Source organism: Oncorhynchus nerka, linkage group LG7, assembly GCF_034236695.1.
Source record: "Oncorhynchus nerka isolate Pitt River linkage group LG7, Oner_Uvic_2.0, whole genome shotgun sequence".
Lineage (NCBI taxonomy): Eukaryota > Metazoa > Chordata > Actinopteri > Salmoniformes > Salmonidae > Oncorhynchus > Oncorhynchus nerka.
Window position 1 is genome coordinate 80,868,053 of NC_088402.1, and position 71,636 is coordinate 80,939,688.

General features: G+C 45.3%; 4 protein-coding genes and 1 long non-coding RNA gene across 8 annotated transcripts in view; 4 read left to right on the forward strand and 1 right to left on the reverse strand.

Annotated features, from left to right (window-relative positions):
- Nucleotides 1-21,229: 21,229 nt before the first annotated feature.
- On the forward strand, nt 21,230-23,306 carry LOC115132494 (small ribosomal subunit protein eS26). The gene is made up of 4 exons (XM_029665189.2): nt 21,230-21,316; nt 22,203-22,380; nt 22,701-22,831; nt 23,203-23,306. Exons 1-4 carry the CDS (start codon nt 21,230-21,232, stop codon nt 23,239-23,241), a joined length of 435 nt encoding a protein of 144 aa, XP_029521049.2. The 3' UTR covers nt 23,242-23,306.
- Nucleotides 23,307-27,579: 4,273 nt separating this feature from the next.
- On the reverse strand, nt 27,580-36,413 carry LOC115132493 (zinc finger protein Eos-like). The gene is made up of 7 exons (XM_029665188.2): nt 36,364-36,413; nt 35,643-35,744; nt 35,057-35,350; nt 34,623-34,790; nt 29,322-29,480; nt 28,975-29,097; nt 27,580-28,850 (listed from the first exon to the last, which is right to left on the reverse strand). Exons 1-7 carry the CDS (start codon nt 36,401-36,403, stop codon nt 27,910-27,912), a joined length of 1,827 nt encoding a protein of 608 aa, XP_029521048.2. The 5' UTR covers nt 36,404-36,413; the 3' UTR covers nt 27,580-27,909.
- Nucleotides 36,414-57,299: 20,886 nt separating this feature from the next.
- On the forward strand, nt 57,300-58,616 carry LOC135572583 (uncharacterized). Of its 2 annotated transcripts, XR_010464426.1 has the most exons (7): nt 57,300-57,431; nt 57,519-57,695; nt 57,786-57,847; nt 57,930-58,016; nt 58,104-58,360; nt 58,441-58,476; nt 58,574-58,616. It is a non-coding gene; the product is annotated as an uncharacterized LOC135572583 (long non-coding RNA). The 2 variants fall into 2 exon arrangements; XR_010464425.1 differs by lacking the exon at nt 58,574-58,616 and having other exon boundaries at nt 58,441-58,565.
- Nucleotides 58,617-58,628: 12 nt separating this feature from the next.
- On the forward strand, nt 58,629-60,369 carry LOC135572581 (putative nuclease HARBI1). Of its 2 annotated transcripts, XM_065020866.1 has the most exons (4): nt 58,629-59,125; nt 59,195-59,310; nt 59,407-59,508; nt 59,603-60,369. In XM_065020866.1, exons 1-4 carry the CDS (start codon nt 58,654-58,656, stop codon nt 59,660-59,662), a joined length of 750 nt encoding a protein of 249 aa, XP_064876938.1. In that variant the 5' UTR covers nt 58,629-58,653; the 3' UTR covers nt 59,663-60,369. The 2 variants fall into 2 exon arrangements, 1 of the variants encoding a protein (XP_064876938.1); XR_010464424.1 differs by lacking the exon at nt 59,195-59,310 and having other exon boundaries at nt 58,634-59,125; nt 59,603-60,348.
- Nucleotides 60,370-61,210: 841 nt separating this feature from the next.
- Nucleotides 61,211-71,636, forward strand: part of LOC115132492 (limb region 1 homolog-like protein) — a 30,334-nt gene continuing 19,908 nt past the window's right edge. Inside the window, exon 1 of one of the 2 annotated variants that reach the window (XM_029665187.1) lies at nt 61,211-61,529. In XM_029665187.1, coding sequence (XP_029521047.1) covers nt 61,467-61,529 — 63 coding nt within the window. In that variant the 5' untranslated portion in view covers nt 61,211-61,466. The remainder of the gene's footprint in view (nt 61,530-71,636) is intronic. The other variant, XM_029665186.2, reaches the window with a different exon arrangement.

The following is a 71,636-nucleotide window of genomic DNA, read 5'->3' on the forward strand; positions in this document are numbered from 1 at the left end:
CCAAAATATACACTTGCTTTATCGACTTCCAAAAAGCATTTGATTCTATTTGGCATACAGGACTGTTCTACAAAGTTATTGAAAGTGGTGTAGGGGGTAAAACATATGACATAATTAAATCAATGTATACTGGCAATACATGCAGCATTAAAATTGGCAAGAAAATAACATAATTCTTTAACCAGGGGTGAGGCCTTCGCCCGGGTTGCATTCTGAGCCCTGCACTCTTCAATATTTACATCAACGAATTGGCCACTATTCTAGAAAAAACTGCAGCCCCTGGTGTTAGTCTCCACAATTCAGAGGTTAAATGCCTACTCTTTTCAGATAACCTATTCGCAGATTAGCCTGGACCTGCTAGAGCAGTACTGCCAGACCTGGGCGCTGGCAGTAAACCTCAAAAATACTAAAATAATGATTTTCCAGAGAAGATCCAGATCTCAGGGAATTAGACCAAAGTTCTCAATTGGTACAAAATATATAGAGTACTGCACACACTACAATTACTTAAGTTTAAAAATAAGCTCAACTGGACACCTTAATGAGGCAGTGTCATTCCCTGACCTTAGAGATCCTTTTTATTCTCTATTTTGGTTAGGTCAGGGTGTGACTAGGGTGGGGATCATACTTAGTCAGCCTGTTTTCCACATTAGTTTGTGGGATCTTGATTTTGCATTGTTACTGTGTAGCCTGCAGAACGTTACGTTCGTTTAGATATATATATTTTTTTGGTGTTCATTTAAAACAAAATAAAAATGTACGCCTACCACACTGCACCTTGGTCCAATCCATCTTTAAACGAATGTAACAGAAGATCCTACCACAAGAGGACCAAGCAGCGTGGCCAGGAGGAGCAGGGATCCTGGGCCCGGGAGAAAAGTGAGTGGAGGACATCATGGACATGGGAGGAGGTTATGGCAGGGGACAAGACCCTGCCATGGAATCAGGCGGAGGCAGCGAAGGTGTCACACCCTGACCATAGTTTGCTTTGTATGTTTCTATGTTTTGTTTGGTCAGGGTGTGATCTGAGTGGGCATTCTATGTTGGATGTCTTGTTTGTCTGTTTCTGTGTTTGTGCCTGATATGGTTCTCAATCAGAGGCAGGTGTTCGTCATTGTCTCTGATTGGGAGCCATATTTAGGTAGCCTGTTTTGTGTTGGGTTTTGTGGGTGGTTGTCTCCTGTGTCAGTGTTTGTACCACACGGAACTGTTTTGGGTTTTCACATTTCTTGTTTTGTAGTTTATTCATGTATAGTTTCGTTATTAAAGAACCATGAATTATAACCACGTTGCTTTTTGGTCCGCCTCTCCTTCCCAGGAAGAATCTCGTTACAGAAGGAGGACCAACGGCGACTCCGAAGTTCACGAACACGACGGAAGCCCGAGGCAGCCACAAAAATTATTTGGGGGAGGCACACGGGTTGGTCAGCGAAGCCGAGGGGCGAGTTTGAGTGCGAAGAGGAGTATTGGGATAGACTGAGTGAGGAGTATTGTGAGATAGTTGAGGGGAGTGATGAGGTAGAGTGGATGGTTTGGTGTCTGGAGCAAGACAGTCGTCGTGAGGAGCGTGGGACCAGTGTTTTGCGGAGATACGTAATGCGTCTCCAGTGCGCATCCACAGCCCGGTGCATTCTGTGCCAGCTCCTCGTACTTGCCGTGCGAAAGTGAGCATCCAGCCAGGATGGGTTGTGCCGGCTCAGTGCTCCTGGTCTCCAGTACATCTCCTCGGTCCAGGATATCCTGTGCCGGCTCTACGCTCTGTGTCGCCAGTGCGCCTTCACAGCCCAGTGCGTCCTGTGCCAGCGCCCCGCACCTGCCGGGCTAAAGAGAGCATCTAGCCAGGATGTGTTGTGCCAGCTCTATGCTCTAGACCTCCAGTGCGTCTCCACGGTCCAGGATATCCTGCGCCGGCTCTACGCACTGTGTTTCCAGCAGGCCTCCACAGTCCAGTACGTCCTGTGCCTCCTCCGCGCACTCGCCCTGAGGTGCGTGTCACCAGCCCGGTGCCACCTGTACAGGCCCCACGCATCAGGCCTCCAGTGCGCCTCCCCAGTCCAGAGCTTCCGGCGACAGTCCCCAGTCCAGAGCTTCCGGTGACAGTTCCCAGTCCAGAGCTTCCGGCGACAGTTCCCAGTCCAGAGCTTCCAGCGACAGTTCCCAGTCCAGAGCTTCCGGCGACAGTTTCCAGTCCAGAGCTTCCGGCGATGTTTCACAGTCCGGAACCTCCTACAACGATCCACTCGTCCTGAGGTTCGTGTCACCAGCCCGGTGCCACCTGTACAGGCCCCACGCATCAGGCCTCCAGTGCGCCTCCCCAGTCCAGAGCCTCCAGCAGCAGTCTGCAGTCCAGAGCCTCCAGCGACAGTCTGCAGTCCAGAGCCTCCAGCGACGGTTCGCAGTCCAGAGCCTCCAGCGAGGGTTCCCAGTCCAGAGCCTTCAGTGAGGTTTCCCAGTCCAGAGTCCCCGGCGACAATCCCCGCACCACAGTCGCCACCGAAGATGGCGGATCCGCGAGCGGAGCGGGGTCTACGTCCTGCACCGGAGCCGCCACCAAGACTAGATGCCCACCCGGACCCTCCCCTATAGAGTCAGGTTTTGCGGCCAGAGTCCGCACCTTTGGGGGGGATCTTGATTTTGTATTGTTACTGTGTAGCCTGCAGAACGTTACGGTCGTTTATATATATATATATATTTTTGATGTTCATTTAAAATAAAATAGAAATGTACGCCTACCACGCTGCACCTTGATCCAATCCATCTTAAAAGAACGTTACAGGCAGTGAATCAACTGAGAGAGAAAGCACGCAGGGCATTCTACGCCATTAAAAAAAACAATTCAAATTGAAATACCTATTAAAATTTGTCTAAAACGAATTGAATGTGTCATTGAACCAATTGTACTTTATGGCAGCGAGGTGTGGGGTCCACTTGCAAAACAAGATTTCATCAAATGGGACAAACACCCCATTGAAACCCTGCATGCAGAGTTCTCTAAGATTATCCTACATGTCCAGAGGAAAACTACAAACAATGCATGCAGGGCAAAATTAGGCCAATATCCACTAATAATAAAAACTCAAAATAGAGCAATTAAGTTTTGGAAACATATAAAATACAGTGACCCTCTCATATCATTGCCAAGCCCTGCAAATGCCAAGAGCTGAGCAAAGAAAAGAGTCCCCTCATCCAGCTGGTCCTGGGGCTGAGTTCACAAACCTGTTCTACTAACACACTGAAGCCTCAGGACCAGAACATCCAATCAATCAGAATAAACCAAATTACAAACAAAATCAAAACAAAACTACATATCTTATTGGGAAGCACAAGCACAAAGCAAAATGCAGTGCTATCTAGCCCTAAATCGACAGCACACCGTGGCTAACTATTTGACCATGGTTACTGACCAAAACCTAGGAAAAACCTTGACAAAGTACAGGCTCAGTGAGCATAGCCTTCCCATTGAGAAGGGTAGACACAGGAAAACCTGGCTCCCTGTAGAGAAAAGGCTGTGCAACCACTGCACCACAGCAGAACCTGGCTCCCTGTAGAGAAAAGGCTGTGCAACCACTGCACCACAGCAGAACATGGCTCCCTGTAGAGAAAAGGCTGTGCAACCACTGCACCACAGCAGAACATGGCTCCCTGTAGAGAAAAGGCTGTGCAACCACTGCACCACAGCAGAACATGGCTCCCTGTAGAGAAAAGGCTGTGCAACCACTGCACCACAGCAGAACATGGCTCCCTGTAGAGAAAAGGCTGTGCAACCACTGCACCACAGCAGAACATGGCTCCCTGTAGAGAAAAGGCTGTGCAACCACTGCACCACAGCAGAACATGGCTCCCTGTAGAGAAAAGGCTGTGCAACCACTGCACCACAGCAGAACCTGGCTCCCTGTAGAGAAAAGGCTGTGCAACCACTGCACCACAGCAGAACATGGCTCCCTGTAGAGAAAAGGCTGTGCAACCACTGCACCACAGCAGAACATGGCTCCCTGTAGAGAAAAGGCTGTGCAACCACTGCACCACAGCAGAACATGGCTCCCTGTAGAGAAAAGGCTGTGCAACCACTGCACCACAGCAGAACATGGCTCCCTGTAGAGAAAAGGCTGTGCAACCACTGCACCACAGCAGAACATGGCTCCCTGTAGAGAAAAGGCTGTGCAACCACTGCACCACAGCAGAACATGGCTCCCTGTAGAGAAAAGGCTGTGCAACCACTGCACCACAGCAGAACATGGCTCCCTGTAGAGAAAAGGCTGTGCAACCACTGCACCACAGCAGAACATGGCTCCCTGTAGAGAAAAGGCTGTGCAACCACTGCACCACAGCAGAACCTGGCTCCCTGTAGAGAAAAGGCTGAGCAACCACTGCACCACAGCAGAACATGGCTCCCTGTAGAGAAAAGGCTGTGCAACCACTGCACCACAGCAGAACATGGCTCCCTGTAGAGAAAAGGCTGTGCAACCACTGCACCACAGCAGAACATGGCTCCCTGTAGAGAAAAGGCTGTGCAACCACTGCACCACAGCAGAACATGGCTCCCTGTAGAGAAAAGGCTGTGCAACCACTGCACCACAGCAGAACATGGCTCCCTGTAGAGAAAAGGCTGTGCAACCACTGCACCACAGTTGAACCTGAGACAGAGCTGCATATAAATATAAAGCAATTAGAGACTGTCATTTTCCCAAATTTGAAACCCTTATTCAAGGTTTCAAAGACCTCTCTGATGAGAATAGGCTACCCGTCCTGTTGGGGGAGGACGCAGAGAGCTGTGGGTTGGCAGCACACTACATTGCTGCCTGCCATAAGATGAGGGACAGTGTCTGACAGACCAACCAACCTGCACATGTCCTCTACTGTATGCTTATTGTTATTGTTCAATGGATGGTTATTTTTGACCCTTGGTTATTGTTGTTACTATTGTCCTGTTGACAATTTTGATTCTTATTATTTTCATATTGTAAATGTCCAAAGTAAGCTTTGGCAGTATGTACATTGTTACGTCATGCCAATAAAGCAAATTTAATTGAATTGAAAGAGAGAGAGAGAGAGAGAGAGAGAGAGAGAGAGAGATTCAGGAGAGAGAGAGAGAAAAAGAAAGCCAGAAAAAAGGCACGGCAGGGTTTAACTCCCAGGCCAGTTGTGAGATGGGAGGTGGTGGGAGAAGTAGTGGTGGGTAGGGGTCTGTCATTGTGCGAGTGCTGAGGAGTCAGTGGTAATTAGCTCAATTAGTGACAAAGGCAGTGTAATAAATAGCGACTTAGTGTCTGGGTCCCTGCTGGCCTCTCCCCGCTCCGCCTGCCATGCCGCCCTGGCCTGACTGACAATTCATTAAACCGACAAAATACCCCAGCGTCCAGGCGTGACGCAGCGAGTTAGCCCCCTACCGGCCCGACCCATTGTTCTAATTGTTCTAGGCTGGACTCACTTTGTGGCTCTCCTCCTCCTCATCGCACTCTCCCTAACACGCTACCTCTCTCCCCTTCAGACAACCCATAGTTAATGCCCTCTACCTAACTCTCTGGATGTACGTGATCGGCAGGTTGTGAAAAAAAGAGAAGGAGTTTCTGTGGATCTGCTGGGAGGGGGAGTGGGGGGGATCAGGGGGTGGAGGGAGGTTGCCTGGGATTGCTGGGAGCAGCAGCGATCGGAATGCAGGAGAGATGAGTCCAGGAGCCTCGGATGCGGGACAAAGCGAGAGTTAATAAGGAAAGATTGAAGGGGTTTGGCGACAATGGGCCGCCACCCGAGTCGAGATAAAATTGCTTCCGCGGATTATTGGGGAGAGGGTGTGAGGGTTGGGGGTTGATAGTTTGTGTTGTGTTGTGTGTGTGTGTTTGTGTGCGTGTGTTCCTGTGTGTGCATGCGTGTTTGTTTGTGTTTTATTCAGAGTGTCTTGGATTGATGGCTGCCCCTCTGGTTGGGTGGGGAGCAGGGGACCCGGGGACCAGGGAGAGGCTAGCCGGCTGTTCCCACAGTCTGTTCTGCTGTAACCACCTTTGACACATGACTCAGGGCTGTGCCAGGCGGGCGGCGAGGAGAGAGCATGGTGGGAAACCAACACTCTTCTCAGGCACAAACAACAACAACAGCTTAACAGCTGCTTGCACAATATGCAGCTGAACAGAGCAGACCAGGCAGCCAGGGTAGGAATGGCAAGAACACTGCTTCAGCACAAACAACAACAACTCAACAACTTCACAATATTAGTGGACTAGCATCTCTCTAAAGTCAAGAGAGAGGAAGGAGGGGGAAAGGCTTGAGGGGAGAAAAGAAAGAGTAACAGGAATACGGAAGGTAGAGAAGGGATAGAGGACACAGGGTAGAGGAGAGTATCAGAGCAATTTACATGTACCCATAATCCTCTTGATGGAAGTAACTCCTTTTTTTAACTGTCACTTCAATTAGTGTCCCAATACCTGAGGTTAACTAATGACTTATGCATTTCCTGTCTGAATTCATCTATTTCCCATTTTATCCATAACTTAATTCAAACAATGTGCTAAAATGCCTTTATAGGACCCTCAACTCCAGGGAACAACTTAACCGACAACACTAGGGCCAAGAGCCGTATAAAGTCAATTGAATAATGTCACCAATTAAGTAACTTGATAATTGGCCAAGACAAAACCACACTGGTCTGGGATTGTCCAATAAGGAGGACTGACTGAATGCCACTTTTTAAGAGAAGGGACTATTTTCAAACAGAGCACCTCCGCCGCTGAATTATGTGTGTGTGTGTGTGTGTGTGTGTGTGTGTGTGTGTGTGTGTGTGTGTGTGTGTGTTTGTTTGTGTGTACGTGCGTGTGTGCGTTCGTAAGTGAATTGGCTCTTTTTCACTTTTTCACATCATGATTGTGTTCCCTGATCTGGACAGGTAACAGATCAATTACATATATTATTTTGTGGAGAAGAAGATCTACTGTGTCGTATAAACCACAACAGCTAAGGTCAGGGCTTCTTGTAAAAATTGCAGAAGAATGTTTTCCCTGCGTAGGACTACGGCTTATGTACTACTGTTGAGGGGTTGGGGAGCAGGATGGAGGTACCGGCTAGATTGTGAATAACAATGGAATGATGGATGTAGTTTGGGTCACCACAGTCAATAATTACATAAATCTGTGTCCAAAATAAAACCTTATTCCCTATGTACTACACTACTTTTGACCAGAGCCCTATGGGCCCTGTTAATAGGCTATTTGGGACACAGGCAATGATTTCCTGCTGACAGTGGTGCTGAAGAAGAAAGAGATCTGATGCATTGTAACATTTGATATTACAACAGAGTGGTTTTAAAGTCTGGTGTGTGTGTGTGTGTGTGTGTGTGTGTGTGTGTGTGTGTGTGTGTGTGTGTGTGTGTGTGTGTGTGTGTGTGTGTGTGTGTGTGTGTGTGTGTGTGTGTGTGTGTGCGTGTGTGCCTGTGTGTTTTTGTGCGTACGTGCATGTGTACGCGTGTGTGCGCATGCGTGTGCCTGTGTGTGCGTGCATGCCTGTGTGCCTGTGTGCCTGTGTGTGTGTTTGCGTGCCTGTGTGTGTGCGTGTGTGTGTGTGTGTGCCTGTGTGTGCGTGCGTGCATGTGTACGCCTGTGTGCGCGTGCGTGTGTGTGTGCCTGTGTGTGCGTGCGTGCCTGTGTGCCTGTGTGTGTGTTTGTGTGTGTGTGTGTGTGTGTGTGTGTGTGTGTGTGTGTGTGTGTGTGTGTGTGTGTGTGTGTGTGTGTGTGTGTGTGTGTGTGTGTGTGTGTGTGTGCGTGTGTGTGTGCGTGTGTGTGACAATATCAGCTGGGAAGCAGACACAGTCCAGAAGAATTGCACTTTAGAAATGGACCTTTCAGCAGAAGCCAGCACCGCAGTAACATCCACCCTGCATCACAATGGCAGCACTGCAGTAACATCCACCCTGCATCACGATGGCAGCACTGCAGTAACAGCCACCCTGCATCACAATGGCAGCACTGCAGTAACATCCACCCTGCATCACTATGGCAGCACTGCAGTAACATCCACCCTGCATCACAATGGCAGCTCCGCAGTAACATCCACCCTGCATCACAATGGCAGCACCGCAGTAACAGCCACCCTGCATCACAATGGCAGCGCCGCAGTAACAGCCACCCTGCATCACAATGGCAGCTCCGCAGTAACAGCCACCCTGTATCACAATGGCAGCTTCGCAGTAACAGCCACCCTGCATCACAATGGCAGCTCCGCAGTAACATCCACCCTCCATCACAATGGCAGCGTCGCAGTAACAGCCACCCTGCATCACAATGGCAGCTCCGCAGTAACAGCCATCCTGCATCACAATGGCAGCTCCGCAGTAACAGCCACCCTGCATCACAATAGCAGCTCCGGAGTAACAGCCATCCTGCATCACAATGGCAGCTCCGCAGTAACAGCCACCCTGCATCACAATGGCAGCGTCGCAGTAACGGCCACCCTGAATCGCAATGGCAGCTCCGCAGTAACAGCCACCCTGCATCACAATGGCAGCGTCGCAGTAACAGCCACCCTGCATCACAATGGCAGCGTCGCAGTAACAGCCACCCTGCATCACAATGGCAGCGTCGCAGTAACAGCCACCCTGCATCACAATGGCAGCGTCGCAGTAACAGCCACCCTGCATCCCAATGGTAGCTCCGCAGTAACAGCCACCCTGCATCACAATGGCAGCATCGCAGTAACAGCCACCCTGCATCACAATGGCAGCTCCGCAGTAACAGCCACCCTGCATCACAATGGCAGCTTCGCAGTAACAGCCACCCTGCATCACAATGGCAGCTCCGCAGTAACAGCCACCCTGCATCACAATGGCAGCTTCGCAGTAACAGCCACCCTGCATCACAATGGCAGCGTCGCAGTAACAGCCACCCTGCATCACAATGGCAGCGTTGCAGTAACAGCCACCCTGCATCACAATGGCAGCTCCTCAGTAACATCCACCCTGCATCACAATGGCAGCACCGCAGTAACATCCACCCTGCATCACAATGGCAGCTTCGCAGTAACAGCCACCCTGCATCACAATGGCAGCACCGCAGTAACATCCACCCTGCATCACAATGGCAGCTCCGCAGTAACAGCCACCCTGCATCACAATGGCAGCTCCGCAGTAACAGCCATCCTGCATCACAATGGCAGCGCCGCAGTAACATCCACCCTGCATCACAATGGCAGCTTCGCAGTAACAGCCACCCTGCATCACAATGGCAGCTCCTCAGTAACATCCACCCTGCATCACAATGGCAGCACCGCAGTAACATCCACCCTGCATCACAATGGCAGCTTCGCAGTAACAGCCACCCTGCATCACAATGGCAGCTCCGCAGCAACAGCCACCCTGCATCACAATGGCAGCACCGCAGTAACATCCACCCTGCATCACAATGGCAGCTCTGCAGTAACAGCCACCCTGCATCACAATTGCAACTCCGCAGTAACAGCCATCCTGCATCACAATGGCAGCGTCGCAGTAAAACCCACCCTGCATCACAATGGCAGCTCTGCAGTAACAGCCACCCTGCACCACAATGGCAACTCCGCAGTAACAGCCACCCTGCATTCAATTTGGCTGCTCTGCAGTAACAGCCACCCTGCATCACAATGGCAGCGTCGCAGTAACAGCCACCCTGCATCACAATGGCAGCTTCGCAGTAACAGCCACCCTGCATCACAATGGCAGCTTCGCAGTAACAGCCACACTGCATCACAATGGCAGCTCCGCAGTAACAGCCCCCCTGCATTACAATGGCAGCTCCGCAGTAACAGCCATCCTGCATCACAATGGCAGCTCCGCAGTAACAGCCACACTGCATCACAATAGCAGCTCCGGAGTAACAGCCATCCTGCATCACAATGGCAGCTCCGCAGTAACAGCCACACTGCATCACAATAGCAGCTCCGGAGTAACAGCCATCCTGCATCACAATGGCAGCTCCGCAGTAACAGCCACCCTGCATCACAATGGCAGCTCCGCAGTAACAGCCACCCTGCATCATAATGGCAGCTCCGCAGTAACAGCCACCCTGCATCACAATGGCAGCTCCGCAGTAACAGCCACCCTGCATCACAATGGCAGCTCCGCAGTAACAGCCACCCTGCATCACAATGGCAGCTCCGCAGTAACAGCCACCCTGCATCACAATGGCAGCTCTGCAGTAACAGCCACCCTGCATCACAATTGCAACTCCGCAGTAACAGCCATCCTGCATCACAATGGCAGTAACAGCCACCCTGCATCACAAGTAACACCCACCCTGCATCACAATGGCAGCTCTGCAGTAACAGCCACCCTGCATCACAATGGCAGCTCCGCAGTAACAGCCACCCTGCATCACAATGGCAGCTCCGCAGTAACAGCCACCCTGCATCACAATGGCAGCGTCGCAGTAACAGCCACCCTGCATCACAATGGCAGCTCCGCAGTAACAGCCACCCTGCATCACAATGGCAGCTCCGCAGTAACAGCCATCCTGCATCACAATGGCAGCTCCATCACAATAACAGCCACACTGCATCAGCCACCCTGCATCACAATGGCAGCTCCGCAGTAACAGCCACCCTGCATCACAATGGCAGCTCCGCAGTAACAGCCACCCTGCATCACAATGGCAGCTCTGCAGTAACAGCCACCCTGCATCACAATGGCAGCTCCGCAGTAACAGCCACCCTGCATCACAATGGCAGCTCCGCAGTAAAAGCCACCCTGCATCACAATGGCAGCTCTGCAGTAACAGCCACCCTGCATCACAATGGCAGCTCCGCAGTAACAGCCACCCTGCATCACAATGGCTGCTCTGCAGTAACAGCCACCCTGCATCACAATGGCAGCGTCGCAGTAACAGCCACCCTGCATCACAATGGCAGCTCCGCAGTAACAGCCACCCTGCATCACAATGGCAGCTCCGCAGTAACAGCCACCCTGCATCACAATGGCAGCTCCGCAGTAACAGCCCCCTGCATCACAATGGCAGCTCCGCAGTAACAGCCACCCTGCATCACAATGGCAGCTCCGCAGTAACAGCCACCCTGCATCACAATGCATCACAATGGCAGCTCGCAGTAACAGCCATCCTGCATCACAATGGCAGCTCCGCAGTAACAGCCACCCTGCATCACAATGGCAGCTCCGGAGTAACAGCCATCCTGCATCACAATGGCAGCTCCGCAGTAACAGCCACCCTGCATCACAATGGCAGCTCCGCAGTAACAGCCACCCTGCATCACAATGGCAGCTCCGCAGTAACAGCCACCCTGCATCACAATGGCAGCTCCGCAGTAACAGCCACCCTGCATCACAATGGCAGCTCCGCAGTAACAGCCACCCTGCATCACAATGGCAGCTCCGCAGTAACAGCCACCCTGCATCACAATGGCAGCTCCGCAGTAACAGCCACCCTGCATCACAATGGCAGCTCCTGCATCACAATGTAACAGCCACCCTGCATCACAATGGCAGCGTCGCAGTAACAGCCACCCTGCATCATGGCAATAACAGCCACCCTGCATCACAATGGCAGCTCCGCAGTAACAGCCACCCTGCATCACAATGGCAGCTCCAGTAACAGCCACCCTGCATCACAACAGCCACCACCCTGCATCACAATGGCAGCTTCGCAGTAACAGCCACCCTGCATCACAATGGCAGCTCCACCCTGCATCACAATGGCAGCTCCTCAGTAACAGCCACCCTGCATCACAATGGCAGCTCCGCAGTAACAGCCATCCTGCATCACAATGGCAGCTCCGCAGTAACAGCCACCCTGCATCACAATAACATCCACCCTGCTCCGCAGTAACAGCCACCCTGCATCACAATGGCAGCTCCGCAGTAACAGCCACCCTGCATCACAATGGCAGCTCCGCAGTAACAGCCACCCTGCATCACAATGGCAGCGTCGCAGTAACAGCCACCCTGCATCACAATGGCAGCTCTGCAGTAACAGCCACCCTGCATCACAATGGCAGCTCCGCAGTAACAGCCACCCTGCATCACAATGGCAGCTCCGCAGTAACAGCCACCCTGCATCACAATGGCAGCTCCGCAGTAACAGCCACCCTGCATCACAATGCAGCTCGGCAGCCAGCTCAATGGCTGCTCTGTAACAGCCACCCTGCATCACAATGGCAGCTCCGCCAGTAACAGCCAGCCCCTGCATCACAATGGCAGCGTCGCAGTAACAGCCACCCTGCATCATAATGGCAGCTCCGCAGTAACAGCCACCCTGCATCACAATGGCAGCTCCGCAGTAACAGCCACCCTGCATCACAATGGCAGCTCCGCAGTAACAGCCACCCTGCATCACAATGGCAGCTCCGCAGTAACAGCCACCCTGCATCACAATGGCAGCTCCGCAGTAACAGCCACCCTGCATCACAATGGCAGCTCCGCAGTAACAGCCACCCTGCATCACAATGGCAGCTCCGCAGTAACAGCCACCCTGCATCACAATGGCATCACCGCAGTAACAGCCACCCTGCATCACAATGGCAGCTCCGCAGTAACAGCCACCCTGCATCACAATGGCAGCTCCGCAGTAACAGCCACCCTGCATCATAATGGCAGCTCCGCAGTAACAGCCACCCTGCATCACAATGGCAGCTCCAGTAACAGCCAGTAACAGCCACCCTGCATCACAATGGCAGCTCCGCAGTAACAGCCACCCTGCATCACAATGGCAGCTCCGCAGTAACAGCCACCCTGCATCACAATGGCAGCTTCGCAGTAACAGCCACCCTGCATCACAATGGCAGCTCCGCAGTAACAGCCACACTGCATCACAATAGCAGCTCCGGAGTAACAGCCATCCTGCATCACAATGGCAGCTCCGCAGTAACAGCCACCCTGCATCACAATGGCAGCTCCGCAGTAACAGCCACCCTGCATCACAATGGCAGCTCCGCAGTAACAGCCACCCTGCATCACAATGGCAGCTCCGCAGTAACAGCCACCCTGCATCACAATGGCAGCTCCGCAGTAACAGCCACCTGCATAACAGCCAGCCACCCTGCATCACAATGGCAGCTCCGCAGTAACAGCCACCCTGCATCACAATGGCAGCTCCGCAGTAACAGCCACCCTGCATCACAATGGCAGCTCCGCAGTAACAGCCACCCTGCATCACAATGGCAGCTCCGCAGTAACAGCCACCCTGCATCACAATGGCAGCGTCGCAGTAACAGCCACCCTGCATCATAATGGCAGCTCCGCAGTAACAGCCACCCTGCATCACAATGGCAGCTCCGCAGTAACAGCCACCCTGCATCACAATGGCAGCTTCGCAGTAACAGCCACCCTGCATCACAATGGCAGCTCCGCAGTAACAGCCACCCTGCATCACAATGGCAGCTCCGCAGTAACAGACACCCTGCATCACAATGGCAGCTCCGCAGTAACAGACACCCTGCATCACAATGGCAGCTCCGCAGTAACAGACACCCTGCATCACAATGGCAGCTCCGCAGTAACAGACACCCTGCATCACAATGGCAGCTCCGCAGTAACAGCCACCCTGCATCACAATGGCAGCGTCGCAGTAACATCTCCATCACTTCACAACCCCTGCAACGATAGGCATGTCACAGAGCAGAGAGAACATTACATTCATAACAGCATGTCCAGTGCAGAATCGTAAAAGGAACTTTACAAATCAGAAAGCGTTATATTCTATCACCAGCTCTCTTAAACAATGAATGCATACAACCAAATAATTCAAAATCCATTCATTAATTTCACGTCTACAGACAGAAAATGAGATAAGAATGGTGTTGTTGAGGGATCAATGACAGATTCAGGAGAGAGAGAGCGAGAGAGAGAGAGAGAGAGAGAGAAAAGGCCTCCCTAGGCAGACCAGGCTCTCAAGAGAAGACAGGCTATGTGCACTTCCTAACTTCCGGCCAAATGTATGGCCATATTAGAGACACATATTTCTCTCAGATTACACAGACACACAAAGAATTCGAAAACAAATCCAATTTTGATCAACTCCCATATCTACTGGGTGAAATACCACAGTGTTCAATCACAGCAGCAAGATTTGTGACCTGTTGCCACAAGAAAAGGGTAACCAGTGACGAACAAACATCATTGTAAATACAACCCATATTTATGTTTATTTAGTTTCCCTTTTGTTCTTTAACTATTTGCACATTGCTAAAACACTGTATATTTACATGATATGACATTTGAAATGTCTCTATATTTCTTTTACTTTTGTGAGTGTAATGTTCACTCTGCATTTTTTATTGTTAATTTCACTTTTGTTCATGATCTATTTCACTTGCTTTGGCAATGTAAACATGTTTCCCATGCCAATAAAGCCCTTTGAATTGTATTGAGAGAGAGAGAGAGAACGAGAGAAAGAGAGAAATAGAGAGAGAGAACCCAAAACAGAGCTGCATTTCCTGACAAAATGTCAAAAATATAAAACAATTCAAGAGTGTCATTACCCCAAATTTGAAACCCTGAAAATTCAAAGTTTCAAAGACCTCTCTGATGAGAATAGGCTACCCGTCCTGTTGGGGGAGGACGCAGAGAGCTGTGGGTTGGCAGCACACTACATTGCTGCCTGCCATAAGATGAGGGACAGTGTCTGACAGACCAATCAACCTGCACATGTCCTCTACTGCATGCTTATTGTTGTTGTTCAATGTATGGTATTTTGACTCTTGATTATTGTTGTTACTGTTGTCCCATTGACAATAGTGATTGTTATTATTTTAATTATGTTAATATTGTACATATCCAAAGTAATCTTTTGCAATAAGTACATTGTTATGTCATGCCAATAAAGCAAATTGAATTCAATTGATACAGAGATAGACACTCACTCCTCTCCACCACTCCAGACAGATGCTGTGAAACCACTGTTCCTGTGTGTGTGTGTGTGTGTGTGTGTGTGTGTGTGTGTGTGTGTGTGTGTGTGTGTGTGTGTGTGTGTGTGTGTGTGTGTGTGTGTGTGTGTGTGTGTGTGTGTGTGTGTGCTGTAATAATTCATTATTAACCCCCCCCACACACACACACACACATACAGACCATGACCCCTTGATTATCTCTGTTGGCTTGACGGGACGGGCTGCTCCTTCCCAGTTGGCCTGTTCGCATCTCATTCAGACTAAATCATCTTCTAAACCACAGGACTGCAGCAGATAGAGTCCTCAATGACAACATAATATAGGCTGAATAGGCTACATGTATCCTGCCTTGATAGGGAGGAATAGGGGCCACCTTGGTATTGTTTGGTGTAAGAACAGCAGTGATGAAGCAATAATGAGAGGGTTCCCGACATTGTAATAACAAGGTAAACATCTAAACAAAAACATTGTAATGTGAACTATCAAAAGGCAGGTTTCTATACCTTTATCTAATAGGAGCATTTATAAATGTCTTGGAAGAGGAAAACAGGGACTATGCCCCCAACAGTAAAACTGTACATTCTAGAGATTCTCTGGTATCAATGTTCTGTAATGGAAGGGGATTGCATGTGCGTTAGTTTGCATTGTTCACAGACATCTGAAAGAACTGTTAACAACATGCAACTTTGTTAAATCTGAGCACTGAGTGGTTCGAGTCCATATGAACTACAGTATCTAACTATGACCATATGAACTACAGTATCTACCTATGACCATATGAACTACAGTATCTACCTATGACCAAATGAACTAAAGTATCTACCTATGACCATATGAACTAAAGTATCTACCTATGACCAAATGAACTAAAGTATCTACCTATGACCATATGAACTACAGTATCTACCTATGACCAAATGAACTAAAGTATCTACCTATGACCATATGAACTACAGTATCTACCTATGACCATATGAACTAAAGTATCTACCTATGACCAAATGAACTAAAGTATCTACCTATGACCAGATGAACTACAGTGTCTACCAGTATCTACCGAGCTTCTACACCTGCATTGCTTGCTGTTTGAGGTTTTAGGCTGGGTTTCTGTACAGCCCTTTGAGATATCAGCTGACGTACGAAGGGCTATATAAATACATTTGATTTGATTTGATTTGATATGACCATATGAACTACATTATCTATCTATGACCATATGAACTACAGTATCTATCTATGACCATATGAACTGCAGTATCTATCTATGACCATATGAACTACAGTATCTACCTATGACCATATGAACTGCAGTATCTATCTATGACCATATGAACTACAGTATCTATCTATGACCATATGAACTACAGTATCTACCTATGACCATATGATCTACAGTATCTATCTATGACCATATGAACTACAGTATCTACCTATGACCATATGAACTACAGTATCTATCTATGACCATATGAACTGCAGTATCTACCTGTGGGTCTGTCTACCTGTCTACCTCTCTAAAGTATCTACCTGTGGGTCTGTCTACCTGTCTACCTCTCTACAGTATCTACCTGTGGGTCTGTCTACCTATCTACCTCTCTACAGTATCTACCTGTAACATATCTTATCTCATCAGTAGGGTCACACAAAGGCTGGGAACATTGTAATATCAGATATTAGTGGGCCATTGTCTAAATTCAACCCGCTGCAGAATGTAGAGACAAAGAGGGAAAGTGGTGTGTTTTTGGTTTTAATTACTGACCGGCAGTGTTTTACAGCAACGATGGTGGGCGAGGGCTCAACTCTGACACACCAGCACAGGAATGTTTATTTGCTGCAGTTTAGGAGCAATGGTGGCTTACAGGAACTCTGACACATTCCTGTGTCCCTCTCTCCATCACACACACGCGCGCGCACACACACACACACACACACACACACACACACACACACACACACACACACACACACACACACACACACACACACACACACACACACACACACACACACACACACACACACACACACACACACACACACACACACAACCACCCGACTCTTCTTGCTCCTCTTCACGTTCATTAACACACACCTAAACACCCAATAAACGTTGCATCTCAGACATTAGACATTTCTACCATTGTCATTATCCAACATAGCCAGGGGGACAACACCATGAACCCAGGCTGGCCAGGTCATGTGACATGATACTGTGACTGACTTCCCTAGAAGACGCTAGCACAGCAAGCTGTGGCAAGACTGTTCTATGAGCGGCTGCGAATTTGATGGCAAGCAACTTTTTTATCAGTTAGTCAAAGTTCTCTGGAGCCATTTCTTCTTTCCCTCCCAGAGTCTGGCAGCCGGACCCTGTAAAGAAGACATTTCTTCTTTCCCTCCCAGAGTCTGGCAGCCGGTCCCTGTAAAGAAGACATTTCTTCTTTCCCTCCCAGAGTCTGGCAGCCGGACCCTGTAAAGAAGACATTTCTTCTTTCCCTCCCAGAGTCTGGCAGCGGTCCCTGTAAAGAAGACATTTCTTCTTTCCCTCCCAGAGTCTGGCAGCCGGTCCCTGTAAAGAAGACATTTCTTCTTTCCTTCCCAGAGTCTGGCAGCCAGACCCTGTAAAGAAGACATTTCTTCTTTCCCTCCCAGAGTCTGGCAGCCGGACCCTGTAAAGAAGACATTTCTTCTTTCCCTCCCAGAGTCTGGCAGCCGGTCCCTGTAAAGAAGACATTTCTTCTTTCCCTCCCAGAGTCTGGCAGCCGGTCCCTGTAAAGAAGACATTTCTTCTTTCTTTGGCCCTCCCTGTAAAGAAGACATTTCTTTTTTCTGGACACAGGGAACAGCCAACCACAGGACCCTGTCCAGTCTGCATGCATGCTGAGAAGACATTTCTTCTACCCTCCCAGAATGTGTCTGGCAGTACACACACACAGAAGGAAAGTCCCTGTACACACACACAAAGGAATGTGTAAACACACACAAAACACACACACACTGGCTTTCTTCTTTCCCTCCCAGAGTCAGAGGCAGCATTGTCCGACTTAGATTCCCTGAGAATCAAAGTCCCAAAAGACATTTCTTCTTTAGACCCCTCCCATATGTCTGGCAGCCGCAGAAGGACGGCCCCTGGGATGATCTTGATTTAAAGAAGACATTTCTTCTTTCCCTCCCACAATCTGACAGCCGAGCAGTCCCTGTAACAGAGTCGTCAGACATTTCTTCTTTCCCTCCCAAACAAGGTGGGAGTCTATGTTCAGCCGTAGTCCCTGTAAAGTATAATCTGAAGACATTTCTTCTTTGGAACCCTCCCAGAGTCTGACAGCTCTGGTCCCTGTAAAGAAGACATTTCTTCTTTCCCTCCCAGAGTCTGAGCAGAAACACCATTGCCGGTCCCTGTCCATCAAGAAGACATTTATTTTGGCACTGGGTGAGAGCACCGACATTTCTGGCAGTGACACAGGGAACAGCCAACCACAGGAGCCACACATCATCCAGTCTGCATGCATGCTGAGAACTGCTGCTAACAGGCCCTCTCCAATACACACACACACACAAACAAAAGCACATTTGAATCACACACTGACGGAGTTAGAAACAGCATGGTGATTTGCCACACACACGATGGCTAAGCCAGGTGCTTCAAAGAGAAGGAATTTGTCTGTGGACAGCAAAGGGAAAGACACACACAACAGAAGGAAATGGCTTTTCTGTGTGACACGAGTCATCTGAATGCAATAAAAGGAAAGTTTAAATAAAACCAAAACTCACAGATGCGGAAAGAAAATTTGAGCCACAGCTGCCAGACCAGAAAGGAACGAGTGTACTGACACACACAGAAGGAATGTGTAAACACACAAACACACACACAGACACTGGCTCTGGTGGTTTCCTCCCTATGCCCCTTTTGCTCACGTTGTCTATGTTTGCACTCTGAACAACTGTTTTCTTTGATGAACCCAACTCTGTAATCGCTGAACACCTCCACTCAATTCATTTCTTCAGCTCAGGCCAGCATTGTGGGACACCACCAAGTATGACCCTTCAAACAAGAACATTTGGCTGAGTTTTACTCAGTTCAGGTTAAAATTTAATATTTGTTTTCACTGCATGTTACTTCTCCTTAAACAAAGTGTTGTTTTTGATTAATAGATTTTGCACTTTATTTTTTGTATTTCCCAATTATATTTTAAAAATATTTCATGAGTGGATGATAGCACTATTTTCTTTGAAGTAAATTTAGCCCAGGGCTCTGAGACCCTGTTATGGGGTCAGAAATTTGTCTCTCTGGTCTGTTGAAAGTAAAGATTACTGACAGAGCCATAAGAAAATATTGCTTTATTTATCTGATCATATTGTAATATATTTGTTAGGACATTACCTATATGCGTCATTTAAAAATTTTTCAATGCGAACAGTCCGGCCCCCTCCTGAATCTGTCCTCTCTCTTCTACCAATGTAGGGAATAGGGTGTAATTTATCAGGATAATCTGTCCTCTCTCTTCTACCAACTTTATCAGGATAACAGTCAAGTTACTTTTATGTTATTGATGATAGCCAACTGAGCTCAGTAATAGTGTGATATGTCATCATGGCAATGGCCTGCCTAGCCCAGGCCTAACTAGTCCTGGCCTTAGTGTGAGGCTGTCTCAAATGTAAAACCTTAACCCACCACCACCAGTAACCCACCACCTCCATGTGAATCAGAATAAGAATACATTTATTCCCCAAGAACATTTACACTTACAAAGAATTTGACTAAGTGAATAGTGCTGCCAGCAAAAGACAAATGTGCAGATAGAGTATAGACAAAGGGATTTAGAGTCCCTAGGATAGAGTATAGACAAAGGGATTTAGAGTCCCTAGGATAGAGTATAGACAAAGGGATTTAGAGTCCATAGGATAGAGTATAGACAAAGGGATTTAGAGTCCCTAGGATAGAGTATAGACAAAGGGATTTAGAGTCCCTAGGATAGAGTATAGACAAAGGGATTTAGAGTCCCTAGGATAGAGTATAGACAAAGGGATTTAGAGTCCCTAGAATAGAGTATAGACAAAGGGATTTAGAGTTCCTAAAAGTGTCTTTGCCTTAGTGCAAAATGAGTAAGAATCATCACCAGACACACAACACATGAAATTAGCACATAAGCAGCACTAATCATCCTTATTTTTTTATTCTTTATTTAACCAGGAAAGTCAGTTAAGAACAAATTCTTATTTTCAATGACGGCCTAGGAACAGTGGGTTAACTGCCTGTTCAGGGGCAGAACGACAGATTTGTACCTTGTCAGCTCGGGGGTTTGAACTCGCAACCTTCCGGTTACTAGTCACACATTCTAACCACTAGGCTACCCTGCCGCCCCTTATGCACAAAAAGCTTATTTATCTCAAACTTTGTGCACAAATTTTCATCCCTGTTAGTGAGCATTTTATCCTTTGTCAAGATAACCTTTCCACCTGACAGGCCACTAAAATGTGACGTTTTTTTCACACAGTACAATGCCACAGTTGTCTAAAGTTTTTGGTGAGTGTGCAATTTGCATGATTACTGCAGGAATGTCCACCAGAGCTGTTGCCGGAGAATTGAATATTAATTTTTCTACCCTAAGCCATTTTAGAGAATTTGGCAATACGTCCAACCAGCCTCACAACTGCAGACCACGTGTACGGCGTTGTGTGGGCAATTGGTTTGCTAGTGTCAATGTTGTGAACAGAGTGCCCTGTGGTGGCAGTGAGGTTATGGTACGGACAGGCATAATCTACGGACAACGAACACAATTGCATTTTAATGCACAGCTCCATGTCGCAAGGATCTGTACAAAATTCCCTGAAGCTGAAAATGTCCCAGTTCTTCTGGCCTGCATACTCACCAGACGTGTCACCCATTGAGCATGTTTGGGATGCTCTGGATTTACGTGTACGACAGCGTGTTCCAGTTCCCGCCAATATCCAGCAACTTCGCACAGCCATTGAAGAGGAGTGGGACAACATTCCACAGGCCACCATCAACAGCCTGGTCAACTATATGCAAAGGAGATCTGTCTTGCTACATGAGGAAAATGGTGGTCACACCAGAAACTGACTCATTTTCTGATCCACGCTCCTACCTTCTTTTTAAGGTATCTGTGACCAGCATTAAGGTATCTGTGCATATATGTATTCCCAGTCATGTGAAATCCATAGATTAGGACCTAATTAATGTATTTCAATTGACTGATTTCCTTATATGAACAGTAACTCAGTAAAATATTTAAAAGTGTTACTTGTTGCGTTTATATTTTTGTTCAGTATGTAAAAGAACAGCTGTTCAAGCGTGATCTCATAAACCGGTCAATAGTGACATCAAGTGGACGTCCACACAATACGCACATTGGATGTGCACATGCGCATTGCTCTCCTGTCAGACGGAAGACATGAATTCTCCTCCCATTTCCGGCTCGTTCTCTTTCCACCCTTACGTGACACGATGGTAAGGCTTCTCTGATTCTTCTACAGGCCCAGTCTGTTGAAATGAAATAAACATACGAAAATACACCGCTGGATTGGTCGTTTATGTATAGAAAAAAGTCATATGTAATACATTTTTCAGATTTAGTGTTTAAAATGTTTTTTTCTAGCGAGGAATGATGTGAAATATGGTTAGCTAGTTATCCGCATGCTGCCACAACAGCCACGCGCTTGATTTGTGGCTGTTAGACGACCCCGGTTGCAAACTATCGGAATGCATTGATATAAATTGTCAACCAGGTGATCGGCGCCAAACTGTATATTCAAACAGAATAATAATCAGTTAGTCTATCGTCACAGTTGGTTGGATAGCTAGAAAACAGATCAGCAATAATAGATTTTGACGTTGGTTGGCTAGCTAGTAGTAGTTTAGCTTGGAAACTAGCTAAGTTAACGCACTCATGTTTCCTAGGCGCAAACACTTTTAGTGTTTTCGTAATCAGAATGATGTGGCACAGATGAATAGGGGAAATCGATTATATATATATATATATATATACATTGCGTTGAATTTGTATTATCTGATCAGTTCAGGAACGTTGTAAGCCAGGTCCCGAGACTTGACTTGTTGCTGGCTGTCACATTGGTTTTATAGTGTTATAGTGTGAATAGTGTTAAATCTAACTGTGGCTCCATCTCAGTGCTAGAGTTGTCACTACCCACCCTGGTTCGATACCGGGCTGTATAACAACCGGCCGTGATTGGGAGTCCCATAGGGCGGCGCACAATTGGCTCAGCATCATCTGGGTTAGGGGAGGGTTTGGCCGTCATTGTAAATAAGAATTTGGTCTTAACTGACTTGGATAGTTAAATAAAGGTTAAGTAAAGAACTGATATCTTCTCCCCAGACTAAGAAGAGAAGGAACAATGGCCGTGCCAAGAAGGGACGTGGACATGTCCAGCCCATCCGCTGCACCAACTGTGCCCGGTGTGTTCCCAAGGACAAGGCCATCAAGAAGTTTGTCATCAGAAACATTGTCGAGGCTGCTGCTGTGAGGGACATCACAGAGGCCAGTGTGTTCGATGGTAAGTAGCTGCTGAATGTCAATAAAAACATAAAAAATATTGATGTATCCAGTATAAGGACTGTGGAATGGCAGTCTCTGAATGGCAGTTTTTTATTTTATTTTTATACATCTGTAGCTTTGGGAATATTTTACTGGATGAAATGTGAAAGTATCGTGAGCTCTATATTTTTCCCTGTATACATGTTATGGCTGGATTGAATGCCTCTGTGACCTAGACTACAATGGCTTAATTAATGGCTACTGTAGTATCAATATTCTGGCCTAACTGTGAGGGGTCATTGATCTAACCCTGCCTTTATTGTTATCTCCCCTCTCCAGCTTACGTGCTGCCCAAACTGTATGTGAAGCTGCACTACTGTGTGAGCTGTGCCATCCACAGCAAGGTGGTGAGGAATCGCTCCACCGAGGCCAGGAAGGACCGCACACCACCACCCCGCTTCAGGCCCAGCGTAAGTTATAGCACTGTGTACTTGGCTATGCCTTTTAACTCCTAGTGAAGTTAAGCATCTCAATAATGCACATCCCTTTACTCAAATGACTGGAAATACTGGGTTCCATGTGATTGCATAGATTCTGGAAGGGTGTGTTGGGTGGGCTTTCAATCCAAAACCATGTAGTATAAGAATGTCAAGTTAATTTGACATTGACTAGTCAATTTACAAAATCAACTTATTGATTACAAACCTGAATGCATGATCTGAATATATTTAAATGAACCTAGTCTGAATCCTGAAGCTCCTATAAGGACAGGAAGTTAAGAGAAAGTAGAATAAAAGCATGTTCTGAATATTTGACTAAACATATTTATTCTCCCTTCTAGGGTGGTGCCCCAAGACCTCCTCCAAAGCCCATGGGTTAATGTCATTGACCATCCTAGGGATCAATATCATTTTTATGTAAACAAATAAAAGTGATTTAACTATGTCAGAAGTGTTACATTTGTATACCGACTTGGTAGAAGAGCCATATCAATATCTGCTTTATATTGAATGTCACATTAATGAGAACAGAATGTCCAATCAGAACATCATGTATTTTATTGGACATGCGTTACTTGGAACAGTGTTAGGCTGCACACCATAAAAGCACTTGATACCAAAAGTAACTTATTTCAAAGAATGAGGCAGTTTCGTGTCTCTGTTATCTTGAGGTAAATAGTTTTCTTTGTCATGTTACATTTCTTCTCACAAAATATTTCTAAAACATTGCAATTAAATGAAGGCCTAACTATGACAGGAACAACTATCCTTGAGGTTACTAACCTGCTGCTTGAAGATACTTCACAGTTCATACAGAATTAATTTGTCATCACACACGTTTTACATTTTAATAATTTAGCAAACTCTTATCCAGAGCGACTTACATGCGCAATTGGGGTTAAGTGTCTTGCTGAAGTGCACATTGGCAGATTTCTTCCCCCCCTAGTCAACCTTTTAAATACTGTCCCAAAGCTCTTAACTGCTAGGCTACCTGCCACTGGAAAGGATAAATAAGAATCTGATAATTACATTTTTTCACTCATATGTCATAGAATTATCCTATGTACATCAAGTGCATTCATAGTACAATAGATATTCATTTGTTCACACGAGGATGCAAACAGAAAACATTTCACATAAAATACTGAATTTGGTCTCAAACATTGTTCACCAGTCCCCACACTGTGATGGGAAACAAATACATTGAGGTTTTCGGTTGCTTTAAAATCACAGGAGGTAACCTTTTCTGGACCAATGGGTTGCTTACGCTGTGGCTGGACTTGGGATATAGCTGAAGCTGATCACATCTACCAAGGCTATGCTAAATGTGTCACACTACAACATAGATATTCACATAACTATACAAAAGTGATAAACTTCATAAAAAATAGTCTTTGATAGGCTGAAATATTTTAAGTACTTTTCTCACTGTCCATTTGTGCAACTGGAGTCAACCCATCAAGACATTGTCCTTGTTTCCTGAACCATTCAGTGTGAAATTACACAGTTCTGTGGATGTTCACATCTGAGTCACCTCTAAATTAGGATGGCGATGACAACCTTAGTCACAATGGTTAGGGCCCTGTGTTTCGGTTAATCATGTTATATGACCTGGATTTTAACCTTTATTTTAAGCCTTTTCCAGAAATTAGAATTCGATGACAATTGTCTGAGGACAGTGCTGGACCATCTGACATAAAAGAAAAGGGACAGTTTGATGAAGAAGCTTTAAATAAAGGTCATGTGATATGATTAACCAAACAAGGCCCTAACAATGGTCAATTCAGCACCAATTTTAAGAGGAGAGGGACAGACCAATTAGAGCCCCCAGTTCTGTAGATGACCCCTTTTCATAAATAAGACCCTATGTGAAGAGCATTCTTCCTATACAAAGTCTTTTTTTTTTTAAAGCATTACATTGTAATTTATCAGTGCAATCTCAGGAGGAAAAATAGATGAACATATCAAGAATATTTCAAGGACAGTTTTTTTCCATTTTCGTAACATTGCAAAAATCTGAAAATTTCTGTCCAAATACTATGTGGAAATGCTAATCCATGCTTTTGTCACTTGTAGATTAGACTACTGCAATGATCTACTCTCAGGCTACCCAGATAAAGCACTAAATAAACTTCAGTTAGTGCTAAACACGGCTGCTAGAATCTTGACTAGAACCCCCCAAAATATATAATTACTCCAGTTCTAGCCTCTCTACACTGGCTTCCTGTTAAGGCTGGGTTGATTTCAAGGTTTTACTGCTAACCTACAAAACATTACATGGGCTTGCTCCTATCTATCTTTCCGATTTGGTCCTGCCGTACATACTTATTGTCCCTAGAATTTCTAAGCAAACAGCTGGAGGCAGGACTTTCTCCTATAGAGCTCAATTTTTATGGAATGGTCTGCCTACCCATGTGAGAGACACAGACTTGGTCTCGACCTTTAAGTCTTTATTGAAGACTCATCTCTTCAGTAAGTCCTATGATTGCGTGTAGTCTGGCCCAGGGGTCTGAAGTTGAACGAAAAGGCACTGGAGCGACGAACCGCCCCTGCTGTCTCTGCCTGACCTGTTCCACTCTCTCCACTGGGATTCTCTGACTTTATTATGGGGGCTGAGTCACTGGCTTACTGGTGCTCTTCCATGCCGTCCCTAGGAGGGCTGAGTCACTGGCTTACTGGTGCTCTTCCATACTGTCCCTAGGAGGGGTGAGTCACTGGCTTACTGGTGCTCTTCCATACCATCCCTAGGAGGGGTGAGTCACTGGCTTTACTGGTGCTCTTCCATGCCGTCCCTAGGAGGGTTGAGTCACTGGCTTACTGGTGCTCTTCCATGCCGTCCCTAGGAGGGCTGAGTCACTGGCTTACTGGTGCTCTTCCATGCCGTCCCTAGGAGGGTTGAGTCACTGGCTTACTGGTGCTCTTCCATACTGTCCCTAGGAGGGGTGAGTCACTGGCTTACTGGTGCTCTTCCATACCATCCCTAGGAGGGGTGAGTCACTGGCTTACTGGTGCTCTTCCATGCCGTCCCTAGGAGGGGTGAGTCACTGGCTTACTGGTGCTCTTCCATGCCGTCCCTAGGAGGGCTGAGTCACTGGCTTACTGGTGCTCTTCCATGCCATCCCTAGGAGGGGTGAGTCACTGGCTTACTGGTGCTCTTCCATGCCATCCCTAGGAGGGCTGAGTCACTGGCTTACTGGTGCTCTTCCATATTGTCCCTAGGAGGGCTGAGTCACTGGCTTACTGGTGCTCTTCCATGCCATCCCTAGGAGGGGTGAGTCACTGGCTTACTGGTGCTCTTCCATACTGTCCCTAGGAGGGCTGAGTCACTGGCTTACTGGTGCTCTTCCATATTGTCCCTAGGAGGGCTGAGTCACTGGCTTACTGGTGCTCTTCCATGCTGTCCCTAGGAGGGCTGAGTCACTGGCTTACTGGTGCTCTTCCATACCGTCCCTAGGAGGGCTGAGTCACTGGCTTACTGGTGCTCTTCCATACCGTCCCTAGGAGGGGTGAGTCACTGGCTTACTGGTGCTCTTCCATACCGTCCCTAGGAGGGCTGAGTCACTGGCTTACTGGTGCTCTTCCATACCGTCCCTAGGAGGGCTGAGTCACTGGCTTACTGGTGCTCTTCCATACCGTCCCTAGGAGGGGTGAGTTACTGGTGCTTTTCCATGCCATCCCTAGGAGGGGTGAGTCACTGGCTTACTGGTGCTCTTCCATACCGTCCCTAGGAGGGCTGAGTCACTGGCTTACTGGTGCTCTTCCATGTCGTAACTAGGAGGGGTGCGTCACTTAAGTGGGTTGAGTCACTGACGTGATCTTCCTGTCTGGGTTGGCGCCCCCCTCAGGTTCGTGCTGTGGTGGAGATCTTCGTGGGCTATACTCAGCCTTGTCTCAGGGTAGTAAGTTGGTGGTTTGAAGATATACCTCTAATGGTGTGGGGGCTGTGCTTTCGCACAGTTGGTGGGTTTGAACATATTGGCAATGCACTGTTATAATCTACACTCGGCACAGCCAGAAGAGGACTGGCCACCCTTCAGAACCTGGTTCCTCTCTAGGTTTCTTCCTAGGTTCCTGCCTTTCTAGGGAGTTTTTCCTAGCCACCGTGCTTCTACACCTGCATTGCTTGCTGTTTGGGGTTTTAGGCTGGGTTTCTGTACAGCACTTTGTGATGTCGGCTGATGTAAAAAGGGCTTTATAAATACATTTGACTGATTGATTGAATACCCTCCAAAGTTAAAAGTAGTTTTCACGTCATGCTATTATCACATTCAAGCCAATAATCTAGAAGTGCAATCCTCCATTAAATGTAGCAGCCTCGTCTACCTGACCACCTCAGTCGAGCCCTATCCATCACTGGACATGGGTCAACAGTCTGATCTAGACCAGTATTATAAGGCCCCTATTAGATTTCTTCTTAATCTCCATGGTTAAAATATGTAACCATCCACAGTGAAGGATCCACATCACCTAAGGCAGGATATTTCATGTTCATAATGTCCTTTACACATGATCACGTACTCCGTCATTACATTAACAGTTGTAAACAATATACCTTCTCTCAGTCACAACAAGATCATCCTGGGTTACTTATATGTAACAGTTAAGGCAAAGGGTGTCTCTCTGTGTGTAATCTGGTGCAGAACAAGCAGCCCATGTCACCTCAAAGAAGCAGACACCCCTGCCTTTCCCTCGCCCCACCCACCCCCTTCACCCCAGCCGGTCTCAATTCACTCCCACACCCTTGTAATGTGGAAGCAATACAGTGAAATCTCTACCACTACACTGATTATACCTATCCAGATCCTTCAGATGGGTAAACATTGAAGGGGAAGGGAAGGGGTAGGGCTGTTGGGACCGGCTCTCCCCCTTCGCTCCCGTCCTCAGCCCACCTGGTGCTCCTGTCCTCAGCCCACCTGGTGCTCCTGTCCTCAGCCCACCTGGTGCTCCTGTCCTCAGCCCACCTGGTGCTCCTGTCCTCAGCCCACCTGGTGCTCCTGTCCTCAGCCCACCTGGTGCTCCTGTCCTCAGCCCACCTGGTGCTCCTGTCCTCAGCCCACCTGGTGCTCCCCGCGGATGATGTGTGAGGTGAACTGGTAGCGGTTGCAGCTGCAGTGGCCACAGACGTTGCACTGGAAAGGCTGGTGGAATCCGTGGCAGCCCATGTGGATGGTGAACATCACGTGGTCCAGGAAGAACATGCGACAGTGCTCACAGCGGAATGACCGCACCGCTCGTCCCTCCCTGTCCACCACCTGTACCTGTATCGAAGCGTCCCCGGAGATGGATGGTGACCCTGGACCAGGGCTCCCCGATCCCTTCACAGTGGTGGGGATGGTGGTGTCGGTGTACCCTCTCTCCCTCTCTTTATCTGGGTCTTGGGCGTGTCTGGGATTGGGGTTTGGAAGGCGGTCGCGACGGCTGCTGGGCAGGGCTGGGGCTACGTACTGTAGGTTAGGGAGGAGGTGGTGGTTGTTGGAGTTGCTGGTTGGAGCTGTAACACCGGTGCTCTGCTGCTCCTCTGCTGTGCTCTCTGTGTCGGACTTGTCTTTGAAATCATGGCAGCCATTGCTGTAGCCATTGCTGACCGTGGGGCTCTGACCTGAGGGTATGTCCTTGTGTCCCTCGCCTGCTTCCCGTCCAGCGAGCTCCACAAACCTGGCCGCTACCCCACCTCCACGCCCACCTACGGCTCCATTGACCTGGGGACCCAGAGGAATCAGGTGGCTGTAAACAGAGCTGATGACTGGGCTGGGGTCAGACAGGCAGGCAGAGTAGGGCAGGGCCAGCTGAGGGGGCTCAGACCCAGGGTCCTCATCACCTCCATACCTGTGGAGATATCTGCCCCCCATCCCCACTAACCCTACAGCACCAGCCTCTCCCTCAAGGTGAGAGTTGGGTGCAGAGTGCAGGTCCCCATCCTTTTCCTTTTCAGGACCAGGGAATAGTTCAGAAGTTATATCAAGCTCGTTGAGCCTCATGTGCTTTTCTCCTGTAAAGAAAAGCGCACATCAGTGTTGCCAACCTCAGAATCACAAGACTATCGTCATGTTACAGCACTGTTGGGTTTCAATACCTTCAGGAACATGGACATATATAAACAGTAGAAAACTCACCCAGAAACTTCTGTGGAGTCGACCTCTTGCGTTTGGTGATGGTGTTCACCAGTCTGTCTATAAAAGGCAGTTTCTCAGTGGACGGCTGGAGGACAGCCTCTGGCTCAGACATCGGCTCCATACCTGGGGACAAAACACAACAGACTCTGTTCAAATACACATTGACATTAGAATGCAAAAACAGATGTGTTTTCTGGTTCACAGTGACTTTGTCCAGTGAGCTCAGACTGAACTAACACAACATGAAAGAGCTAAGTGTATTTCTGTAATCTTGTGTTTGTGTGGATGATGACAGTCAATGTGTGTTACCCTGTATATTTGATATTAAGAGTCTGTGTGTATGTTACCCTGTGCAGTGTGTTCAGTGTTGAGTGCTGGCTGATGGTTCTGTAGACACTTTAGGTAGTTGTGGCAGCGTTCAAGGTGTTCTTCCAGGGTGATCTGTTGCTTGTAGCTACGACCACAGTAACTGCACTTGTAAGGTTTACCCACTGTCAGAGAGGGCACTGCAGCCCAGAAACACAGCAATTCATGGGTCAGTCAATGGGTCACCCATGCTTCTCTTTTGGTCTGTTTTGGTAAAATGAGATCTACAAAATATGACCAGACTATTGATATTGTGTCCTAGGAAAGTTAGTTATTTCTGAAAGTAAGTCAAATAACAAGTTACATGTAGTTGTGCATAATTTAAGTTTTATTACATCCTTTAATACTTATTCATGACCTAGATGTTAGCCTACCATATGGAAAAGCATGAGAATACAATATGAATATTGTATGGCAGAAGTAGATTATTTGCACAAAAATCTAGTAAGAATCAGGTAAGATACAAATACATGATTTGTATGTACAGTGGGGCAAAAAGTATTTAGTCAGCCACCAATTGTGCAAGTTCTCTGATAGTGGAATTTCTAAATTCCTATATGTTTTATAGCCAAAATCAATTTCACACTCTCTCTAGTTCATTAATGAGGTGTAAGTTCATTAATTATGCATGAAGTAGATCGAGACCAGTCTTAAAAGCCAGGTAAGAGCGTTTAATTCCAGAGAGTACTAACCACATACACATATTTCCACAGGTTATAAACTGAAAATGACATCAGTTTCCCACACTCTCTCCGATTCTCACAATAGCCCAGTGTTTTTAGGTCCGGAGATGCTTTCTACTCCCCTCATAAACCAGACATTCCAATCTGTCTAAAAGATATCTTCTCCTCCACAAATGGTACATCAAGGACCATTCTTATCTGTCAGAAAATATACGTCATCCCTCTCCCTTAAACCACCCGAGAGGTACAGACAATTAATTCGTTTTGCTTGCATTTTCAGTAACAGCTTAACCATAAATTTCATATCATAACATAATAGTATCAGAATAAATGGTTATTTAAATAAATGTATACATAATTAATCATTTGAACAATAATTTCCTCTAACATTCTCCCACTTAAAAAGATGAGAGAGGCCTGTAATTTTCATCATAGGTACACTTCAACTATGACAGACAAAATTAGAAAAAAAATCCAGAAAATCACATTGTAGGATTTTTAATGAATTTATTTGCAAATTATGGTGGAAAATAAGTATTTGGTCACCTACAAACAAGCAAGATTTCTGGCTCTCCCATACCTGTAACTTCTTCTTTAAGAGCCTCCTATGTCCTCCATTCGTTACCTGTATTAATGGCACCTGTTTGAACTTGTTATCAGTATAAAAGACACCTGTCCACAACCTCAAACAGTCACACTCCAAACTCCACTATGGCCAAAGAGCTGTCAAAGGACACCAGAAACAAAATTGTAGACCTGCACCAGGCTGGGAAGACTGAATCTGCAATGGGTAAGCAGCTTGGTTTGAAGAAATCAACTGTGGGAGCAATTATTAGGAAATGGAAGACATAAAAGACCACTGATAATCTCCCTCGATCTGGGGCTCCACGCAAGATCTGGGGGATGTGCTTTCTCTCTCTCGGAGGACCTGAGCCCTAGGACCATGCCTCAGGACTACCTGGCATGATGACGCCTTGCAGTCCCCAGTCCACCTGGCCGTGCTGCTGCTCCAGTTTCAACTGTTCTGCCTGCGGCTATGGAACCCTGACCTGTTCACCGGACGTGCTACATGTCCCAGAACTGCTATTTTCAACTCTAGAGACAGCAGGAGCGGTAGAGATACTCTTAAACGGCTATGAAAAGCCAACTGACATTTACTCCTGAGGTGCTGACTTGCTGTACCCTCGAAAACTACTGTGATTATTATTTGACCATGCTGGTCATTTATGAACATTTGAACATCTTGGCCATGTTCTGTTATAATCTCCACCCGGCACAGCCAGAAGAGGCCTGGCCACCCCTCATAGCCTGGTTCCTCTCTAGGTTTCTTCCTAGGTTTTGGCCTTTCTAGGGAGTTTTTCCTAGCCACCATGCTTCTACACCTGCATTGCTTGCTGTTTGGGGTTTTAGGCTGGGTTTCTGTACAGCACTTTAAGATATCAGCTGATATAAGAAGGGCTATATAAATAAATCTGATTTGATTTGAATGGCACACATACACAATCGACGTCTCAAAGCTTAAAAATCCTTCTTTAACCTGCCTTCTCCCCTTCATCTACACTGATTGAAGTGGATTTAACAAGTGCCATCAATAAGGGATCATAGCTTTCACCTGGTCAGTCTATGTCATGGAAAGAGCAGCTGTTCTTCATGTTTTGTATACTCAGTGTGCATTTTCAGGTATGAGTTTCCATGGTTAAGGATGGGCAGCACCTCCTACTGGACATTTGATTAATCTACAGCTATGCCTTGGTCAGGGTTTTAACTAAGTCCAGCCCTGCTTAACTTTAATATTTGTCACTGACTATTACCAATGTTCTATTGTGAGAATTATTATTGAGCGAGCCATTCCAAAGGGTAGGTTTAACAGACCAAATTAAATGTAACTATACTTTATTAGTTATGTATCATCAATTATACTATTTATACCTAGATTTCCCTCCCCCTTCTCATCCCCCTCCTGCTCCTCCCTCCACCCCACCCCTGCCACACCCCCTCATCCTCCACCTCCTCCTTAGAAAGCTTACCTTACATGTCTCTCGTATGTGTTTTATATTTCTGTCTAAAGATTACCCACCCATATAAGTCAGATATTACAACAATCTTCTATTAATGTTGTATGTGTATTTGTTGCCAAGTTCCAGATAGAAGATAATCATCTTGTTAGATTCTTCTATATCTTTCCATATGGGACAATGTCTCGCGTATGTTTTTTAAAGATAACTGAACTAAATTACTACCGCCCCGTAGCACTCACTTCTGTCATCATGAAGTGCTTTGAGAGACTAGTCAAGGATCATATCACCTCCACCTTACAGGCCACCCTAGACCCACTTCAGTTTGCATACCGCCCCAACAGGTCCACAGATGATGCAATCGCCATCACACTGCCCGATCCCATCTGGACAAGAGGAATACCTATGTATAAATGCTGTTCATTGACTACAACTCAGCATTCAACACCATAGTACCCTCCAAGCTCCTCATCAAGCTGGAGGCCCTGGGTCTCAACCCGCCCTGTGCAATTGGGTCCTGGACTTTCTGACGGGCCACCCCCAGATGGTGAAGGTAGGAAACAACATGGACCCTCAACACTCGGGCCCCACAAGGGTGTGTGCTCAGCCCCCTCCTGTACTCCCTGTTCACCCACGACCGTGTGGCCACACACGTCTCCAACTCAATCATCAAGTTTGCAGATGACACAACAGTAGTGGGCTTGATTACCAACAACGATGAGACAGGGTACAGGGAGGAGGTGAGGGCCCTCGGAGTATGGTGTCAGGAAAACAACCTCTCACTCAATGTCAACAAAACAAAGGAGATGATCATGGACTTCAGGAAACAGCAGAGGGAGCACACCCCTATCCACATCGAAGGGACAGCAGTGGAGAAGGTGGAAAGGTTTAAGTTCCTCGGCATACACATCACAGGCAAACTGAAATGGTCCACCCACACAGACAGTGTGGTGAAGAAGGCGCAACAGCGACTCTTCAACTTCAGAAGACTGGGGAAATTTGGCTTGTCACCCAAAACCGTGACAAACCTTTACAGATGCACAATTAAGAGCATCCTGTCGGGCTGTATCACAGCCTGGTACCGCAACTGCACCGCCTTCAACCGCAAGGCTCTCCAGTGGGTGGTGCGGTCTGCACAACGCATCACCGGGGGCAAACTACCTGCCCTCCAGGACACCCACAGCACCCGATGTCACAGGAAGGCCAAAAAGATAATCAAAGACGAGCCACGGGCTGTTCACCCCGCTATCATCCAGAAGGCGAGGTCAGTACAGGTGCATCAAAGCTGGAACTGAAAGACTGAAAAACAACTTGTATCTCAAGGCCATGAGACTGCTAAACAGCAATCACTAACTCAGAGAGGCTGCTGCCTACATTGAGACCCAATCACTGGCCAGTTTAATAAATGGATCGCTAGTCACTTTAAACAATGCCTCTTTAAATAATGCCAATTTAATAATGTTTACATATCTTAAATTACTCATATGATATGTATATATTGTATTTTATACCATCTATTCCACCTTGCCTATGCCGCTCGGCCATCGCTAATCCATATATTTATAAGTACATATTCTTATTCACCACTTTAGATTTGTGTGTATTAGGTAGTTGTTAGGAAATTGTTAGATTACTTGTTAGATATTACTGCACTTTTGGAACTGGAAGCAGAAGCATTTTGCTACACTCGCATTAACATCTGCTAACCATGTGTATGTGACCAATCAGATTTGATTTGATTTGATTTATATAATACATGGAACATTTTTGTTATGTGTAAATCTTACCCACCCATAAGTAATATATTACAAGAATCTTCTATGAATTTTCTCAGTGTATTTGCTACCGTATGTATTACTAACATGTTCCAGATATAACCCATGTAACAATCTTGTTTAATGTGTGTGTGTGTGTGTGTGTGTGTATATATATATATATCTTTTCCATATGGGTATGGACTCCCCCTTCTCTGTGAATTCCAGAAATTGTTCTCTGTTCCACACCTTTGACGTTTTAAAAGACCCAACTTGCCACCGCAACGTTCCACCTTTACCGAGCAGTCAAGAGACTGACGTCATTTCGCCGAAATCTGAGGTTTGCAAGTTTGCTTTTCTTTGAAACTGAAATTATTTGTTCAGAACAGCAGGCCCACCTTGCTCTGCCTGTCTCTATCAACACCTGTTGAATGCATGTCTTCATTAAATTGAAAAACACCAACAGGACATCCTGTTTTGAATACTTTTAAATGTCATATTTTGCACGTGTGGTAAAGTACATTCCTGTAAAGACAATAGATATTTGTCTATTTCCTCTGAGCCCCACTCTAGAGAGCTGAATGGACTTTTTTGCAAGAAATATATGATTTTGTTATTCTAAATCCAATTGGACCCCAAAAAATAATTGAATTGAAGACACTGTGAGAACAGATGACTCGCTATTACAATACATTGTAATTACACAACACAGTGGGACTGCGGCTGGTAGCAGCTCTATTCCCCATCTGGTCCCACTAAGCCCACTTAGAGCCCAAATGGTCTTACCAGTTTCCTGGCTTGACATTAGAAAGCAGGCTACTGTGTCTTACCAGTGTGTGTGCGGATGTGTCCAGAGAGTGCGTCCCGGCGGCGACAGGCGTAGTTACAGAAGGGACATTTAAAGGGTTTCTCTCCAGAGTGCAGCTTTATGTGGCGCAGCAGGTTCCCCTTCTGGGTGAAGGAGGCTCCACACTGGGTACACTGGAACGGACGCTCACCTGACAACAACATGGACAGTCTTTTTTTCCAAATCCTACTATCACCTTGGAACAAAACAGTGGAACAATATTCAGTCAAAATGTATGGACCATATGGACACCATGTAAAGAAGGGTTCAAAGGGTTCATGTTGATGAGGAACACAAAGACCTATCAAAGACCTGGGGTCAATACAGTTTTCAGTTCAGGAAACTGAATAGAAACTTTCCCGTTGTCTTCTAGGGGGATTTTTCAACCTACTCTGTTGTCTGTTTATCTGGCCTCACCTGTGTGGATGCGCTTGTGCACCATCAGTACATTGGGCCCGATACAGTTCATTCCACACACGTCACATTGGAGCTTCCCATTTGGCAGTCGGATGGGACCAGGGGATGCAGAATGAGGACTGGCCAGCTCCCCGTAACCACTTCCTGCACTCCCTCGACCCACCCTTCCTCCCAGCTCTCCACTCCCGTCTTCTATTGTGCCCTCTCTGTCATCCCTCTCTCCTTTTCTCCTCTCTGGCTGTAGAGCACCAACAGGCTCATTGTCACTGTCCTCCTCTACCTTAATAGAGTTCACTGGGTAGAGTGGAGACAGGGGAGAGAAACTTTGTTCAAAACCTTCATCATAACTTAGCATATGGAACGATATAGGGAAAGGGATGGGAAATGTATTTTGTTTTATTGCAATTAAGTAAATCTTTATAAATTGAAATACCAAAATGTATCATATGGAAATAATTCCTCAAGTGAGATAACTGCTGGTGTTCTTTATAGCTTTCAGTCAGTTTTGCATGTGATATATTATACAGTACATTCAATAGGTTCTATACTGTAGATCACAGATAAGAGACTTAAAAAGATGACTGACCACCGAGAGATTGGTTGAGAGAAGACTGTTGAGTTCTCACGGCCGGAACCCTCAGACCTCCACAGAAATCACCATGCTCCGTCGCTGTCTCTCCTCCACTGGCTGTGAAGTGAACACAATGTAATTGTGATTTTTAAAACCTTGTTTCTATTGAACATGCCATACAAATAAAGGCATTTTAATTGATTATATGAAGAGTGCCTTGGTCTTTTCATTTTGAACACAATGTAATGTTGGGACATTTGATGCCATTTGATGTTCTTATACTGGATACACTGCCTGTCCTTTAGGACACCTACAACACCAGGTGTTGCAGGAAGGCCAAGTAGATCATCAGCATCCCCATCCACCCGAGCCATGGCCTGTTCTCCCCGTTTCCATCACTCAGACGCGGGCAGTATAGGAGCATCATGGCAAAAAACTGTCAGTCTGGCCAATAGCTTTTACCCTCAGACCATCAGGCTGCTGAATAGCCACCACTAGTCAGCTACCTGCTCTCCCTGTCCCCATCATTACATTGTTAATATGTATATATTATTATTTATATTATTATCTATTTTTATTATATTGGTAATGTTTTATTTCATTTTGTCCTGCATTGTTGTATCTCGGAGGTCAATAATTTCACTGTACCCTGTAATTACATCTGCAACCCTGTACATGTGACTATTAAACTCTCTAATCTATCCAGTCTTTAAAATACTTTTAGTTTTCTGATTACCTGACATATATGAATGTCCATTGCAGTCATCAGCATTCATTCTCTCACCAGCTGCCTGTGGCACAGAGACAAAAACAGACAAGTCAGAGCAAAGATATGGTCCAACTCATGAGATATCCTAGCATACAACAATCTTCATCTTATCTTAAGTACACCCACCTGTCCTAAAACAACAACAAAAAATGCCATTTTGGATACCATTGTATGATGCTCACCATGTTAATTGTATCCTTTGCAGTAGATTTCTTTTGATTCAAATATGTCTGAAGCCCAATGTAAAGCTGCAATAAATGCAGTATTAAATTGTTTCACACAAGTCTTTGTATTGTGTGTCTAACTGGTACTTTGCTCTAGTCTATCTTTCTAGATTCACCTATCCTCAGTTGCCAGGAAATGCACATATGAGAAGATCAACATTTATAGTCAGTAACTGCTTGAACTGCCCTCCCTCCTACACCTACACATACCCAGGAAATGTGGGGTATAAATTTGATCACATTTCTCTGGTTTATCATCATGGTAGGTATATCAATTATAACATTTCATTAGTTTCATATATTTTAAATATTGTATGGATATTCTAATCAGAAACAAAAGTAACATTTTGGTTACTGAGTGAGCCTGACGGGGCCATCGTAAAACCAATCATCCATTAGCAAAAGAAGACATTGGAGCAGTAGACAACAGGGGCATAGCCGCAGGGAGATGTTTTGAGTTTCGGGGGGAGTTGGGGACAGAATCTATAATCACATTTGAGTACTGACATACAGTTAAGCAGACACATTTGTAGGATTTCCACAGGTCTCTTATAAATACATTTCATGCTGTTCTATGTCATTTACATGATAGAAGACATTAGTAGAATATTTTTTCATACCACACAAATGACCAAATGCAAGTAGGATACCATTTTTTCCCCCTTCTTATTTATAATAATTATTTTTATCATTATTATTATTGTATATCATTGTTATTATTGTAGGCCTGTTTATTAATCTAAACCAGTTTTTTAAATATGCAAAACATAATTTGTTTCATTCTGTTGAGACATTTTTGTTGGCTAAATGAAGTTACATTTGTATTTTTTATTGTTTGCTCTGTATATAGTTTAAGTTATAAGTAGGCCTTTTGTCAAATAAATATCATTAGCCTATTGCTATCATTTGTTGGGTTACAGTAGGCACTAGCCTTTTTTGGTAGTTGCTGCAATCTAGCCTGTTCAAAACTTTTGTGAAGGTTTAAACCAGTTTGCAAGTGTTTGGTTTCATTCTGTTGAGCCATTTGCTTTGGCCAAATTAAGTTCCAACTGTAACGTTGTGTTTGCTGTTATACAGTAATATCCTGCTCGTATTTTCGCTATAAACAATGGCTTGACTTACTTTTGATATTACCCTAATAAAGTTTATAAACTTTTGTGAAGGTTTGGTGTGGATTTTAGCCTACACTGCAGGCCTATGATATGAAGACATTGTGCCCCGGCAAACAGTATAATGCTTATCTTTCCCAAAAATATTTGGATTAAAACAATGACGAAATAGCCTCCTTCTGTATGCCTATATCTGTATAGCCTATCTAACAAGGATAAAGAAACGCATGTTGGTGTCATAGCATGCTGCCGGCATCTCTCTCTCTCTCTCTCTGTGGCTAGGCCTAAGCTTCTCTTTGTTTATATTTGTTATATATTAATATCATACAGCCTATAGGCCTATGCATACAATGCGCTGATGCATTTAGTGCTCAAATCTCTGACAGCTGAACAGTGAGGTGGACAAGTATTGTTTTATGAAAGTAAAAACCAAGAAAACAATAGGCTATAAAGTTTTGCATATGCTACACATCAAAACACAAGGAATAGTGTTTTTGTCATTTGTTAAGTTAATTTTATAGACTAGTGCAGCCTATACTATATACTATATACATACATACATACATATACACACACACATATACATACATACATACATACATACATACATACATACATACATACATACATACATACATACATACATACATACATACATATAGTATAGGCTGCACTAGTCTATAAAATTAACTTTCCAGTGACACTGACTCACTCAATGATGAAGATGAAGCATAAGCTACTCACCTGTGATGACCAATGAGCTTGTGCCAATATCTCAAGATAACCTACTTTGAAAAACAGTGCTGTTTGCTCAGAATCGGCCTTCCTGACAGTAAATGCTTGCGATAAAATTTAACCCACGGGTAATTTCTTTAGAATCAAATCAAATTGTATTTGTTACATTCTCCGAATACAACAGGTGTAGTAGACCTTACAGTGAAATGCTTACAAGCCCTTAACCAAGAAGCTAGACGCTATTGATCCTCTGTATATAAATTATGCTCTCTGGTGTAGTATTTAGATTTTTTTACATTTATTTATGTCTGATCAGACAGGAGTAATGCCATTTTGGGGGCAATTGTTTTTTATAAGGAAATTCTGGCAAAATTATTTCAATTTAACCCGCAGCACCGCTACTTCCCGCAGCTATGAGCAGGGGCGGTACAGAAGCAACAGGCGCCTGTACCGCCGCTGCGGTGTGCCAATCATCTTCATGGGAGACATTCGTCTCCTTAGACAGGAACTTCCCCATCCGAAAATGACACGTCAAGCTAGCAGAATACCGTTTCTTCTGAGCCGTTGCTATGGCACCCACCACCCAACAAAATGCCATACATCTAAACTAGTCCGAAACACATCCTTGCCAAAATGTCACTTTTCATGTCATACCTTCGTTGTTAACAAATGCATCACTATCTTCCTTACCCGGTGAAAGACTATTTTGTCTTTTTTAAATGTCAGAATATCTGTTTGTTGATATCTTTGACGACGGCAGCATATCCGGAATCTTCTTTTACCTGGGAATCCCGGCCGTCACTAGTTAACACAGCCACAAAGTCATACATCCCGCCTATTTCTACAATATATCTTCTTAAATCAGATTTTAAACATAACCGTAACCACATAGTAACCTTATGCCTAACCCTAACCTTAAATTAAGAATAAAAAGCACATTTTTATTTTCATACATTTTTACGATATAGCCTTTGTGGCTGTGTTATCTAGTGGAAACCGGGAATCCCAGACAACTTCCGGGCCCATACTGGGATATAGTGTTTCCACTAGTTCCCACAGCCACAAAGTCAAAAGGGACTAAAAATTCATAAAAACAAATATGTTTTGGTCTTGATTTAAGGTTAGGGTTTGGTATACGCTTAGCAGTGTGGTTAGGGGTTGGGTTAGGTTTCAAATCAGATTTTGTGTGTAGCTTGTGAGGTGTGTAAATACTGTTTTTTGGATTTTGTTGTGTTGCTTTTTGTGCTATTGCTGTCAGTCTGCATGCTACGGGTTGCTTGTCATACGTTGCTCTGCAAGTGCTCACTGCTCATTGTTTGTTTGTATTGTTATTGTAATTCTTTAAATAGCTTGCAGAGGGACATGGGGTTGAAAATTAGCCGGCTGGCTAAAACCGGCACTTTTACTGAAACGTTAATTTAATGTGCACTGTCCTTGTAAAAATAAACTCAATAAAGTAAAGTAGAAATATACCGGGTTTAAGACTTTGGGGCTGTGGTAACTAGTGACGATTGGGATACCGGCCGAAAATACAACAGAACCTGATCATCAGCCAGTGATTGCCGACAACATAGATGCGTAATAATGTGAGAAACAGCTGATTTAATCAGCCACCAAAAACAAGCCTAAATATTTGTGCATCAACCATGTGTGATGTGGTTGCTAATGTAGCACTTTAGGCTACTACTAGTGCATTCATTGTCAATCATTAGGGTGATGCAATTGCTGATCAAAAAGGAGGCAGGTAATTGACAACATATTTGAATGAAAAGTAATTAACTGTGTGAATGTACTTAATAATGTATACTGTGAAGAGTGAAGCATTCCCAATCCATAGGTGTTCTACCAGAAGATGGCAGCAAACACCACCAAGACTACCCCATACACAATGTATGTTCTGTGAGCTGCTCTGATGTTCAAATGAAGTATACTAGTCATGTTACAACCCCCTGTAAAGTATGTTAATTCATATATTTGGTACATTTCATGACTCGAATAACGGGCTGACTGTAGATCCCTTTTAGTGAAACCAGCTATGTGCCACGTCATTGGCATTGCAAGGTTGACAAGGGTCTAGGAGGAAAATCATTTATTTCAATAGAGGCTTCTGTCATCTGAGCAGAATCTGATAGGCTTCCTGGATCTGTATAAACACATTCTGGGAATCTTCCATCTTGTTGCCAGGGTTACGTGAAGTTAATTGTTATCTCCTCCATAAAGCTGCCTCATTCACTGATAACAGCTGAAACGCTATACATTTACATAGTATGAGGTGGGCACAGAAGGGCATGCTCATTGATATATGACAAATAGAGCCAACCAGCAACATCAACACTATATGACGGGAATGTATGTATGCTATTGTAACGTTATTGTAACTGCCCCAAAGGCAGCCACATCAATAGTATCTTACAGTGGCTTTCGAAAGTATTCACCCCCTTGGCATTTTTTCTATTTTGTTGCCTTACAACCTGGAATTAAAATGGATTTTTTGTGGGTTTGTATCATTTGATTTAGACAACATTCCTAGCACTTTGAATATGCATTTAAAAAAATTGTGAAACAAGCAAGAAATAAGACAAAAAAAAACGGAAAACTTCAGCGTGCCTAACTATGCATTCCCCCAAAGTCAATACTTTGTAGAGCCACCTTTTGCAGCAATTACAGCTGCAAGTCTCTTGGGATATTTCTCTATAAGCTTGGCACATCTAGGCACTGGTATTTTTGCCCATTCTTCAAGGCAAAACAGCTCCATCTCCTTGAAGTTGGATGGGTTCTGCTGGTATACAGCAATCTTTAAGTCATACCACAGATTCTCAATTGGATTGAGGTCTGGGCTTTGACTAGGCCATTCCAAGACATTTAAATGTTTCCCCATAGACATCTTGAGTGCTGCTTTAGCAATATGCTTAGGATCATTGTCCTGCTGGAAGGTGAACCTCCATCCCGGTCTCAAATCTCTGGAAGACTGAAACAGGTTTCCCTCAAGAATTTCCCTGTATTTAGCGCCATCCATCATTCCTTCAATTCTGACCAATTCTGACCAAAATATCCCCACAGCATGATGCTGCCACCAACATGCTTCACTGTGGGGATGGTGTTCTCGGGGTGATGAGAGGTGTTGGGTTTGCGCCAGACATAGCGTTTATCTTGATGGTCAAAAAGCTCAATTTTAGTCTCATCTGACCAGAGTACTATCTTCCATATGTTTGTGGAGTCTCCCACATGCCTTTTGGTGAACACTTTAAGCAATGGCTTTTTTCTGGCCACTCTTCCGTAAAGCCCAGCTCTGTGGAGTGTACAGCTTAAAGTAGTCCTATGGACAGATACTCCAATCTCTGCTGTGGAGCTTTGCAGCTCCTTCAGGGTTATCTTTGGTTTCTTTGTTGCCTCTCTGATTAATGCCCTCCTTGCCTTGTCCGTGAGTTTTGGTGGGCGGCCCTCTCTTGGCAGGTTTGTTGTTGTGCCATATTCTTTCCATTTTTTAATAATGGATTTAATAGTGCTCTGTGGGATGTTCAAAGTTTCAGATATTTTTTTATAACCCAACCCTGGTCTGTACTTCTACACAACTTTGTCCCTGACCTGTTTGGAGAGCTCCTTGGTCTTCATGGTGCCACTTGCTTTGTGGTGCCCCTTGCTTACCTTCAAAATCAATTGCTCTTTATTTAATATCATATGAAAAATATTTTAAAAATCAGCCAAGACCTCAGAAAAAAAGGTAGACCTCCACAGGTTCATCCTTGGGAGCGATATCCAAACGCCTGAAGGTACCACGTTCATCTGTACAAACAATAGTACGCAAGTATAAACACCATGGGACCACGCAGCCGTCATACCGCTCAGGAAGGAGACGCGTTCTGTCTCCTAGAGATTAATGTACTTTGGTGCGAAAAGTGCAAATCAATCCCAGAACAACAGCAAAGGAACTTGTGAAGATGCTGGAGGGAACAGGTACGAAAGTGTATATCCAGAGTAAAACGAGTCCTATATCGACATAACCTGAAAGGGCACTCAGCAAGGAAGAAGCCACTGCTCCAAAACAGCCATAAAAAAGATAGACTATGGTTTGCAACTGCACATGGGGACAAAGATCGTACTTTTTGGAGGAATGTCCTCTGGTCTGATGAAACAAAAATAGAACTGTTTGGCCATAATGACCATCGTTATGTTTGGAGGAAAAAGAACACCATCCCAACCGTGAAGCACAGAGTTTGCAGCATCATGTTGTGGGGGTGCTTTGCTGCAGGAGGGACGGGTGCACTTCACAAAATAGATGGCATCATGAGGGAGGAAAATGATGTGGATATATTGAGGCAACATCTCAAGACATCAGTCAGGAAGTTAAAGCTTGTTCGCAAATGGGTCTTCCAAATGGACAATGACCCCAGCATACTTCCAAAAGCAAAATGGCTTAAGGACAACAAAGTCAAGGTATTGGAGTGGCCATCACAAAGCCCTGACTCATATCCTATATAAAATGTGTGGGCAGAACTGAAAAAGTGTGTGCGAGCAAGGAGACCTACAAACCAACTTATTGTGGGAAGCTTGTGGAAGGCTACCCAAAATGTTTGATCCAAGTTAAACAATGTAAAGGCAATGTTACCAAATACTAATTGAGTGTATGTAAACTTCTGAACCACTGGGAATGTGATGAAAGAAATAAAAGCTGAAATAAATCCTTCTCTCTTCTATTATTCTGACATTTTAAATTCTTAAAATAAAGGGGTTACCCTAACTGGCTTAAGACAAGGACTTTTTACTATGATTAAATGTCAGGAATTGTGGAAAACTGAGTTTAAATGTAGTTGGCTAAGGGGTATGTAAACTTCTGACTTCAACTGTAAATAAAGTCCACCTGTGTGCAATCTAAGTGTCACATGATCTGTCACATGATCTCAGTATATATACACCTGTTCTGAAAGGCCTCAGAGTCTGCAAATACATCCACGGGTACACCTCCATTTGCTGCAAATGATGTCAATTAGCCTATTAGAAGCTCCTAAAGCCATGACATAATTTTCTGGAATTTTCCGAGCTGTTTAAAGGCACAGCCAATTTAGTATATGTAAACTTCTGACCCACTGGAATTGTGATACAGTGAATTATAAGTGAAATAATCTGTCTCTAAACAATTGTTGGAAAAATTACTTGTGTTATACACAAAGTAGATGTCCTAACCGACTTGCCAAAACTATAGATTTTTAACAAGAAATTTGTGGAGTGTTGGAAAAACGAGTTTTAATGACTCCAACCTAAGTGTATGTAAACTTCCGACTTCAACTGTATGTAAATGTTAAGTTGTCCGTTGTTTTTGTCTATTTGTGTTTATGTTTATTGTCAAATGAAGTGGAAGTGTCATTAGCGTGTCGCCGTTATTATCACATGGAGGAGTCAAAGATGTTCTACTATGTTCTCTCATCTGTCTGGAGGAGTTTTTGGAAACATTCCATGCGCAGTTTCAGCTACTCTAGGAAGGGACATTGCAGGCTAGCTCAGTACTGCCACCTCTCATTGAGTATCTCAAGTTGTAGGCCGGCCGAGGTACTGCAGGCTGCAATTTGCAACAAAATTATCCTTATCCTTCGTCTGTGTGTGATTTTAAAGTAATCGGTTCAAGGACATACATCTGGGCCCTGTTTCAGAAAGCGGGTTTAGTGAAAACTCAAGACTTAGTCGACTCAGAGTTGAAGGAAACTCTCGGTTTTCGGTTTCACAAAACCAGTTCAGTTTAACGCTGAGTCAGTTACTATGGCAACATAATACGTGAAGCTAACCTGCTCGCGGGCAGGTTTTCTTCAACTAACCCTGAGTTTCACCTCTTCTTTAGCTGAAGCATGCAGACTGAAGGAGGTGTCAGATATGGCGTGTCATTTTCTTGAAGAGCCAGTTGATATTGAAGCACAAATACTCCGCAGAAATCTCAGTCGGGAGAGGGTGATCAGATCCCGCTTGAATGTTTTATCATTCCCTGATGATTATCTGTTAGAGTATTTCCGTTTTTCTGCACAATCGATCATTCACCGGAACAATATTCCCAGCCCTCATATCATTCATATGACAGCATGCTCTCGGCATCTCAGTTCGGAACAAATTATTTGTGTTGCACTTCCTTTTTTTCGCCAATAGGAGTTTTCAATATAACATCGGTGACGCTGAGCATATTTCGAAGGCAATCGTCGGGCTGTCAGAAATGTGACTCTTGACCTGAAACGTTTACTGTACACTTGTGGTGTTCCCAAGTTACAGAGCCTCAAGACTCAAAGAAGAATTCCGTAAAATTGCAGGTATCAGTCTAAGCAATAATTTATTTAGTATGAAGCTTTGAGACTTGAAGCACTAATCAGTTAATTTGATATATTTTAGGGTTTCCAGGTGTGATTGGCTGTATACATGGCACTCATATTCCTATCACCGCTCCTTCAGTAAATGAAGGAGATTATGTGAATAGGAAGTCTTTCCACATCATTACTGTGCAGGTAGGCCTAAACATTATCATTTAGCATTCCAAATGAAAGATACTTCACAATACAGCTAATTGCTGTTCTGCACTGAGAAGATCATGTGATGCAGCCCACATCATCAGCACCATGGAAGCAAAGTGGCCTGGGTCTGTGCATGACTAGCACATTTTTTTGTGAGTGTACACTGATCGCTAGATTTGCTTGTGGTGAGTTTACTGAATCCTTGTATTATTATAGGAGAGTCCGATGGTTACCTGCTCGGTGACAGAGGGTACCCCGACCAGCCCTATTTGCTTACCCTGAGCCCGGCCTGCAGCAACATTATAACTTGGCTCACTGCAGGACACGAGCCAGGGTAGCGAAGACCATCGAGATGCTCAGGGCCCGGTTCCAGTGCCTTTGTGGGGTCAGGGTCACCCCAGAATCAAATCAAATCATCAAATCAAATTTGATTTGTCACATACACATGGTTAGCAGATGTTAATGTGAGTGTAGCGAAATGCTTGTGCTTCTAGTTCCGACAATGCAGTAATAACCAACAAGTAATCTAGCTAACAATTCCAAAACTACTACCTTATAGACACAAGTGTAAGGGGATAAAGAATATGTACATAAAGATATATGAATGAGTGATGGTACAGAGCGGCATAGGCAAGATACAGTAGATGGTATTGAGTGCAGTATATACATAGGAGATGAGTATGTAAACAAAGTGGCATAGTTAAAGTGGCTAGTGATACATGTATTACATAAGGATGCAGTAGATGATATAGAGTACAGTATATACGTATACATATGAGATGAATAATGTAGGGTATGTAAACATTATATTAGGGAGCATTGTTTAAAGTGGCTAGTGATATATTTTACATAATTTCCCATCAATTCCCATTATTAAAGGGGCTGGAGTTGAGTCAGTGTGTTGGCAGCAGCCACTCAATGTTAGTGGTGGCTGTTTAACAGTCTGATGGCCTTGAGATAGAAGCTGTTTTTCAGTCTCTCGGTCCCAGCTTTGATGCACCTGTACTGACCTCGCCTTCTGGATGATAGCGGGGTGAACAGGCAGTGGCTCGGGTGGTTGTTGTCCTTGATGATCTTTATGGCCTTCCTGTGACATCGGGTGGTGTAGGTGTCCTGGAGGGCAGGTAGTTTGCCCCCGGTGATGCGTTGTGCAGACCTCACTACCCTCTGGAGAGCCTTACGGTTGTGGGCGGAGCAGTTGCCGTACCAGGCGGTGATACAGCCCGACAGGATGCTCTCGATTGTGCATCTGTAGAAGTTTGTGAGTGCTTTTGGTGACAAGCCAAATTTCTTCAGCCTCCTGAGGTTGAAGAAGCGCTGCTGCGCCTTCTTCACGATGCTGTCTGTGTGGGTGGACCAATTCAGTTTGTCTGTGATGTGTACGCCGAGGAACTTACAACTTACTACCCTCTTCACTACTGTTCCATCGATGTGGATAGGGGGGTGTTCCCTCTGCTGTTTCCTGAAGTCCACAATCATCTCCTTAGTTTTGTTGACGTTGAGTTTGAGGTTATTTTCCTGACACCACACTCCGAGGGCCCTCACCTCCTCCCTGTAGGCCGTCTCGTCGTTGTTGGTAATCAAGCCTACCACTGTTGTGTCGTCCGCAAACTTGATGATTGAGTTGGAGGCGTGCGTGGCCACGCAGTCGTGGGTGAACAGGGAGTACGGGAGAGGGCTCAGAACGCACCCTTGTGGGGCCCCAGTGTTGAGGATCAGCGGGGTGGAGATGTTGTTGCCTACCTTCACCACCTGGGGGCGGCCCGTCAGGAAGTCCAGTACCCAGTTGCACAGGGCGGGGTCGAGACCCAGGGTCTCGAGCTTGATGACGAGCTTGGAGGGCACTATGGTGTTAAATGCCGAGCTGCCGAAAGGGCATGTGACATTATTGTGGCTTGTGTGATTCTCCACAACATTGCCACAATTAGAGAACAATGTCCTACTCAACCAGTGAACGATCCTGACCACCCTGCTGACACCCTGCTGACACACCAGATGGAAGAGCAGTATGCTACCATCATTTCTGTTTGACCCATCACCTCCCCAGTGTCAAATAAAGACAATATGCCTTTCTTTTTTCTTCTTTATTTCCTGCAAGTACAAATGCAGTACAGTAGTTTTTATTTTTATTTTGTTCAAACAAGTAAAATCATCCACCTGTGGACACCTCATCCACCTTTAACTGATGTTCTACCTGTGGGCACCTCATCCACCTTTAACTGATATTCTACCTGTGGGCACCTCATCAACATTTAACTGGTGTTCTACCTGTAGGCACCTCATCCACCTTTAACTGGTGTTCTACCTGTGGGCACCTCATCCACCTTTAACTGGTGTTCTACCTGTGGGCACCTCACCCAGCTTTAACTGGTGTTCTACCTGTGGGCACCTCACCACCTTTAACTGATGTTCTACCTGTGGGCACCTCATCCACCTTTAACTGGTGTTCTACCTGTGGGCACCTCCCCATCTTCAACTGATATTCTACCTGTGGGCACCTCATCCACCTTTAACTGATATTCTACCTGTGGGCACCTCACTCACCTTTAACTGGTGTTCTACCTGTGGGCACCTCATCCACCTTTAACTGGTGTTCTACCTGTGGGCACCTCACCACCTTTAACTGATATTCTACCTGTGGGCACCTCATCCACCTTTAACTGGTGTTCTACCTGTGGGCACGTCACCACCTTTAACTGATATTCTACCTGTGGACACCTCATCCACCTTTAACTGGTGTTCTACCTGTGGGCACCTCATCCACCTTTAACTGGTGTTCTACCTGTGGGCACCTCACCACCTTCAACTGATGTTCTACCTGTGGGCACCTCATCCACCTTTAACTGGTGTTCTACCTGTGGACACCTCATCCACCTTTAACTGGTGTTCTACCTGTGGGCACCTCACCCAGCTTTAACTGGTGTTCTACCTGTGGGCACCTCACCACCTTTAACTGATGTTCTACCTGTGGGCACCTCATCCACCTTTAACTGGTGTTCTACCTGTGGGCACCTCCCCACCTTTAACTGATGTTCTACCTGTGGGCACCTCATCCACCTTTAACTGGTGTTCTACCTGTGGGCACCTCCCCATCTTCAACTGATATTCTACCTGTGGGCAACTCATCCACCTTTAACTGATATTCTACCTGTGGGCACCTCACTCACCTTTAACTGGTGTTCTACCTGTGGGCACCTCATCCACCTTTAACTGGTGTTCTACCTGTGGGCACCTCACCACCTTCAACTGATGTTCTACCTGTGGGCACCTCATCCACCTTTAAACCTGTGGACACCTCATCCACCTTTAACTGGTGTTCTACCTGTGGGCACCTCACCCAGCTTTAACTGGTGTTCTACCTGGGCACCTCACCACCTTTAACTGATGTTCTACCTGTGGGCACCTCATCCACCTTTAACTGGTGTTCTACCTGTGGGCACCTCACCCACCTTTAACTGATGCTCTACCTGTGGGCACCTCACCACCTTCAACTGATGTTCCAGCAGTTGTATTTCTATTATTATCTTTTGCATCTGCAGCCTTATGTGGTCAGTTTCTAAATGCCATTTTTCCATTTGTTTCTCTAAGTACAACCTGTACAGCTGTTCCACAGGGAGCTATAGGGACACAAAAGGATGGCATTGAATTTCACAGTGCCAGGTCTACTTCGTTTCATTGCAAGTCATGGGCCAATGCTCATATTTTGGGGCAGCAGGTAGCATAGTGGTTAGAGCGTTAGGCCAGTAACCAAAATGTTACTCGATCGAATCCCTGAGCTGACAAGGTAAAAATCTATCGTTCTGCTCCTGAACAAGGCCGTTAACCCACTGTTCCTAGGCCGTCATTGTAAATAAGAATTTGTTCTTAACTGAATTGCCTGGTTAAATAAAGGGCCAGAAAACCAATGCTGAACAAATTGTGCTGTGGAGGTGGATGGACCTTCATTGTAATTTCATTGCTCTGTTAGAGAAAAAGAAGGTGGAAGTTTTATTATGGTACAACACTATCATCAACTGTTAGATGTTATTTTTAAGGTGTAAACCTCTATAGGCCTCTCTGTATCATCCCTCTCTGTGGCAGCTGACAAGCTGTCTTCATCCTCCTGTAATGAAAATGAACAATTTTGGTGTTCTACTCTAACCCGTTATGAAAAATCTGCTGAGTATTACAACTGCATGGAGGTCAGTTATGGCAGAAGCCTCCACCAGACAGATTACACCGTCAGTAACTGGTAGAAGATTAGACAGTTCAATTATAACTTTACCCAGAAAAGTGCCCCACCTAATTTCAATTTTACAACTGTGTGCAGGCCACACTACAATTTCTCAAATATATAACTCTGAGTCACCTTAAAATAGATTATGTCTGAAGGACAACTAAGAATCTGAAAAAGTAACAGCAGTTAATTACAAATAATTGTACCGATACAATAAAATCAATGTGCAAAGTTGTGTCTAAGATGGATGTGTGGGCGTAACTGAGGTAAAAGGATATAAATATATCATGATTTTGAATAACTAACCTCTTATGTAGGCCCTTGTGTCCTGGGGTTTGGTTGGGTCAGAATATCTTCCTCCAGAGATGCCTTCAGCAATACGTCATCCACTGTTTAGACTGAGGGCCATCTCTTCATCCTCTGAGTGTTTTTCAGCCCTCAGACTTTTTTCTATTGGCTATAATGGAGGTCAAATTTGAACATGTCCAGTAAGCACAACATGTAGAGACATGTATGTATAAAGGCATTTAGGTGTTACTGTCAAATAGACCATATTAAATAGTGCCAGTGTTGGGATGGCTGAAAAATCAACTTGTTTTTGCTTGGATTTTTTTCTTCTTCAATAACTACTTAAATATATCACATGTTGAATGTAGCCACTGAATGCTGTTTCATTAGGAAGGGTAGGCTAAACAACATCACAATTGCTTGTAATGAAATTATACCTTACCTGTTTGAAGTATTTTTATATTTAATCTTCAGTTGCTGCTGTTTTGTGCCTGTTGGGTTGCACCTGCATAAATATTAACATGCACGCACGCACACACACAGACACACACACAGACACACACACACACACACTATATAAATGTTGAATAAGTGGAACGAGATAAAACGTATCTTTTTTTTCAATTAATACTCACACATTGACTCGGTCAGCAATTTTCTGCCACACCAGCTCACGTTGTTTTGCTGCTGCTATTGTATTGCTTTTTTTCTTAAATATATACTCATATTCTGTGTACGCATTCATTCATATTTCTAACTCCACCGGGCAAAGCTTTTTTCTCCTGTTGCCATGATGAATCATGTTATCTGCATTCCATTGATGAGGGCTTTTAAAAAATTAAAAGATCTCCCCATGCACGTGCTTTACTCAGGGTTAACTTAACTCAAAGTTGATTGAACTAAGTTCAAAAAAAATTCCACAACATGTTAAATGTGCAACCAGAAGGAAAACAATTCTAGATCACCTGTACTCCACACACAGAGACGCGTACAAAGCTCTCCCTCACCCTCCATTTGGTAAATCCGACCACAACTCTATTCTCCTGATTCCTGCTTACAAGCAAAAATTAAAGCAGGAAGAACCAGTGACTCGGTATATAAAAAAGTGGTCAGATGAAGCAGATGCTAAACTACAGGACTGTTTCGCTATCATAGACTGGAACATGTTCCGGGATTCTTCCGATGGCATTGAGGAGTACACCACATCAGTCACTGGCTTGATCAATAAGTGCATTGAGGACGTTGTCCCCACAGTGACTGAACGTACATACCCCAACCAGAAGCCATAGATTACAGGCAACATTCGCACTGAGCTAAAGGGTAGAGCTGCCCCTTTCAAGGTGTGGGACTCTAACCCAGAAGCTTACAAGAAATCCTGCTATGCCCTGCGAAGAACCATCAAACAGGCAAGCGTCAATACAGAACTAAGATTGAATCATACTACACCGGCTCCGACGCTCGTCTTATGTGGCAGGGCTTGCAAACTATTACAGACTACAAAGTGAAGCACAGCCGCGAGCTTCCCAGTGACACAAGCCCAGACAAACTAAATCACTTCTATGCTCGCTTTGAGGCAAGCAACACTGAGGCATGTATGAGAGCATCCGATGTTCCGGATGGCTGTGTGATCATGCTCTCCGTAGCCGACGTGAGTAAGACCTTTAAACAGGTCAACATACACAAGGCTGCGGGGCCAGACGAATTACCAGGACGTGTGTTCCGGGCATGTGCTGACCAACTTGCAGGTGTCTTCACTGACATTTTCAACATGTCCTGATTGAGTCTGTAATACCAAGATGTTTCAAGCAGACCACCATGTCCTTGTGCCCAAGAACACAAAGGCAACCTGCCTAAATGACTACAGACCCGTAGCACTCACGTCCGTAGCCATGAAGTGCTTTGAAAGGTTGGTAATGGCTCACATCAACACCATTATCCCAGAAACCCTAGACCCACTCCAATTTGCATACCGACCAAACAGATCCACAGATGATGCAATCTCTATTGCACTCCACACTGCCCTTTCCCACCTGGACAAAAGGAACACTTATGTGAGAATGCTATTCATTGACTACAGCTCAGCGTTCAACACTATAGTACCCTCAAAGCTCATCACAAAGCTAAGGATCCTGGGACTAAACACCTCCCTCTGCAACTGGATCCTGGACTTCCTCACTTCCGGCGCCGACAGAGATGGCCGCCTCGCTTCGCGTTCCTAGGAAACTATGCAGTTTTTTGTTTTTTTACGTGTTACATTAGTACCCCAGGTCATCTTAGGTTTCATTACATACAGTCGAGAAGAACTACTGAATATAAGATCAGCGTCAACTCACCATCAGTACGACCAAGAATATGATTTTCGCGACGCGGATCCTGTGTTCTGCCTTTCAACCAGGACAACGGAATGGATCCCAGTCGGCAACCCCCCAAAAAAACGACTCTGTAAAAGAGGGAAACGAGGCGGTCTTCTGGTCAGACTCCGGAGACGGGCACATCGTGCACCACTCCCTAGCATTCTTCTCGCCAATGTCCAGTCTCTTGACAACAAGGTTGATGAAATCCGAGCAAGGGTAGCATTCCAGAGGGACATCAGAGACTGTAACATTCTTTGCTTCACGGAAACATGGCTCACTGGAGAGACGCTATCGGAGGCGGTGCAGCCAGCGGGTTTCTCCACGCTTCGCGCCGACAGAAACAAACATCTTTCTGGTAAGAAGAGGGGCGGGGGCGTATGCCTAACGAGACGTGGTGTGATCAAAGAAACATACAGGAACTCAAATCCTTCTGTTCACCTGATTTAGAATTCCTCACAATCAAATGACGACCGCATTATCTACCAAGAGAATTCTCTTCGATTATAATCACAGCCGTATATATTCCCCCCCAAGCAGACACATCGATGGCTCTGAACGAACTTTATTTGACTCTTTGCAAACTGGAATCCATACATCCTGAGGCTGCATTCATTGTAGCTGGGGATTTTAACAAGGCTAATCTGAAAACAAGACTCCCTAAATTGTATCAGCATATCGATTGCGCAACCAGGGCTGGAAAAACCTTGGATCATTGTTACTCTAACTTCCGCGACGCATATAAGGCCCTGCCCCGCCCTCCTTTCGGAAAAGCTGACCACGACTCCATTTTGTTGATCCCTGCCTACAGACAGAAACTAAAACAAGAAGCTCCCACGCTGAGGTCTGTCCAACGTTGGATAAAGTAATCCTTCTCACCCCCCCCCCCCCCCCCGCCCTTAAAAGACCTAGATGCACTATTGTAAAGTGGCTGTTCCACTGGATGTCATAAGGTGAAAGCACCAATTTGTATGTCGCTCTGGATAAGAGCGTCTGCTAAATGACTTAAATGTAATGTAATGTAATGTCCGACCAAGCTGATTCCACACTCCAAGACTGCTTCCATCACGTGGACTGGGATATGTTTCGTATTGCGTCAGATAACAACATTGACGAATACGCTGATTCGGTGTGCGAGTTCATTAGAACGTGCGTTGAAGATGTTGTTCCCATAGCAACGATTAAAACATTCCCTAACCAGAAACCGTGGATTGATGGCAGCATTCGCGTGAAACTGAAAGCGCGAACCACTGCTTTTAATCAGGGCAAGGTGACTGGTAACATGACCGAATACAAACAGTGCAGCTATTCCCTCCGCAAGGCTATCAAACAAGCTAAGCGTCAGTATAGAGACAAAGTAGAATCTCAATTCAACGGCCCAGACACAAGAGGTATGTGGCAGGGTCTACAGTCAATCACGGACTACAAGAAGAAAACCAGACCAGTCACGGACCAGGATGTCTTGTTCCCAGGCAGACTAAATAACTTTTTTGCCCGCTTTGAGGACAATACAGTGCCACTGACACGGCCTGCAATGAAAACATGCGGACTCTCCTTCACTGCAGCCGAGGTGAGTAAAACATTTAAACGTGTTAACCCTCGCAAGGCTGCAGGCCCAGACGGCATCCCCAGCCGCGCCCTCAGAGCATGCGCAGACCAGCTGGCCGGTGTGTTTACGGACATATTCAATCAATCCCTATACCAGTCTGCTGTTCCTACATGCTTCAAGAGGGCCACCATTGTTCCTGTTCCCAAGAAAGCTAAGGTAACTGAGCTAAACGACTACCGCCCCGTAGCACTCACTTCCGTCATCATGAAGTGCTTTGAGGACTAGTCAAGGACCATATCACCTCCACCCTATCTGACACCCTAGACCCACTCCAATTTGCTTATCGCCCAAATAGGTCCACAGACGATGCAATCTCAACCACACTGCACACTGCCCTAACCCATCTGGACAAGAGGAATACCTATGTGAGAATGCTGTTCATCGACTACAGCTCGGCATTCAACACCATAGTACCCTCCAAGCTCGTCATCAAGCTTCAGACCCTGGGTCTCGACCCCGCCCTGTGCAACTGGGTACTGGACTTCCTGACAGGCCGCCCCCCAGGTGGTGAGGGTAGGCAACAACATCTCCACCCCGCTGATCCTCAACACTGGGGCCCCACAAGGGTGCGTTCTGAGCCCTCTCCTGTACTCCCTGTTCACCCCCGACTGCGTGGCCACGCACGCCTCCAACTCAATCATCAAGTTTGCGGACGACACAACAGTGGTAAGCTTGATTACCAACAACGACGAGACGGCCTACAGGGAGGAGGTGAGGGCCCTCGGAGTGTGGTGTCAGGAAAATAACCTCACACTCAACGTCAACAAAACTAAGGAGATGATTGTGGACTTCAGGAAACAGCAGAGGGAACACCCCCCTATCCACATCGATGGAACAGTAGTGGAGAGGGTAGTAAGTTTTAAGTTCCTCGGCATACACATCACAGACAAACTGAATTGGTCCACTCACACAGACAGCATCGTGAAGAAGGCGCAGCAGCGCCTCTTCAACCTCAGGAGGCTGAAGAAATTTGGCTTGTCACCAAAAGCACTCACAAACTTCTACAGATGCACAATCGAGAGCATCCTGGCGGGCTGTATCACCGCCTGGTACGGCAACTGCTCCGCCCACAACCGTAAGGCTCTCCAGAGGGTAGTGAGGTCTGCACAACGCATCACCGGGGGCAAACTACCTGCCCTCCAGGACACCTACACCACCCGATGTTACAGGAAGGCCATAAAGATCATCAAGGACAACAACCACCCGAGCCACTGCCTGTTCACCCCGCTATCATCCAGAAGGCGAGGTCAGTACAGGTGCATCAAAGCTGGGACCGAGAGACTGAAAAACAGCTTCTATCTCAAGGCCATCAGACTGTTAAACAGCCACCACTAACATTGAGTGGCTGCTGCCAACACACTGACACTGACTCAACTCCAGCCACTTTAATAATGGGAATTGATGGGAAATGATGGGAAATATATCACTAGCCACTTTAAACAATGCTACCTAATATAATGTTACATACCCTACATTATCCATCTCATATGCATGCGTATATACTGTACTCTATATCATCGACTGCATCCTTATGTTATACATGTATCACTAGCCACTTTAACTATGCCACTTTGTTTACATACTCATCTCATATGTATATACTGTACTCGATACCATCTACTGTATCTTGCCTATGCTGCTCTGTACCATCACTCATTCATATATCTTTATGTACATATTCTTTATCCCCTTACACTGTGTATAAGACAGTAGTTTTGGAATTGTTAGTTAGATTACTTATTGGTTATTACTGCATTGTCGGAACTAGAAGCACAAGCATTTCGCTACACTCGCATTAACATCTGCTAACCAAGTGTATGTGACAAATAAAATTGGATTTGATTTGACCGGCCTCCCCCAGGTGGTGAGGGTAGGTAGCAACACATCTGCCACGCTGATCCTCAACACTGGAGCTCCCCAGGGGTGCGTGCTCAGTCCCCTCCTGTACTCCCTGTTCACCCATGACTGTATGGCCAGTTTGCAGATGACACAACAGTGGTAGGCCTGATCACCGACAATGATGAGACAGCCTATAGGGAGGAAGTCAGAGACCTGGCCGTGTGGTGCCAGAATAACAACCTATCCCTCAACGTAACCAAGACTAAAGAGATGATTGTGGACTACAGGAAAAGGAGCACCGAGCACGCCCGCATTCTCATCGACGGGGCTGTAGTGGAGCAGGTTGAGAGCTTCAAGTTCCTTGGTGTTCACATTAACAACAAACTAGAATGGTCCAAACACACCAAGACAGTCGTGAAGAGGGCACGACAAAGCCTATCCCCCCTCAGGAAACTAAAAAGATTTGGCATGGGTCCCGAGATCCTCAAAAGGTTCTACAGCTGCCACATCGAGAGCATCCTGACTGGTTGCATCACTGCCTGGTACGGCAATTGCTCGGCCTCTGACCGCAAGGCACCACAGAGGGTAGTGCGTACGGCCCAGTACATCACTGGGGCTAAGCTGCCTGCCATCCAGGACTTCTACACCAGGCAGTGTCAGAGGAAGGCCCTAAAAATTGTCAAAGACCCCATTCACCCCAGTCATAGACTGTTCTCTCTACTACTGCATGGCAAGCGGTACCGGAGTGCCAAGTCTAGGACAAAAAGGCTTCACAACAGTTTTTAACCCCAAGCCATAAGACTCCTGAACAGGTAATCAAATGGCTACCCGGACTATTTGCATTGTGTGCCTCCCAACCCCTCTTTTACGCTGCTGCTACTCTCTGTTTATCATATATGCATAATCGCTTAAACTATACATTCATGTACATACTACCTCAATTGGGCCGACCAGCCAGTGCCCCGCACATTGGCTAACCGGGCTATCTGCATTGTGTCCCACCCACCACCTGCCAACCCCTCTTTTACGCTACTGCTACTCTCTGTTCATCATATATTTATAGTGACTTTAACCTTATCTAAAGGTACATACTACCTCAATCAGCCTGACTAAGCGGTGTCTGTATGTAGCCTCACTACTGTATATAGCCTGTCTTTTTACTGTTGTTTTATTTCTTTACCTACCTATTGTTCACCTAATACCTTTTTTGCACTATTGGTTAGAGCCTGTAAGTAAGCATTTCACTGTAATGTCAACTACACCTGTTGTATTCGGCCACGTGACAAATAAACTTTGATTTGATTGATTTCAATTTATCATCTGTTCTAAAGCCGAAAACTCTTGAGTTTGACAGCCTAGAGTTAGTCAACCTAGAGTTCAGGTTTAAACTCAGAGTTTGTTAACCCTGCTTTCTGAAACAGAGCCCTGGGGCCTGTTGCACAAAAGTAGAATTAAGACATCCGGGATAAATGACTCAGCTGAGCTCAATGAAGCCAAAACATGTGCGTCCAGGCTTAATTGGTTGCACAAAGACCAAGCCAGGATGAGCAGACACGGATTCATTAAGCCAGGTGAAACCAATCCTGGATAGGTGCGCGCTCACGGCTCACTCAAATAGACCCCGCCACAGATCACAGATTAACTGATTTACCATGGCAACTAGAGCCGCGTACTTTTCCCCGTCGGAAGCACAAATCCTCATGGAGGCATACGAGGAGGTAAAAGATATAATTAAGAAGAAAGGCAACACCGCCACAGTGATAAAGCAAAGCGAAAAAGCGTGGCAAAGTATTGCAGACCGCCTGAATGCGTAAGTAGTGCACAATTACACACTCACCGCTCCGCTGAAACATCACAATTACAATTCAAATATTTAATTCACATCTCCAAAAATGCAGTTGTACTGTAATTATGAAACGGTTAAATTTTTAATTAAAATGCACTGCAGATATGAGTGAAATTGTGTAAAGTAACTCCATCACACTGTATAAAGTGTGATATTTTATTTTTGATATTTTTACTGAAAACAAGACAAAAATAAAGTAATTTTTTGCAGTGTGACTCCATTAAATGTGTGTGTGTGTGTGTGTGTGTGTGTGTGTGTGTAGATTAAACATGAACGGGCCAAAACGGACATGGCAGCAGGTCAAAATCAAATACAAGAACATTCTGCAGAATGGTATGGTCCCTGACTAATATTTAACAAAGCACAAGCATATATTGTACCCAGAAGGTGCCTGCTCACACATTGTCTGTACTGTTTTAGCAGTGAAAAAGAATACCCACAGACAAGGCACGGGTGGTGGGTCACCAAAGGCTGACCTTACCCCAGCAGAGGACATGGCCTTGGAGCTAAATAAAGGCAGGCCCGTCTTAGAGGGGATCCCTGGGGGGAAAGAGACGAGCATAGGTTCCTCCCAAGATGCCACCCGCTTCATTCAAGGTATGTCCTTCCATCTCTACATGGGATACAACCACATTCATATTGAATCAATTTTGACTGTCTGACTTTGGTTTACCTATTGCCTTGCAGTGCCTGGCAGCACTGTGTTCCTGTTAGAGCCACCAGCACAAGCACCAGACGATGCTGATCCAGTGAGTACTCCATCAAAGGCATACTGTAGGCCTGGCATGTCTTGTCTACTAGCTTCAATATGAATCCGATTAAATGTGATAGGGTGAAGGCCCCAGTGCAGCAGCAACAGCACATGATGGAGACGATGATGAGGAGGAGACCATCTCTCTGGATTCCAGAAGGCATGAGGTATCATGTTAAGACTGTGAAAGTACTATTTACTCTACAATGGTGAGGAGTCCTCATCAAAATCAAAAAATCTAATTTCTTTTACAGGACCCAGATGCTATACAGTGGGAAAACCAGCCTGGCAACATCCTGCCAAATTCCAGCTGCGCTAATTGTATTGTGTTCACAGAGCTCACAAGCTATCAGAAAGTTGTATGGCAACCACCTCCGGCGCCAAATAGAACTGGCAGACATAGACATTCAGTACAAGAAGAAAAAGATGGAAAATCTTGCACTGGAGTCCGAAATAAAAAAAGAGGACAATTAGGAAACTGGACCTTGAAATAAAAAAACTTGAGAGGGAGGTGAGATATGCCTTCAATGTACACTGTATGCTAACTGTAACACAAATGTATTAATCATTATTTTTCTTTCCTCCCCCCAGCTCCAAGAAGATGACACAGCTCAAAATAAAAATTAGGTATATTCTCGTAAAGTCAAGTGAGCCATGACATATGAGCTCTTATTGTGAGCACACAGGACGGTGGCATCTTTCTGAGGTTTTTTTATTTTCCCAGCAATCAGTACAACCAAGTCATCGTTATAAGGCATCGCCCTCTTTGCCCACCCCCAGCACCAGGTGTGGCCACTAGCCTATATGAAGGCCCAAAATTGTGTGTTCCTTTCTGCTCTGACAATGGCATGCCCATTCGTGCGAGATGTGGTGGATGAAGAAGCACTTGTGCTGAGGAGAGCCTTCAGGCGAGAAAGGGTCTTCAGGGACCGGTTGGACCCACTGGCCTTCCCTGATGACCATCTATATGAAAGATACAGGTTTTCTGCAGATGGCATCAGGTATCTATGCAGACTACTGGGTCCCAGGATTAAGCACCGCACTGCACGGAGCCATGCACTGAGTGTGGAGCAAATGGTTTGTGTGGCCTTGCGCTTTTTTGCTAGTGGAGCCTTCCTGTACTCAGTGGGGGATGCAGAACAGCTGAACAAGGCCACAATTTGCCGCACAATAAGGAGTGTGTGTCTGGCTATCAAAGCATTAGCAGATGTCTTCATCTCCTTCCCTGGCCACAGAAGACTCTGTGACATCAAAGAGGAGTTCTATAGGATTGCAGGTAAGAGGATCTACAAATTACAGGACAACTGTTAACACATAGTAGGATACTCATTACTTTGTGTGACAGGTTTCCCCAATGTCATTGGTGCAGTGGACTGCACACACATAAGGATAAAAGCCCCCTCAGGTGCCCATGAGGCCGATTTTGTGAATAGGAAATCCTTTCACAGCATTAATGTTCAGGTGAACATAACTTTTTGATATTGTCCATTGACGAACACTCTGCATTGCCAGTGATGTGCATTGATTGGTGTAATATTCCTCATCTTATGATTTCAGATGGTCTGCAATGCTGACTGTGTGATCAGCAATGTTGTGGCAAAATGGCCTGGCTCAGTCCATGACTCCAGAATCTTTCGGGCCTCTGAAATCTATCACAAGGTAAGCCACACAACCCCTATTTATAACCATCATGGCTGTGTCAAGAATATCACTGTGTTTATGAGGTAGTAATGATGAGATTTTGTGTTGACAGGTGAATTCTCTGGTGTGTTGCTGGGAGACAGGGGGTATGGCTGCCAGCCTTTTCTCCTGACACCTTTCAAAGACCCCAGGAAGCACAGCAGGCCTACAACCATGCCCATGCCAGGACCAGGGCCAGAGTTGAAATGACCTTTGGCCTCCTGAAGGCACGCTTTCACTGCCTTCACAAATTAAGGGTCAGCCCTGTTAGGGCATGTGATATTACTGTGGCTTGTGCTGTCCTCCACAATGTGGCCTGCCTGAGGAAGGAGAGGGCCCCCAGAGTGCCACCAGCCATGGACTGGGACAATCCGGCAATCTTCCCTGATGACGACAGTGGTCGGCTGCTGAGGGACCAATATGTGTTGAATTATTTTAGTTAGTATGTGTGCTTTCAATTTTGGTTAAATATGTCCTGCGGTGGCAGAGGAATTTGGTTTTTTTGGGTTCGTTTTTTGACGAATTTGGCCTCTTATGATGTTTGTGCGGTATACTGTGTGTAATACAAGGCTGCAGGGAGGCTACTGCATCCATTCATTTGTCTGTTCAGTTGATGTGTATGGATTTGTCCTGCATTTATTTTAGTGTGCAGACATGCAGGGTGTGTTATATACAGACCTTTGAATGTGTATGTATCATTTTGTATAATATGCTTGGGTTCTGTGCTTTCCATCTTGTAGAGTCACTGTGACTTCAGTTTCGAAAGGAGCTGATGGTTTACCTGCTTTGTTTTGTCCTTATTCAATAAAGGAACATAATGTTACACATTGTGTTTTTATATTCATATGGAATGTGTATTTGTTTATATGACAGAGTACTAGGGCCACACTGAAGAAAAAGGATAAAGTCATAAATTTATGAGGCTGGTTCTTTCTGCAGAAAAGCTACATATTGTTTTTACAGTTTTGATACTTATGACAATGTGATACTTAATATTCTGGCACATCAGCATGTCTTTGTTTATGAAACCATACTGAAGTACAATTTCACGAAATGCCCCACATCTTTCATTTTAACAACTGTCCTCCTTTAAAACAACTGGTTACAATATTATGACTTGTGTTTTTTTCCCCTCTGTGGCCCTAATATTCTATCATTTTATATATAGCCTTATAGTCTATGGGAAACTGTAAATTATCTAATGATAGCAACATCTAAAAATCATTTTTTATCCAAAATCATTGAAATTAATGATCACAAACGTTTAAATAACAGTGGGTCTAGTTATATGTGATAACAATGTATAGTGAGCAGTGAAATAACTATTGGTTTCCATTTGTGGTGACTGCTGACTGACATTAGGGATGAGATTAAATAGATCCTGGAATTTAGCCTGGTCTGGAGCAGGCTAGCTCCACAGAATAAATCTCCATGGTAATTTATACCATAACATATCCTCCTGCCCCCTATCCATCTTTAGTGCAACCGGATTACGGATCAATTGAGCCAGGATCACCAAGATATCCTGGCTTAATCCCTTATCCTAGTTTTGTGCAACAGGCCCCTGGTAAAATAGAAGCAATTATGATTGTGTTCGATAAAATAAATATATAGATCCACGAATAACAACGTACTGAACGCAGCCCAGGTAGCGGTACATCTAACCACCACCCATTCTCCCGGATCGCCCGCCCAGTCGCCACCCCCTATGTGTAACGCGCACGGAGGACGGTTGCTTGTTTGTGGAGTTTAAACGAAACAGGGTCCGCGACCGTAGCTTTGTCGTTAGTTTGAGAAGTTTAGGACAAATGTAGTTCGCTTGCCACACTGTTCTAACCAGCGAGAGATGCTTTGTTGTTTTACTGTAGTACCATCCCGTCCCAGCGCGTTTAGCCACGTTTTATCATATTTTAACCCCTGCGTCATGGTTTCGTAGGATGGAAGTAGACGACGTGTCGGTTAGAGAGCAACTTTTCCACAACAAAGTGCGAGAGATTTTTGTAAGTACGCTAATGCTCTTTGTTTATAAACCTCAACACAAAAATCATTTCAGCGAGATATTAATCCGTGGTGCATTTCAGGAAGTGGCTGTATTATGTTCATAAAAGTTTGCATACTGATAGTGATATCGTTTCTTCCTCTACTGAAGTTCTGTGGTTACTGTAGCCTATAACTTATTACAAGGGAATCTCTTTACAGGGGTGTGTGTGTGTGGCTGGTCATTAATGTGGCTGAGACACAGAAGGGTAACCCAAGGAGCCTTTTCTTCCACCTTGGGCCTCCATCCATATGCATTTCTGTATGTTTCTTCTTGTAAAGCCTTGGCTGTAGACTATCATGGTTGTGTGTAATGAGAGCCATGCATAACTTATAGTTGTATAGATTCCATTCAGTATATAAAACATGTACTTTAATGAATAGCTATATGTAATGATTTTACCTGAACTGTTGCCACCTGGTTCCACCACATTGACTTCTTTATGGGATGTTACGCTGGGTTGTGTTCAGTAGGGCACACTGCAGCAAAACGTTTCGCAACATTAAATGTGTATCTGCATTCTATTTGGAGAAGTTTTGGTGCTACGGTACCTCTTTCACTCAGTTTTAAAACGTTTTGTCCTTACTGAATACAACACTGTACGGATGGCACAGAACAGCTCCTGCTGAACTTCAGACCTGATTACTATTGCTTCAACAGGGCACATCGAGATGACCCTTAACCCCGCAACGCACAGCAGTTCTCATGTAGACCTAGCTACAGCAGAGCACGCCTTGTTCCATGAGCCAAAAAGATAACAGCACTGTACTTTAAAGACCACATCTAATCTTGCGTTTTGTAGGCTTATTCTGTGAGTCAGAAATGACGACAACGTTGCAGAACGCCAAGACCCTCATGATGTGAAATTGTATTTCAGTATCTAGACTAGAGAAGTCGACTGATTATGACTTTTCAACGCCGATACTGATTATTGGAGGACCAAAAAAAGCCGATACCGATTAATCTGACCATTTTTTTTTATATACATATATTTGTAATAATGACAATTACAACAATACTGAATGAACACTTATTTGAACTTTTAACTTCAATTTAGTCTCAAATAAATAATGAAACCTGTTCAATTTGTTTTTGCATTATTTAAACCAAAGTGTTGGAGAGGAAAGTAAAAGTTAAATATGTACCATGTAAAAAAGCTAACGTTTAAGTTCCTTGCTCAGAACATGGGAAAACTGGTGGTTCCTTTTAACATGAGTCTTCAGTATTCCCAGGTAAGAAGTTTTAGGTTGTAGTTATTATAGATCTATTTCACTCTACCATTTGTATTTCAAATACCTTTGACTATTGGATGTTCTAATAGGTAATTTAGTATTGCCAGCCTAATCTCGGGAGTTGATAGGCTTGAAGTCATAAACAGAGCAATGCTTGAAGCACAGCGAAGAGCTGCTGGCAAATGCAGGAAAGGGCTGTTTGAATGAATGCTTACGAGTCTGCTGCTGCCTACCACCGCTCAATCAGACTGCTCTATCAAATCATAAACTTAATTATAATGTAATAAACACAGAAATATGAGCCTTAGGTCATTAATATGGTCAAATCCGGAAACTATCATTTTGAAAACAAAATGTTTATTCTTTCGGTGAAATACGGAACCGTTCCATATTTTATCTAACCGGTGGCATTCCTAAGTCTAAATATTGCTATTACATTGCACAACCTTCAATGTTATGTCATAATTATGTACAATTCTGGCAAAGTACGGTCTTTGTTAGGAAGAAATGGTCTTCACACAGTTCGCAACGAGCCAGGCGGCCCAAACTGCTGCATTATACCCTGACTCTGCTTGCACAGAACGCAAGAGAAGTGACACAATTTCCCTAGTTAAAAGAAATTCATGTTAGCCGGCAATATTAACTAAATATGCAGGTTTAAAAATATATTATTGTGTATTGATTTTAAGAAAGGCATTGATGTTTATGGTTGGGTACACATTGGTGCAACGATAGTGCTTTTTTTCGTGAATGCGCTTGTTAAATCACCCGTTTGCGAAGTAGGCTGTGATTCAATGATAAATTATCAGGCACCGCATCAATTATATGCTACGCAGGACAAACTAGATAAACTAGTAATATCATCAACCATGTGTAGTTAACTAGTGATTATGTTAAGATTGTTTTTTATAAGATAAGTTTAATGCTAGCTAGCACCTTACCTTAGCTCCTTGCTGCACTCGCATAACAGACTGCCACGCAGTCTCCTCGTGGAGTGCAATGTAATCTGCCATGATCGGTGTCCAAAAATGCCGATAACCGATTGTTATGAGAACTTGAAATCGGCCCTAATTAATCGGCCATTCTGATTAATCGGTCGACCTCTAATCTAGACATACTCCATATGTTACAGCAGAATATAATGGGTAGAATTATACAAAGATGAGGTGTGTATCATGTATGGTTCACGGCTCATATGGTCTTATGGGTCCTTAAAATTTCATCATGACAACAAAAATATGTTTGATACAAATGTGAAACGCCCCAGCCCCCCCCTGCCCCCTCCCAAAAATAATAATATTTTTTTGAATATGTGAGAATTGCCAGAACAATCTGAGATGCCAAAAACACTTTCGGGCTACGCTGGTGTGGAATCGCCCAGTAGGCTTAATACTAAAAATATGCTTCAATGCCCAAAGCGTATCTTGACATTGTCCCTTTCACCTAGGCCTAATTCTTCTCAAGTACCCCGGGCCTTGCTTAACCTTTTACCTACCATACAGTCCTAAGCTTATTTCTTCACTGTTTGTTCTCTCTCACACACAGCATAATCATTTGACCTCTGGTCATTAAAGGGGATTTAGCCTTAGCTTATCATCATTGACCCTGATACAAGCCCCTCTCATCTTGCTACCTTGAAAATGACTTGGTAGTTGACGTTTCAGTAATCTTGTGACGTCATCCTTCCAAAGTGTATCAGAGACCAGAAGATGTTCTGTCCCACATCAGTATTGATCTGTTATTCAACTTCCTCTCGGTAATGGAAAATATTTGGACTATTATTATAAGGACATGCAGACTTTTCATGTTCCATACCATTTGTTGATTGTTTTTGGCTGTTGCGCATCAATTAGATTTATCCTCTTGTTCCACTTGTAAACTTAGCATTGTACAAACTCTTCAATGTGTTGGCATGAAAGCTGCTTTGAAAGCGAGGTAGCTGCAGCTTTTATTTTTACTCTGCCACTGTCTCCATCTGTACAGAATGGGTTTTACTCTGCCGCTGCCTCCATCTGTACAGAATGGGTTTTTACTCTGCCGCTGTCTCCATCTGTACAGAATGGGTTTTTACTCTGCCGCTGCCTCCATCTGTACAGAATGGGTTTTTACTCTGCCGCTGTTTCCATCTGTACAGAATGGGTTTTTACTCTGCCGCTGTCTCCATCTGTACAGAATGGGTTTTTATTCTGCCGCTGTCTCCATCTGTACAGAATGGGTTTTTACTCTGACGCTGTCTCCATCTGTACAGAATGGGTTTTTACTCTGCTGCTGCCTCCATCTGTACAATGTTGCGCCCACTTTCTCCACCGCCTTCAATACAAAAGCCCATCATTTGGCTGTTAAACCCAAATTAAACCCTCTTGAAACTCCAGCTCCTTGTTCTCAAATGCCTGGCCAACTGGGCAGTGCCTTCAACACAAGCTCAGGCAGGCAGAGACCTTGGCCGTTAGACACACTCTAAACTCTAGCTCCTTGGCCTATTCTCAACAACCAGGTTCATGTTGGGGCAGGAAGTGAGCAGTAGAACACAATGCATGAAAGGGTTTATTCATTTTAAGTTTGCCCAACTGTCCACCACCACCTTCCACCACAGAAGCCCAGCCTCCGGCCGTTAAAACCCCTTCTAAGCCCAGCTCCTTGTTTAGAACTGCTTGGACAGAAAGCCCAGCCTCCGGCCGTTAAAACCCCTTCTAAGCCCAGCTCCTTGTTTAGAACTGCCTGGACAGTTAAAACCCCTTCTAAGCCCAGCCTCCTGCCGACAGAAAAACCCCTTCTAAGCCCAGCTCCTTGTTTAGAACTGCCTGGACAGAAAGCCCAGCCTCCGACCGTTAAAACCCCTTCTAAGCCCAGCTCCTTGTTTAGAACTGCCTGGACAGAAAGCCCAGCCTCCGGCCGTTAAAACCCCTTCTAAGCCCAGCTCCTTGTTTAGAACTGCCTGGACAGAAAGCCCAGCCTCCGACCGTTAAAACCCCTTCTAAGCCCAGCTCCTTGTTTAGAACTGCCTGGACAGAAAGCCCAGCCTCCGGCCGTTAAAACCCCTTCTAAGCCCAGCTCCTTGTTTAGAACTGCCTGGACAGAAAGCCCAGCCTCCGACCGTTAAAACCCCTTCTAAGCCCAGCTCCTTGTTTAGAACTGCCTGGACAGAAAGCCCAGCCTCCGACCGTTAAAACGCCTTCTAAGCCCAGCTCCTTGTTTAGAACTGCCTGGACAGAAAGCCCAGCCTCCGACCGTTAAAACCCCTTCTAAGCCCAGCTCCTTGTTTAGAACTGCCTGGACAGAAAGCCCAGCCTCCGGCCGTTAAAACCCCTTCTAAGCCCAGCTCCTTGTTTAGAACTGCTTGGACAGAAAGCCCAGCCTCCGAACGTTAAAACCCCTTCTAAGCCCAGCTCCTTGTTTAGAACTGCCTGGACAGAAAGCCCAGCCTCCGGCCGTTAAAACCCCTTCTAAGCCCAGCTCCTTGTTTAGAACTGCCTGGCCCAGCTCCAGAAACAGCCCAGCCTCCGGCCGTTAAAACCCCTTCTAAGCCCAGCTCCTTGTTTAGAACTGCCTGGACAGAAAGCCCAGCCTCCGGCCGTTAAAACCCCTTCTAAGCCCAGCTCCTTGTTTAGAACTGCCTGGACAGAAAGCCCAGCCTCCGGCCGTTAAAACCCCTTCTAAGCCCAGCTCCTTGTTTAGAACTGCCTGGACAGAAAGCCCAGCCTCCGACCGTTAAAACCCCTAAGCCCAGGCCGAACTGCCTGAAAACCCCTTCTAAGCCCAGCTCCTTGTTTAGAACTGCCTGGACAGAAAGCCCAGCCTCCGCCCAGCTCCGTTGACAGAAAACCCCTTCTAAGCCCAGCTCCTTGTTTAGAACTGCCTGGACAGAAAGCCCAGCCTCCGGCCGTTAAAACCCCTTCTAAGCCCAGCTCCTTGTTTAGAACTGCCTGGACAGAAAGCCCAGCCTCCGGCCGTTAAAACCCCTTCTAAGCCCAGCTCCTTGTTTAGAACTGCCTGGACAGAAAGCCCAGCCTCCGGCCGTTAAAACCCCTTCTAAGCCCAGCTCCTTGTTTAGAACTGCCTGGACAGAAAGCCCAGCCTCCGGCCGTTAAAACCCCTTCTAAGCCCAGCTCCTTGTTTAGAACTGCCTGGACAGAAAGCCCAGCCTCCGGCCGTTAAAACCCCTTCTAAGCCCAGCTCCTTGTTTAGAAACTGCCTGGCCCAGCTCCTTGTTTAGAACTGCCTGGACAAGCCCAGCCTCCGGCCGTTAAAACCCCTTCTAAGCCCAGCTCAGCTCCTTGTTTAGAACTGCCTGGACAGAAAGCCCAGCCTCCGACCGTTAAAACCCCTTCTAAGCCCAGCTCCTTGTTTAGAACTGCCTGGACAGAAAGCCCAGCCTCCGGCCGTTAAAACCCCTTCTAAGCCCAGCTCCTTGTTTAGAACTGCCTGGACAGAAAGCCCAGCCTCCGACTGTTAAAATGCCTTCTAAGCCCAGCTCCTTGTTTAGAACTGCCTGGACAGAAAGCCCAGCCTCCGGCCGTTAAAACCCCTTCTAAGCCCAGCTCCTTGTTTAGAACTGCTTGGACAGAAAGCCCAGCCTCCGGCCGAACTTAAAACCCCTTCTAAGCCCAGCTCCTTGTTTAGAACTGCTTGGACAGAAAGCCCAGCCTCCGGCCGTTAAAACCCCTTCTAAGCCCAGCTCCTTGTTTAGAACTGCTTGGACAGAAAGCCCAGCCTCCGGCCGTTAAAACCCCTTCTAAGCCCAGCTCCTTGTTTAGAACTGCTTGGACAGAAAGCCCAGCCTCCGGCCGTTAAAACCCCTTCTAAGCCCAGCTCCTTGTTTAGAACTGCTTGGACAGAAAGCCCAGCCTCCGGCCGTTAAAACCCCTTCTAAGCCCAGCTCCTTGTTTAGAACTGCTTGGACAGAAAGCCCAGCCTCCGGCCGTTAAAACCCCTTCTAAGCCCAGCTCCTTGTTTAGAACTGCTTGGACAGAAAGCCCAGCCTCCGACCTTTAAAACCCCTTCTAAGCCCAGCTCCTTGTTTAGAACTGCCTGGACAGAAAGTTGCCTTCCTCCAGGTAGAACTCAACATGTGTTTTTCACCTACAACTGCTGACTGGTCTCTCAGTCTGTTGGCTAGGTCTTTCACCCCCTTGTGATCCCCCTCCTACCTACCGGTACTTTCTCTTTGTGGGATATAGCAGGCTTATTGCGAACACAGCACATTGAAAGATTTCCTCCACAGTTTGTTGGCTAATTTTGATGCTGAGCATTTGTAGCGTCATTGTTTTGTTGCGACATGCATTTGACATTTTGCGGTACCAGGCTAGCTATACGTCACGATTGGTAAGAATTTCTCAACAAACCTACAAAACCATAGGCTACTTGGCGTATGCGTAATGTAAGGAACAGTGAATGGGAATGATTGTCACCAGTCATGTCTGTAGAGAAGGCATTGTTTTGTGTTTCATTCAGTTCATGTTGGGGAAAACAAAACATTGTAGACAGTCTCAGATACCTGTCCTTGTTAGCTGGAATCTATTGTCCAAGTGCTAAATTGTCACTGTTGGGGACATCAGCCCAACCAGGCTATAGTGTTGGATCTATTCTCACTGCCTCACTGAGAAACAATCCTGCAATGGCAGCGATTTTTAGGAACTTCACTGTGGTTAGGGCCCAGTTGTTAATATGGGTGATACAACAACTGGTTTTCCCCAAATCTCATTGTTGCCATCCTAGAAAGAGGGACAGGGAGATGGCCTGTCCCACCCATGGATTGGAGGAGGAGGAACCCCACTTTGTCACTACCATATGTCCTCCTCTTCCGTTGTTCAATGTACTTTGTATGTCAGAGGAATGTAGTGTCTAGGCATTGACATGAAGGTGGGTGCGTGTGCAGATGCGTTTCCCTCTCCTTAAATGTTATTCTACAGTGAAGAATAGAACAAGAAGTTGTGGACCTTCTACTGCAGTGAAATAATGCCCTAGAAACGTGATCATATGTATTGAACAAATAGCCCTACAATTGAATAAGAGGAATTCTATCATATTTCATTGGATTGACTGTCAAAGGTACCATTTTATTTATTTCACAAGGACAAGATGTGCTTGGGTAAGCATTATTCAATCTACAGGAAACAGTCTTTTTCCAGGCAGTGGTAGCCAATGTGTCACATTTCTGCCACTCTCTCAGGATGGGGTAACTTTCTTTCTCAACTATTGTTTTCTGCAGTTAATGTCACCTCAGGGTGAACTCCTGAATCCTGCCACCATCGCCTCTCTTCCTCTGGGCTGGGGAGAGGATGTTTGTCTAGGCCTTACATGTTGTGTTTTATGTGTGTCCTTGGTTGTCTCTCTGAATAGTCCCAGTTAACTCAGCATTTCCTCCAACACCAATGGTGAAACATATTAATCTCTCACCACATCCTGTGATTTTAGAGTTGAAGCTCTGTGAGTATAGTTGTGAACAGTTGACCACTGATTTAGTTTCAAGAGGCACATTCTCAGATTTTTACCCCAGACGACCAGGCCCGGCAGACAGCTATTAGACTGTATCCGATTAAATGGGATTAATCAATGTTCAGTTGGTCAAGGAGTCCGTTCTCTTACAGAAGACAATATCCCTAGATTCATTGAGGCTGGCTGTATATTGACCCAAATAGGGGTTTAAGGTCTGTCTAGTTGCACACTTCCTTCCCGTCCTAACCTGATCCCAGTCCCCCACTCTCACCCTGTTTCTCCTGCTCTCTTCATCTGGCTAAACTGGTATATCTAATCTGCAGACTCCATCTGTTTCTCTTGGCCTAATGGCCTTGTCTTGCATGTCTCTGTCACCATGTCACTATACAGGCTGGGTCATTTCAAAACCCACCGCACCATTGACAGTGGATAGTAATGCATTGTGATGGAAGAAACAAATCCTAGCTTATTGTGACCTGAAACGGTTTACTTCAAAACATTGACTGGGTGAGGCTTCCTAAGTCCAACCCACTCATCTTGACTAGATAGCTAGTTGCACAACTGTGCCAGTCAGAAAGGAGAACAACCAGACTATCTATCCTCCTCTGTTATCTAGCCCCCTGTTATCCTGTCCAGCCAGCTATATCCTGTCTACCCTCCTCTGTTATCTAGCCCCCTGTTATCCTGTCCAGCCAGCTATATCCTGTCTATCCTCCTCTGTTATCTAGCCCCCTGTTATCCTGTCCAGCCAGCTATATCCTGTCTATCCTCCTCTGTTATCTAGCCCCCTGTTATCCTGTCCAGCCAGCTATATACTGTCTATCCTCCTCTGTTATCTAGCCCCCTGTTATCCTGTCCAGCCAGCTATATCCTGTCTACCCTCCTCTGTTATCTAGCCCCCTGTTATCCTGTCCAGCCAGCTATATCCTGTCTATCCTCCTCTGTTATCTAGCCCCCTGTTATCCTGTCCAGCCAGCTATATCCTGTCTATCCTCCTCTGTTATCTAGCCCCCTGTCTATATCCTGTCTAGCCTCCTGTTATCCTGTCTAGCCTCCTGTTATCCTGTCTATCCTCCTGTTATCCTGTCTAGCCTCCTGTTATCCTGTCTAGCCTCCTGTTATCCTGTCTATCCTCCTGTTATCCTGTCTATCCTCCTGTTATCCTGTCTATCCTCCTGTTATCCTGTCTAGCCTCCTGTTATCCTGTCTAGCCTCCTGTTATCCTGTCTATCCTCCTGTTATCCTGTCTAGCCTCCTGTTATCCTGTCTAGCCTCCTGTTATCCTGTCTAGCCTCCTGTTCTCTAAATTCCAGGGTTATTACTGTTGTGATTTTCTTTAGTTTTTCTTATTAGTTAAGATTTCTATTTGAAATTCAGTTTCAGTTTTTTAGATCAGATTGACTATATAATTTTTTTTTTAAAGTTAAGTTTGCTAAAAAAAAAGATACTACTTCCGTTTTTATATTTATTTTTAGGGGATGAAGTAGCCTATGCTTGGGAGGCTAGGAGCCATGTATGTGTTTGTATACGTTCTGGGATGTCACTTCTTGCCATTGTAGAGCAGTATTGCATAAAGTGATGGGTCAGGTTATAGATTAGGTGTGAAGGTAGACTCAGCGAGGTGATGTAGATGTAAACAATAGTAGTGGGTCGATTTCCGCAGCAACCAGGAGTGTTTATGCGTGAGGCTAAACTTCTCTGCTGTTTTGGTCCTGTAGCTACAGCTACCACTTGTAGCACAGCGCAGTGACTGTGTGAGAGAGGTATTGCATGGCGCTCATGTCTATATCTGCTGTGCTGCTGGTGGAAATATCATCTTTCTGAGTCTGACTTGATCATTTAACGGTAATCTCCATGTGACCTGTCAGAAGCATGAAAATCCCATTCGAAAAAAAAAGCTTGAAAACCCCATTTGATTTTTGTCCTAAATTTAGCATAAAGACACTTAACATAATTTGTGATGGATTTTAGTTAGTTTTTGAGTCAAAGATAATAGTTTGTATTTTAGTTTACTACATTTTTTTTTCATTTAGTTGTAATTTTATTTTCAGTTTACTATAATAACCTTGGTACTAAAGTATATCTGCACACTCAAGGACCCCCAACCTTGTCAAGCTTCTTCGATAATCACTTTCACAGCAATTCATGTCAGCCATGAGTACAGCTCCTAGTGATGATGACCAACATAACAGGGTCCTGTGTGGATCAGTTGGTAGAGCATGGCGCTTGTAATGCCAGGGTTGTGGGTTCGATTCCCACTGGGGGCCAGTATGGAAAAGTATACACTTTGGATAAGAGCGTAGACCTGCTAAATGACTCCAATGTAAATAAAGATGATAATCAACTGTCAGAGAGAGAGTCTGAGTTTAAACCAAACGACCTAGGTGACTTGATCTGTTGTA

Bases quoted from the DNA above. Each gene is read 5' to 3' on its own strand.
- LOC115132493 (XM_029665188.2), bottom strand. From the start codon at position 36,403: ATGAATGCTGATGACTGCAATGGACATTCATATATGTCAG. The intron at 29,098-29,321 runs GTAACATACACA...TTTTGTCCCCAG, and splicing joins CACTGAACACACTGCACAGG to GTATGGAGCCGATGTCTGAG. The intron at 28,851-28,974 runs GTGAGTTTTCTA...TTTTCTTTACAG, and splicing joins GACTCCACAGAAGTTTCTGG to GAGAAAAGCACATGAGGCTC.
- LOC135572581 (XM_065020866.1), top strand. From the start codon at position 58,654: ATGAAGGCCCAAAATTGTGTGTTCCTTTCTGCTCTGACAATGGCATGC. The intron at 59,126-59,194 runs GTAAGAGGATCT...TTTGTGTGACAG, and splicing joins GGAGTTCTATAGGATTGCAG to GTTTCCCCAATGTCATTGGT. The intron at 59,311-59,406 runs GTGAACATAACT...TTATGATTTCAG, and splicing joins TTCACAGCATTAATGTTCAG to ATGGTCTGCAATGCTGACTG.
- LOC115132494 (XM_029665189.2), top strand. From the start codon at position 21,230: ATGCGCATTGCTCTCCTGTCAGACGGAAGACATGAATTCTCCTCCCAT. The intron at 21,317-22,202 runs GTAAGGCTTCTC...TCTTCTCCCCAG, and splicing joins CACCCTTACGTGACACGATG to ACTAAGAAGAGAAGGAACAA. The intron at 22,381-22,700 runs GTAAGTAGCTGC...TCCCCTCTCCAG, and splicing joins AGAGGCCAGTGTGTTCGATG to CTTACGTGCTGCCCAAACTG.